The sequence below is a fragment of the Salvelinus sp. IW2-2015 genome, linkage group LG33 (assembly GCF_002910315.2).
Source record: "Salvelinus sp. IW2-2015 linkage group LG33, ASM291031v2, whole genome shotgun sequence".
Lineage (NCBI taxonomy): Eukaryota > Metazoa > Chordata > Actinopteri > Salmoniformes > Salmonidae > Salvelinus > Salvelinus sp. IW2-2015.
Genome location: NC_036872.1, coordinates 34,547,676 through 34,617,459, shown reverse-complemented (window position 1 = coordinate 34,617,459; position 69,784 = coordinate 34,547,676). Strand labels below are relative to the sequence as shown.

At 43.7% G+C, this 69,784-nt stretch overlaps 3 protein-coding genes and 1 long non-coding RNA gene across 6 annotated transcripts in view; 2 read left to right on the top strand and 2 right to left on the bottom strand.

Moving 5' to 3' along the window:
- LOC111957582 (potassium channel subfamily T member 1-like) overlaps positions 1 to 6,026 on the top strand; it is an 86,057-nt gene extending 80,031 nt beyond the window's left edge. The window contains exons 29-31 of the mRNA XM_070436908.1: positions 1,686 to 1,748; positions 5,450 to 5,534; positions 5,763 to 6,026. Coding sequence (XP_070293009.1) covers positions 1,686 to 1,748; positions 5,450 to 5,534; positions 5,763 to 5,892 — 278 coding nt within the window. The 3' untranslated portion in view covers positions 5,893 to 6,026. The remainder of the gene's footprint in view (positions 1 to 1,685; positions 1,749 to 5,449; positions 5,535 to 5,762) is intronic.
- Positions 6,027 to 6,380: 354 nt separating this feature from the next.
- Positions 6,381 to 6,655, bottom strand: LOC139023579 (uncharacterized). The gene is made up of 2 exons (XR_011474717.1): positions 6,576 to 6,655; positions 6,381 to 6,510 (listed from the first exon to the last, which is right to left on the bottom strand). It is a non-coding gene; the product is annotated as an uncharacterized lncRNA (long non-coding RNA).
- A 7,452-nt stretch (positions 6,656 to 14,107) lies between these two features.
- On the bottom strand, positions 14,108 to 44,921 carry LOC111958190 (calmodulin-regulated spectrin-associated protein 1-B-like). The gene is given in 19 exon segments (XM_023979387.2): positions 14,108 to 16,463; positions 16,652 to 16,770; positions 16,917 to 17,032; positions 17,125 to 17,227; positions 17,512 to 17,762; positions 18,112 to 18,248; positions 18,625 to 20,956; positions 21,112 to 21,190; positions 21,400 to 21,488; positions 22,318 to 22,489; positions 23,647 to 23,740; positions 24,402 to 24,541; positions 24,845 to 24,986; positions 29,404 to 29,484; positions 29,622 to 29,783; positions 36,654 to 36,811; positions 36,814 to 36,915; positions 43,837 to 43,997; positions 44,782 to 44,921. Coding segments are annotated over 18 exon segments (4,734 nt in total). The 5' UTR covers position 43,997; positions 44,782 to 44,921; the 3' UTR covers positions 14,108 to 16,166.
- A 5,908-nt stretch (positions 44,922 to 50,829) lies between these two features.
- LOC111957666 (ubiquitin-associated domain-containing protein 1) lies at positions 50,830 to 62,946 on the top strand. 3 transcript variants are annotated; one of them, XM_023978582.1, is made up of 11 exons: positions 50,830 to 51,265; positions 51,648 to 51,768; positions 52,036 to 52,109; positions 52,327 to 52,431; positions 52,664 to 52,708; positions 52,809 to 52,911; positions 56,093 to 56,201; positions 56,446 to 56,719; positions 57,018 to 57,104; positions 58,098 to 58,236; positions 58,369 to 62,946. In XM_023978582.1, the coding sequence occupies exons 1-11, from the start codon at positions 51,128 to 51,130 to the stop codon at positions 58,482 to 58,484; spliced, it is 1,311 nt and encodes a 436-aa protein (XP_023834350.1). In that variant the 5' UTR covers positions 50,830 to 51,127; the 3' UTR covers positions 58,485 to 62,946. The 3 variants fall into 3 exon arrangements, with proteins under 3 accessions (XP_023834350.1, XP_023834349.1, XP_023834351.1); XM_023978581.1 differs by having other exon boundaries at positions 52,324 to 52,431; XM_023978583.1 differs by lacking the exon at positions 52,664 to 52,708 and having other exon boundaries at positions 52,324 to 52,431.
- The last annotated feature ends 6,838 nt before the right edge of the window (positions 62,947 to 69,784 follow it).

Genomic DNA, 69,784 nt, shown 5'->3' with positions numbered 1-69,784 from the left:
GCCTAGTCTCATCACAGTTGATATGGTATTAACCCTTCACCCTCCCTTACTCTCATCACAGTTGATATGGTATTAACCCTTCACCTCCCTGTACTCTCATCACAGTTTATATGGTATTAACCTTTCACCCTCCCCTAGTCTCATCACAGTTTTATATGGTATTAACCCTTCACCCTCCCTGTACTCTCATCACAGTTTATATGGTATTAACCCTTCACCCTCCCGTAGTCTCATCACAGTTATATGGTATTAACCCTTCACCCCTCCCCTAGTCTCATCACAGTTGATATGGTATTAACCTTTCACCCTCCCCGTAGTCTCATCACAGTTGATATGGTATTAACCCTTCACCCTCCCTGTACTCTCATCAACAGTTTATATGGTATTAACCCTTCACCCTCCCTGTACTGCTCATCACAGTTGATATGGTTAACCTTACCTCCCCCTAGTCTCATCACAGTTGATATGGTATTAACCCTTCACCCTCCCCGTATCTCATCACAGTTGTATGGTATTAACCCTTCACCCTCCCTGTACTCTCATCACAGTTTATATGGTATTAACCCTTCACCCTCCCTGTACCTCATACCGTCATATTTAGTAACTGAGGGGCAGTACAGGGTGCTGTGTCATATTTAGTAACTGAGGGGCAGTACAGGGTGCTGGGTCATATTTATTAACTGAGGGGCAGTACAGGGTGCTGTGTCATATTTAGTTACAGAGGGGGCAGTACAGTATATGTGTCATCTTTCATAGTTTGGCTATTGATGCTGTATGGAATGAGAATGATGAGGGATTAGTTGGAGAATTTAGGATGGACATTATTGTTAGAGATGTTTGCGGTATATTTTGCTGCAAATTAGATATTATTGTTTGTCAATGACTAATTACTATTCTCAGCAGATGGAAATACTATCGTAGTAATATTATTAAGTTGTGTAGGTTTTTTAAAGACTGTTGTCTTCACCATACAACCTTGCCATCCATTCACCTCACTTCATTGAACACCATTTCAAGGGGTGTACAGAAGTGTCATAATGCCTCATAACATCAATAACCATATAAACATCCCACAATGCCTTACATTAACATTGAGGAGTATCCCATGCTCATTCCKCATTATTCAAAGTACTCTACATGACAGTATGTCAATGCACCTGCATAACCTGTTATGGATGTGCTTAACCTCTCTATGAATGTGCATAACCCTTCACTTGGATGGAAGGACGACTGAAGCATATGAAGRATTTTGCCTGCATCTCCTCCCTTTCTTTTCCTCTCTCCTCAGCTTCCTTCGCCCTCTTTTTGCAAAAGAAAAAATTATTTCTCTATATAATTCTCCATATAATTCTCCATATAGTGCTTATTACATAATACAGCCAGAAAGGCATAAAGAAAAACTGAAAAATGTAATACTTAATAAAGGATTACCGTTATTTTGAAATTGGATGCTTGAGCCAAATAGATATTTACATAATAAATAATAAAATAATTCTACAATTATTAAAAATAGATATTTAATAGCCTACCGTTTAACATGGGAACATGATTTTTTCTTTCTTTGAGTATTAGTTCGTTTTTACTTCCCCATTTTAAAACTGCAATTTGCATTTTTTCTGCTTGCCTGACCTTTTCTTTCTTCTCTCCTTTCTTTTTCCTTTCTGCCTTTCCCGTCTGGCTTGTAGAGGATGTTGCTAATCTTACCGCGAGCGATGTCATGAACCGAGTAAATCTAGGATATTTACAAGGTAATCCCACGTACAGTAGTGGTCACATACAGTATGCAACACATTTAATGTAGTCATCACTCTCTTAAACGTGTCAAGTGTTCTGAAAGCATTTGAATGACATCCTATATGTTGGAGAGTAGTGCTATTCTGCGAACTATGGTCAGGTAAGAATGTTGTTAGGGGAATGTTTTCATCTAATATCTCTAATAATTATATTTTGTAAGAAAGTGGTGAATATAGGCCTACCACCATCCCTCTAAAAGGGGAGGCAGGTTGAGGATRGAACCAGTAGTAGTTTAGTATCTGGTTTGCACATCTATATGAGTAACAGAGTAAGAATACTGTGCTATTGAAGGACAGTACTACAGTCACTGGCGTAACACAGTTTCTCTGGACCCCCGCAAGGTCGGAGTTCGCCCCCCCCCCAAGTAAAATCGAAGTATAGACTACTGATCACTGTCCACGGTGCTGATACTGTGACACGTCTACACGGCTGCATGCCTATCGGATCAATGGAGGTCTTTCTGTGGTGCCAGGGCTTAGCTTTGCTTTAGGTTATAGATAKATGTTTATTGGTAGGCCTATTTGGTCGTCATTTTCTCATTTTCTCAAGCTATACACAGTGTCGCAAAGCTGCCATTTAGACTGCTGACTGACGMCAAAAATGTAATTAAAGTTTGAAATTCAAATAAATGTTTGATGCAAATGTATACTAATCAGCTACCAATTGATAATTTTTTTAAATATACAGCTGTCCTGTATAGCCTACCTGAACCTGACTGCATGACATGAGCCGTCCTCGCACTCTCTCCCAGCTTGGATAGAAAGTTGCTGTGAATAAAACCAGTTTATTAATGCTAAATAATACAGTCAGTCCACCCTCAAAACACTAACTCACTAGAGATCGCTTCATTATGCAGTYTAGGCTAATATCTATAGCTATGTACAGTATTTGTCTGCTATTTACTATAAAGTTGTAATAAAAATGACACATCATCTAGCCTAACAATGAGGGAAAAATGTATCGGCTGGAGGATACGTTTAGCCACTGTTAATGTTTGAACTCAGCATTTTTCGTACGTCTAAAAGCCTAAACAAATGGGCTGCAATATTCAAGGTAAATTTAATTAATTCCAGACTCCCCTGGTCTCCTGAAGTCCTTTTCTGGGTMCAAATGTTTTCACCARGGCCTGTAMGTCCAGGTTGCGGGCCAGATTGTTTACTATACTGAGTATTGCCAACCCAGACAGTCTTTCCTGACACATTGTGCATTATATGTCCATTGCGCTGCACACAATTTMAARTTAGTCTTGAGTGATGTATGCCAAGATATGCCAGAGATAGGGGACTGTTGATATTGCAAGCACACAACTTAAATGCTGGTTCACCGGTATGAACAATATCACAAACATATATTTTTTTGTACCAACCCTCACGAACTGTTGTCCTCCGCTAAAGATGATAATCTGTTTGCATCTGCCAATTTATTGTCTGTCCAGTATCCAGACGACCTGWTCCCAGAGCTTCCTATTCAGTTAATCTCTTTCTGTAATGTGTTGAGTCTGTCAGTAAAGGAGAAAGAGAGGCTCAAWTAYAGATGTTGCAGAACTGCTTATTTGAAGCACCACTCCCTTCTGACCAGTTTCSCTGATGTTGCTACGGCAATCAAGCTGTTTTTAACCATCCCTGTAACTGTCGCTTCTGCAGAAAGGTTGTTTTCTAAACTAAAACTGATAAAGAACTACCTAAGAAGCATTAGGCTCTCGGTCTGTTATGAGCTTTTGAACGCCTGAGMAAGCTCCACTCATTACACTGTCACCGTCGTAGATTTGACAARGACATTTGTTCACCGATATCCCCTTACTTTCAATCAGTTGAATGATTTATTTCTCAAGGCCTGAGGCAKTTTGATCAGTCACATTCTTGAAGCCCAGGAAACAAACACTTAGCTTCCTAGTACATATGGAAATTAAAAAGGTTTATGAATGACTTTTTGAAGGGTTAATGTCAAAATAATTTCTAAATATATATATAAACTTCAATGACAGGCGCATGACCCTCCAGAGCTTGTGGCCCCCTGTCTTGCGGGGGCTGTGGGGGTGTCTGGTTCGCCAGTGACTACAGTAGCCTGTGACTGACAGAGTAAGAATGCTGTGTTATTGAACAAGACTACAGTAGCCTGTGAGTTAACAGTGTTGGCCATCTTAGAGTTACAGGGCATTTCAGAGCAGCTGTTAGGAGAGGAGACCAGAACAGGTTAGATGGAGACTCATGATCAAACATCACTACTGCATGTCTGTGTGATGATGGCAGTGGTGGGTGGCAGACACACAGTCTTTCTTTCTCTTTGTCCTCTGCATTGTGTGGACTGAAGTGGGAGACATAGGCCTAGTTCACACTTAGGTTGAACAACTGATGTACGGTAGTCAAATATGTTGTAGGCTACATCAGTTTTACCTGTGTTAACTAAGCCTTGTTGACTGGCGATGGATGAGGAGAGATGGCCAGACGGAGTACCAAGTTACTGTAGGACAGGAGAGTGTGGTTAGATACATTACAGGGTGGTGGGATGGGACAGAGTGGAGCAGAAAGCATTATGCCTGTGTTGTTCAGAAGGTCAACAGTTCATAGAAATCCACACACCAAAGCTACACTGGGAATTGTGTAGAAATATAACTGTGGTTGTTAACAGAGAATCCCATTTAGCATTTGATTAGCCTAAATACCAAATAATTTGTAATATTCATCACATCTTAGTCCATCTGAATGACATTACAAGACAATCCTAGATTGATGCTATATTTTGACCCCTTCCAATCCCACACTCCCAATGTATTTTGCTTCACACTTTGATTGGTTGAGCCTCACTTCGTTTGGTTGAGCCTCACTTCGATTGGTTGAGCCTCACCTCGTTTGGTWGAGCCTCACTTCGATTGGTTGAGCCTGTCCTGCCGGATGCCAGAGCATGTCCTATTTGTGTTTGTGGGTCTGTCAACATTTCTATATGGGGGGCTGAGTGTCGTTGGCATGGCAACCATGGTGYCGTGTTGACGTGAGTGACCAGGCAGACATCTAGAATGTGCAGAAGGTGAATCGATACAGTCGGACAGTGTCTGCATGTCTTTCTTATACCGCGCATGGAGAGATACGCTTGCCTTGTGGCAGCATGGGCCTACCCTGTACCAGCCATGCCCTGTCAGTAACGGTTAGACCTTCTCTCTCTCCTGCCCACTCCGCCTGGCATTATAAGGGGCAAACACAGGTGGGTTTGGAGAAGCAGATGCAATTTACCCCCCAACCCCCAAGCTTGAGCCCCATTCTGTCCCAGGTACACAGCTTCTCACTCTTACACACAAACAGGTAAAACACACACAGCCCTGACCTTAGATCAGTGACTAGGGGCAACTTGATCCTACTTCAAGACAAACACAGGACGTCAGGGGATGCTATATCAAGGGGTACACAGTTACACACCATTGATTATATTTGAATAGACATTAATAAAATGAACACAGGACTCGTAAACAAGACTCGCAAACAAGATATGTACTGTAGACTTGCTTTATATGCATATMAATTTTTATACCAGTCTACACCCTTACTGAAGATCAAGGAGTCAGGGAATCCTATAGTTTCAGTTGCTAAACAGAGCATTAGTGGGCTGATGTTGACTAGTAAAAGCAGACCATCTGTGAAGACCTGTCCCTGTTCTGTTCCAGATGAGATGAACGACCATCAGAACACTCTTTCCTACGTTCTCATCAACCCRCCTCCAGACACCATGCTGGAGCTCAATGACATTGTGTAAGTACCGACAAGAGAGGTGGGATCAGCGGCCTCGTCTTCTCTTTTCAGTATGCACTATACTGTACCTAGCTGTGTCGACTGTACACCAACCTTGGGTATGGTATACAATATTGTTCCCGATTGGGCACAGCAGTCTATTTTGGACAGTACAGTTCTCTAGTAGTGTGTTCTATAAAAATGTGGATGTGACCCAATAGAGTTGGTTTTGCCCTCGTCTCTCTCCAGGTACATTATCCGTTCTGACCCTCTGGCGGGCCCTAACGTGCCGGAGGATCCAGCCCAAGGGCAGAGCAGCGGTGGCGGCCGGATGAGGCAAGAATTTGGCACTGAGACCAGGGACGAGACCCACCTCTGAAACTCCCTCACCTCACCCTGATTGCCAACCCCCGGCACAATATATATATATATACTGTATATATATATATACACACACACACACACACACACACACACACACACACACACACACACACACACACACACACACACACACACACACACACACCACACCACACACACCACACACACCACACACACGCACACGCACGCACACACACGCACACCACGCACACACACACAGCTGCTATGGAAGGATGCATGAAGAGTGCCTCATCATTAACTAACTACTTCACCTCTTGGAGAGCATCAGACAGACGCGCCCTCTTGGAGAGCATCAGACAGACGCGACCCTCTTGGAGAGCATCAGACAGACGCGCCCTCTTGGAGAGCATCAGACAGACGCGCCCTCTTGGAGAGCATCAGACAGACGCGACCCTCTTGGAGAGCATCAGACAGACGCGACCCTCTTGGAGAGCATCAGACAGACGCGACCCTCTTGGAGAGCATCAGACAGACGCGGCCCTCTTGGAGAGCATCAGACAGACGCGGCCCTCTTGGAGAGCATCAGACAGACGCGCCTCTTGGAGAGCATCAGACAGACGCGGCCTCTTGGAGAGCATCAGACAGACGCGACCTCTTGGAGAGCATCAAGACAGACGGCGAACCCTCTTGTGAAGAGCATTTTGAGACAGACGCGACCCTCTTGGAGAGCATCAGACAGACGCGACCCTCTTGGAGAGCATTAGACAGACGCGACCCTCTTGGAGAGCATCAGACAGACACGACCCTCTTGGAGAGCATCAGACAGACGCGGCTCTCTTTGCAACAGATAAAACAGAAACAATGCACCAGTCACTGGAGGGAGAGAGAGACGGACTGGAAGCACGCCCCCTTACGGACAAGTAAGCAACCAGAAGAGACGATGATGTCAGAGGTCCTGTGACGCTCTTAATATTTAGAGGTTAGTTTGATTTAGCTCGTTCACACGCTTGGTGGGTGGAGCTCGAACTTTAGGAAGGGTGGAAGGGTGTCACAAGAGCAAACTCTGCCTGTATGGTATGCTGGTGAGCTAGACCAAGCACACCTGGTGTGTGTGTGGGGACTGTGTAGTTATCAGTTACGATAGCAAGTCATGTACGGAGTTTGGTACAGAAATGGTTATTCCTTATCACAATATTATGGCAGTATTCTTACAAATCAATCATGAAAGTACATAAGCACTTTTTAAATGACATTGATTTTCGTTTTTGATTTTCCTATTTTCAATGTAGAAAACATTGTATCTTATATAGGGACCCTTTTACTGCTCATTCTGGATGTTTTCCCCATTTTGTTTTATAACATAACATTTCTTATTAACAGTCTAGAATAGTAAAGGAATTGAAGAACCTATATAAATTRTTCCATGCCCCTACAGTATGTCGCTCTATTTATATGGTATCTGGATATTTATTTTATATCTGTCAGTGTTCTTAAGCTAATGTACAATCATTCCCTATTTCTGACAGGATTTTATGAATTATTGTACATTACAGTACAATGATCCTGATTTTCAAAGCGGTTTACCGTGGAAAACCTATGTTGTTTTGCACAATAAGAGACAGGCACAGTAAAAGTGAAAGTTCACTACAAAATTAAAGTTTGTTATATGTTTTCAGATGTCAAAAGTAATCTAATGTAAAGATGAGTTGGAGTTAACTATCACTTGAAGTCTGTTAGTATGGCCAGTACATGGGCTTGGAGTACAGTGTTGCAAGCTGGATTCCAATATGTCCTTTCACTTATACAGGAATCACTTGTACAGTAAATGTAGTATTGTGTGTGCTTTAGATATAGAATCATTATTTAAGGGTTAGGAGATGTATTTATGTTTTATTTAAATTTTTTCGATACTGTTGGACTAATATGTGTGGTTTTATCATTGTAAATAGTCTAACACTTTTAATCCTCATTGTTTTGTTACAAAAAAAATCTGGGTCATTATTACAGAAATGATAACAAGAAGGACTTGAAATACTTTTGCACTAAGCTCTGTGGTCGTTAAGAGCATTATAGCATGACCCTTTAACCCGAAACTTAAACTATACAATAAAACAGACTACAGTATTCACAGCACAGTATGAGTCAGTCTCCATACATTCAGAGAGAGGTGTTATAAACACAATATGAACTTAGTTAAGTTTGCAAAGTTTAAGGTTCATTGTCATTGTAAATGATACAATATACTTTGTCCATTTAGATGGAATTTTTGGGGGTGAAGCCAGCATACAAATACACACAAAAAGAGTACACCATAATACATGCGTTTCCTGACTGTATGAATACGATTAGGTTGTTGAGAAAGTTTGTTATGATGGAGGAAAGGCAATTGATACTTTGATATCAGGACTGAAGTTTTTTAAGATATATTTCTTGCTGTGTTTGAGATGTATAGTATTCCAAAGTTTTCCGTTGATTTACTGAAAGTGTAGATAGAATATGTTTGATTCTAGCCAGGCCCCCACAGAAAGGGACTTTACAGACCTGGAGGACTAAAGAAGACTACAGTTGATCACCATGGAAACAATGAGCGTGTACAATCCCATCAGTCACCATATAATTAGAATCCATAGAAAATCTGTTTGTGGTTTTTGAAGTTTATACTGTAGTATAGAAAGGGGCATGCAAACACAAAAAGCATTGTTTTTAAATAAAGCTTGCCAAACCAGATATGTTTTCCTACACRTAGATTTCCGACCTGTGTGAAGTATCACACCTAGAAAATTAATCTGATGATAATATTCCCCGCTTCTTTTTTGTAAGCATATCATTTGATATCTTTATATGGAACCATGCATGTTCTCCAGACCTATCAAAAACCTCTGTTTACTTTATCATGTTTTTAATTCATTGTGAAAAGGTKAATTTTCTACTATTTCTTATTATGAAGTCTGTGTACTTCTCTACCATGATGTAAAATATGAAACAATAAATGCTACATGCAGCAGGGAACATTGAAATGGATAAACACTCCTGTTGTTTGTTTGAATCACAGAGAAGAAGGATCCCTCAGTAACAGCATTGCTGTTAATCATTATTAACAGGATGGTGGCGTTGGTTGTGGTAACACATGTTCAGTATTGATTCACTCTAATGTTGACAATGTACACAGTTATGAAACATAAACCAATAGAAGTAAAAAGATAAGATCACACCAGTATCATATAAAAAAGACTACATAGTGCTATAAAATTCTTAAAGCCACGGCCGGTCCTGTCCCTTCCTCTGTTTGCTGAGSTGTGTCTTTTACCGCCTGTCTCTGGTCCATATGCCCTGGTTCTGAACCACCTCCTGCAGCAAGTCAATAAAGGTGTATTCATTATCCAGCAGCAGGTTGTCATCACTGGGAGAGCCTCCACTAGGGGGATCACCACTACGTTCTCTTCTCTCGCTGCTGCGACTCTTTGGCACCCCCTTTGGGTTGAATTTGCCTCMACTCTGGGAGCTCTGTCTGAAGAAAACTGTGGGGTTTCTTGAGGTTTGTTCTCRAATTCTTCAGGCTTTTCTGGAGCAGGAAGGATCCGGGTCTGGGTAAGGACCTCACAGGACATGAGTAGCATTGACCAAGCTTGACAAGGACACACTTGACTCAATTGAGGGTTCAGCATTGTCCAGTTGGACTACATCATGATCTGGAGAGATTGTTTCAGAGCCCGGTCTACTCTTGAACTCCTCACCAGTCTCACCCCTGTCCTCTTCTGGGGGTGAAGATTCCAGAACAATGGGTGATGGTGAAGATTCTAGGACACTGACAGTAGTGTTGCCATTTCACCTTCGACCTCTTGGTCAGGATCAGGTGATTGGTTGTCTGCTTTGACTTCGATCTCTTGATCAGGATCGGGGTCGTCTGATTGGTTTTCTGTTTCACCTTCGACCTCTTGGTCAGGATCAGGTGATTGGTTGTCTGCTTTGACTTCGATCTCTTGGTCAGGGTCGGGGTCGTCTGATTGGTTTTCTGTTTCACCTCTTGAACAGGGTCACGATCAGCTGAGAGATTCCCTGTTTCATCTTCATCCATCGATTGGTTCTCTCTTTCATCTTTGACCTCTTGGACAGGGTCAGGTTTAGGGTCAGTGAAGAGACTCAGCCCCCTCTGTGTGGCGTTGTGGACCTGCCACTGAACCAAGATGGGGGAGACCTTCACTATGGCCTTCTTTGACCTTTGTGGTGGTCAGGGTTAGGTTTGGCAGAGTCAGGGGCAATAGTCAGATAAGGTATGATCTCTGTATCCTCAGAAGCCTGGGTTGTATTTCTGCTGCCATTTTGTAGATTCTAAGTCCTTTCATCATCACTTTCATGTTCCTGACTCGCTTCATCAGTAAGATCATCTTTTCCTGTCAGGTTTCTATCTCCCACCTGGACTCATTACATCCTGGCTCTTTGCTGCTCTACCTCTGACGTCTTCATATATTCGTACAGGTTTTCTCCACCCTGTTTAGTTCTCCATCAGTCTCCATTCTGTGTAGTTTTCTATCAGTCTCCACCATGTGTAGTTCACCATCCTGTGTAGTTCACCATCCATCCTGTGTAGTTCTCCATCCTGTGTAGTTTTCTATCAGTCTCCARCCTGTGTAGTTCTCRARCAGRCTCCACCCTGTGTAGTTCTCCACCAGRCTCCACCCTGTGTAGTTCTCCACCAGCCTCCACCCTGTGTAGTTCTCCACCCTGTGTAGTTCTCTATCGGTCTCCACCCTGTGCAAATGTATATGTAAAAATAAATCAAACTTATTTATATATGTATTCAGACCCTTTGCTATGAGATTCAAAATTMAGCTGTTTCCATTGATCATCCTTGAGATGTTTCTACAACTTAATTGGAGTCCAATTCAATTGATTGGACATGACTTGGAAAGGCACACACCTGTTTACCTGAGGTCCCACAGTTGACAGTGCATGTCAGAGCAAAAACCAAGTTGTGAGGTCGAAGGAATTGTCCATAGGGCTCAGAGACAGGATTGTGTTGTGGAAAAGATCTGGTGAAGGGCACCAAAACATTTCTTCAGCATTGATGGTCCCCAAGAACACAGTGACCTCCATCATTCTTAAATGGAAGAAGTTTGGAACAACCAAGACTCTTCCTAGAGCTGGTCGCCTGGCCAAACTGAGCAATCGGGGGAGAAGGGCCTTGGTCAGGCAGGTGACCAAGAACCCGATGGCCACTGACAGAGCTCCAGAGTTCCTCTGTGGAGATGGAAGAACCTTCCAGAAGGACAACCATCTCTGCAGCACTCCACCAATCAGGCCATTATGGTAGAGTGGCCAGACAGAAGCCACTCCTCAGTAAAAGGTACATGACAGCCCGCTTGAAGTWTGCCAAAAAGGCGCCTAAAGGACTCAGACCCTGAGAAACAAGATTCTCTGGTCTGATGAAATCAAGATTGAACTATTTGGCCTGAATGCCAAGTGTCACTTCTGGAGGAAACTTTGCATCATCCCTTCGGTGAAGCATGGTGGTGGCAGAATCAAGCTGTGGGGATGTTTTTSAGTGGCAGGGACTGGGAGACTAGTCAGAACTGTGAAAAGAACTGTGCAGCGACGCTCCCCATRCAACCGGACAGAGCTTYAGAMGATCTGCAGAGACGAATGGGAGGATTGTGTGTAGATTGATGATCAGAAATAATAATTTGATCAATTTTACAATAAGGCTGTAACCTAGTAAAATTASTAAAAAGTCAAATGTGTGAATACAGGTTTTTAGAAATGTATTATGAATAAAAAACATATCACATTTACATAAGTATTCAGACCCTTTACTTTTTTGTTTTGGTACCCTTACCCAGATCTGTGCCTCGACACAATCTTGTCTCTGAGCTCTGCCGACAATTCCTTTGACCTCATGGCTTGGTTTTTGCTCTGACACGCACTGTCAACTCTAAGAACTTATATAGACAGGTGTGTGCCTTTCCAAATCATGTCCAATCAATTGTATTTACCACAGGTGAACTCCAATCAAGTTGGAGAAACATCTCAAGGATGATCAATGGAAACAGGATGCACCTGAGCTAAATTTCAAGTCTCATCGCAAAGGGTKTGAYTACTTCTGTAAATAGAAATAGGTAGAATACTCACTATTCACGATGATCTACCTCAGAATGTAGCCTTGCATGACAGACTCCTATGTCCTTCTAGAACATGTAGTATTTACACAGAACTGAGGAGTAATTCTACCACAGATGTGGACAGAAAGCTGAGCGTTTGACAATATGTGCTGTTCTGTGAATACATGACACTCAGAGAGCCACTTCAAGAGAATGAACTGCCCGTTGCCATGGTATGTGTATGCATGACTGCAACAGTTTACCATGGTTATGAGTGCTGCATGCCATTGAGGCATGGCTGGGAGATCACCATTGTTCCAGTTGAGTGGTGGAGGGAGAGACAGTTCACACTAGGGAGGCCTGGAGGATTGCAGCACATCCACCAACTCCCTTATAGTGACGRGATCTGGGTTGAAATTCATTATATTCAGTCTTTTTGGCCCAGCCCCGGTGGAACAAGTTTGGAACACCTAAATGATTTAAGTGAAACGTGCCTTCAATAATCCCTAGGTAACTGGTGTGGGYTGAAAACAAGGCATGCAAAACTATACTTTGAATATGCTAGTGTCTCTGAATAGACGAGAACATACACATGTACAGTACCAGTCAAAAGTTTGGACACATCTACTCATTCAAGGGGTTTTCTTTAGAATATTAGTGAAGACATCAAAACTATGAAATAACAAATATGGAAACATGTAGTAACCAAAGACATGTTAAACAAATCAAAATATATTTTATATTCTTCAAGTAGCCACCCTTTGCACACTCTTGGCATTCTCTCAACCAGCTTCATGCGGAATTATTTTCCAACAGTCTTGAAGAATTTCCCACATATGGTGAGCACTTGCTGGCTGCTTTTCCTTCACTCTGCAGTCCAACTCATCCCAAACCATCTCAATTGGGTTTAGGTCAGGTGATTGTGGAGGCCATGTCATCTAATGCAGCACTCAATCACTCTCCTTCTTGGTCAAATAGCCCTTACACAGCCTGGAGGTGTGTTTTGGGTTATTGTCCTGTTGAAAAACAAATGATAGTCCCACTAASCGTAAACCAGATGGGATGGTGTATCGCTGCAGAATGCTGTGGTAGCCATGCTGGTTAAGTGTGCCTTGAATTCTAAAGAAATCAATGAGTGTTACCAGCAAAGCACCTCCACGCTTCACTGTGGGAACCACAAATGCAGAGATCATCCACTTACCTACTCTGCGTCTCAGAAAGACATGGCGGTTGGAACCAAAAATCTCAAATTTGGACTCAGACCAAAGGACAGATTTTCACCGGTCTAATGTCCATTGCCTGTGTTTTTTGGCCAAAGCAAGTCTCTTCTTATTGGTGTCCTTRTTGGTTTCTTTGCAGCAAATCAAGCATGAAGGCCTGATTCACCCAGTCTCCTCTGAACAGTTGATGTTGAGAGGTGTCTTTTTTTTACCTTTATTTAACTAGGCAAGTGTTAAGAACAAATTCTTGTTACTTGAACTCTGTAAAMCATTTATTTGGGCTGCAATCTAAGGTGCAGTTAACTCTAATGAACTTGTCCTCTGCAGCAAAGGTAAAACTGGGTCTTCCTTTCCTGTGGCAGTCCTCATGAGACAGTTTCATCATAGCGCTTTWARWTTTWTTTAAATTGACTGCACTTGAAGAAACTTTCAAAGTTCTTGAAATMTTCCGCATTGACTGASCTTCATGCCTTGGTCTTTTACCAAATAGGGTCATCTTCTGTATACCACCCCTACCTTGTCACAACTCAACTGATTGTCTCAAACGCATTAAGGAAAGAAATTCCACAAATTAACAAGGCACACCTGTTAACTGAAATGCATTCCAGGTGACTACCTCATGAAGCTGCTTGAGAMAATGCAAAGTGTGTGCAAAGCTGTCAAGACAAAAGGGTGGCTACTTTGAACATTCTCAAATATATTTTGATTTGTTTAACACTTTTTGATTACATGCTTCCATGTGTTATTTCATAGTTTTGATAACTTCACTATTATTCTACAATGTAGAAAATAGTAAAAATAAAGAAAAACCCTGGAATGAGTAGGGGCATCCAAACTTTTCACTGGTGSGGAACTAACAAACTGTTGGTGATGTAGGCTGAAACGTGTACAGAAAGTAAAATGTGAAAAGACAAATGAGAACAAAAGATTGAAATGTGTTTTAATAACTTTAAAAATTTATTCKGTTTCAGTGCTTCCATTTAAAAATAAATAGATGGTATGATCTCAAAGAAATAGTKAAATGAACAGGGATGGGAAGTACACACACAAATAGTGATTAATGACAATATAATATATTAGTAGACAAAAACACTAACATACAAAAGATCTATAAAAAATAAATCAAATGCAGAAAATTTTAATCAAGTACTCTATATATTTTTGGAGACGGCAGTATTAGTGAAAGAAGGAGGTTATTTTWGTTGACTGTCACCCATTCTTAAATCTTAGTGTTTGGTTTCAGTTCAGGAAAGGTTTCTCAGTTTGGAGTGCACAGGAGTTCAGTTATGAAAAATATATCATCTTCCTTCTGCAATACATTTTGAATGCCCTTTTAAAGTTGAATTCCACTTTCTGTAATCAGTGAGTAAAGTGCACATGCAACACTTAGTTGTTCTTGAGGCCAACATACGGTATCTAATAATAAGCACTTGGACAGAGAGAAAAAAATAAAYTGGTGGCAGTGTTTGTTGACACCTTTCAGGAATGTTCTTTAATGTCGGTAGGTAAATAACTAGACCACAGTCCCACAGAGTGACCCATTATGAATATATTAAATACTGTCATTCAAACCGGTTACAGCAGAACACACACACACTCTTCAGAACAAGAGCATGCAGCTCTCTGGGGGAGGGGAGAAAAGCTGGCTTAGCAGGGTTGGGGTCAATTTCGTAAATTCAGGAAGTAAACAAAAATACAAATTTAAATTTTACTTCCTGAACTGATTGAATTGAAATGGAATGAATTTACCCCACCCATGGTGGGTAGCCGATCACTCATGTGGTAGAASGGAGGGGGTACATTGCATGATAAAAGCSTTTGAAACATGATGAGTGGAGTGCACCTTTATACAGGAAGTAGTGCCTAGTGGAGAGAAATGACTAGCTCTAGCTATACGCCATACCAATTCATGTAATGTTAAGATGAAAAACACATCAGCGCCGATTACTGTATAACCAACCAGTTTTCCATTAAAAAAATAACAAAAACGTACAAAATAAGCATCATGACATCTTCGAAGAGTACCAAAGCCTATTGTTCCCTGCACGTCTTTACCCCCTCGTTTTAAAGGCCTAAAGGAGACTAGATGAGTAGTTTAAAAACAATCGTCACCATTCTACATCCCAGATAGACAGTGCTACGACGGGCTGCACTGCACAAGTTTAGAAGAGTTTGAATAAATAGACAGTTGATAGTAGCAGTATGATGCTTGTAGAAGGCCAGCGGATGGTCTGGGAGCCCAGTAACAAACAGGAGACAGTTGATAGTAGCAGTATGATGCTTGTAGAAGGCCAGCGGATGGTCTGGGAGCCCAGTAACAAACAGMAGACAGTTCAGAGCAGCACATTGGACAGAGTGAACGGGAGAGGCAAAGTTGGCGATGCTTGTCTGGTAGCTAGTTATACTGGAGATTGATTTGTTGCAGAATACTGGTCCTAGAAGTCCTAAAAGAACGTAAACTGGTCATCTCAGGTCAGATTTTGAAGTGGAGAGATTGAGAACCACCTACCCCCTCCAACAAGAGAGGAGGATGGGGGGGTTGAATGGGTCATAGTGTGAGAGAACCCCCCCACCCACTCAAATGGACTCAAACAAGAGAGGGAAGCCGTAGCGTATTTTGCTGTAGCGGAGCTCAACCATTTCAGTGCCAAACCAATAAATACTTCAAGTAAAAAGACATCCACCACATGAAAAAATGACACATGCTTCTCTTAGTCTTTAGAAAAACAGAACCGAATGAATCCATCAACGAACAACCTGAACAGAACACATGGAGATCCCGACAGATGACAATGTCACTGGCAGGCCACCAGTACATGTACCCATTGATACATGCCCCCCCCAGTGTCAACTGAAGGATCCACGTGTCTGGCCATCCTTGATAGAGGGGGAGTTTAATTGACTGTGGACGTCAATGCAGTCTATCCAGCAGAGCATGGTGGAATGGACCCTAGGAGGGGTTCCCCAGGGTGAGTTCCAGGGGCCTCCCCAGATTATTTGCCGCACTTCTTTGGCACAGTGGTTCTTTTGGCCTGCCACAGGTGGTTGTGGATGGTGATGGCGTCTATGCTAACCGACACTGTCTTGGCGGGGATGACAGTGAACTGCTTGCGGTCCGAGCTGTACTTGTAAAGCTTGTCGATCATCTTCTTGCTAATGCTCTTGGGGCCCGTGCCGGTCAGCTTGAGGATCTCCTCCGTGTCTGGGAAGAAGGAGTAGACTCCCCGGAACTGGCAGCCCCCGTCCCTGAACAGGATCATCAGGTGGTGTGCATCTACTCTCTCCAGCTCCTGGGATCAGACAGAGGAAGGAGGAGGAGTCAGAGGAGGAGGAGGGGTGTTAGCACTGGTTCTGGAGTGCTTGGTAATAGCATTTAACAGCACAACTTGTGGAATAGACACCAGCTGGAATGAGATTTTAACCAATCAGCATTCAGGATTAGAACCYCCTGTTTTATAATAGTAAGATGATAATTCACCTCTAGAAGGGTGTTCTTCTGGGGTTCGTTGACTTTGCCAGCGAGGCAGCAATGGGAGATGGCATTGAAGATGATTGGCTTGTTGGACTTGGAACTGGGCTCCCTGAACAGCTTGGGACCTGAGGACAGTGGAAAGACAGGTCTTAACATTAGATGTTAACATACACGGAGACACGAGGAGAAYGTGAGCAGCACAATGGCTTAATGGGAACATTATAGGGGCGTGTAATAGCTTGATATGCTAAAGGTGGTGACTTGTACTGACCAGTGTATTCTGCCATGGAGGTGATGGAAGACGCAGTGGAGCCGTTGTCCCAGTCTCTCTCAGTGTTCCGACTGGCGTTCCGACTCAGGCCTGGGAACGACTCCACAGACTCACCCCTGGCAACGGACAGCAGAGAAAACAAGAGGTTTTAAAATGTCAAACAGAACACACAAAAACTCACAACCACCCACACATTTGGGTTACTTACCGTTGGGAGCCTGGCCCTCCAGAGTTGACGCTGTCTGCCTCGGTGGTGGCAGCGGAGGCCAGGGACAGACTAGAGCCTGACTGGACACTGCTCAGGTTGTCAGCTACAGAGAACCAAAACAGAGACGCTATCTTAGTGTAGCTAACTCTTCCCATTACGCTACTATCGACACACACAGAAATGCATGACCGCAATATCGGCAATATTGTCTCAATGATAATTGAGATGAATAAAATGTGGTCTAGATGAAGGAGAACCAGTGTCAGCAGGGTTTTTCCTCCAGCCCAGCTGGATCAGATATGTTAGTACAGCAGTGGTGTAAAAGTCCCTCTGGGACACCAGTTAGACACCAGTTAGAAACCCCTGGACTAGAAAGTTGTTTCTTACGTGTGGAAGAAGAGCCCTTGGAGGAGAAGGTGTCGCTAGAGATCTCCTCTCTGCTGAACGCAGACTTGGGTCTGTGAGTCTGGTGACTGGGTTTCTTGGGCTTGGTCTTGGCAGTCTTGGGCTTGGCGGGGCTGCCCAGGCCCTGTTCCTCCATCAGCTCCTGCTGCTTCCTCCTCAGATATTGCTCCTTGATGAGCTCCCTACGGGCCTTCTCCTCCTCCTTCCTCATCCTGTCCTCCTCCGCCTTCCGCCTAGGGGGAGACAAACCACAGGCTCAACAACTGCTGCATTTGAARAGACGGAGTCACAATGTATTTAAAATGCATCTCAAGTGTCAACACACTTTAGAAGGTCCTGTGTTAGAATTTTCTCTAACGCAGGGCAGAAGAGGAATGCCGTTGCTCTTGTCTGCGTTTTCAATGAGTCAATATTCAAGGTAAATAYAACAGATAGACTAATGTTCCAAACATGTGACTATTGTGGGAGGGTTGTGGTGGTGTTGCTGTTACGGTAGTGCTTGGACATGGTCTTATCCTACCTGAACAGTAGGTCTTGTCTAACAGACAGTTTTGATTTGGTTGTAGAGGCAATGTTTGTTACCTGGCCTCCTCCCGTTTTTGTTCCGTCTCAGCCTCCAGCTGCATTTTTCGTAGCCGGGCCTCCTCAGTCTTCTTCTGCTGCCTTATTAGAAAAGCTGCTCTCTTCTTAGCCAGTTCATCCTCTGCCTTCTGTTCATCCTGCAGCACAAAAAGTAACGCTTGATCAATACTGGTATCAATTTCCTCAATTCAATACAACTTAATTTATGCCAAACGATTGCCTGCTGTGTATCCTCCCCTCGTCTCCTGCCCTTTTTCTACATTAGTGGCTAGTAAGAGGTACTTTCGATTTTTTCAGTAATGGAGAATTTCATACTATTCCTTTCAAGACAATTTTGTACAACTATAAAAACAATGTAATTTCTTGCCCTGTCCTGTTTGCGGTCATTGAATTTGGTGCTTTTCATGTTATAATCAATAGACCTTCACCCAGACATAAAATGACTGTGAAGCAGAACACATCTTGTCTATATATACACACACAGAATGTAAAAAGACTACATTTCAAATGTACCTTGAAGAAGAATCCCAGGCCAGACTTCTGTTCCCCTTCCTCCCCATCCATGGTGCTGTCCTGCCCCCCGTCGCCCTCCATCMCTTCTGGGTCCTTCAGGTCTGACAGGTCCACCTCGATCAGGGGGGCTTTGCTCCTCGACACCTCCTCCGAGGGGATGTTCTCCTTCCCCGAGCCGTCGGAGGAGTTCAGCTCCCCCTCCCTCAGGGTACTGGACAGGCACGGCTCAAAGGACACTTCTGGGGTGACGACCACTGGGTCGATACGGGCCGCTGTGCGCAGGTTAGCCTCATCGTGGAGCCTGAAGGTGGCACTACGTCCAGGCTTGTCCTGCCCACTGATTGTCTCTCCACCTGCGGAGGGGGTTCTGGAGCTGATGTCGGGGTGGTCTGCCCTMGGAGACCTGCCCCCAGGAAACTGCCTCAGGTGAGGCAGGGTCTCCAGGCTGTGGGAGGGGGTGATAGCCCTGCTTGATGCCAGGCCCGGCCTGCCGTGCTCTTTGGCCAGCTTCAGCTCTGAGGGCTTGGTCCTGGGGCCACGGGCCGAACTCAGCTTGGGGGGTTTCCTGGATGGAGCGGTGCCGGTGGTTGGTGCGCCGCTGCCCAAATCCACAAAGTGGACGGCAGGTCGGGTCTTGGGTTCAGATCCGCTGGTCTTCTCGTTGACTGAGCAGGGAGACGGGACCCTGGGAGGGGACTGGACGTTCTGTTTCATCAGCAGCTCCTGCTGGAGGGAKAGCTGCATCATCTGCTGCTGGATGCTGCCGATGGCGTCATTCAGCATCTCAATGGAGTGGTTACACTCATCCAGGTCCAGCTCTTCATCCAGCAGCAGACCCGGACTACAGCTGCCCTTCTTGTCCACTGTCTCTAAGGCATCTGGGACCGGCGAGGTGGCAGACTCAGTCTCTTTGGCCCCTCTCAGAACGTCCACGCAAGAGTCGTCTTTTGAGCCTCCCCCTTTGTCCCCATTGAGTTCTTCTTTGCAGTAGTCTGTTTTGAGCGGGTGGGGCAGGGTGTCGCTCTTACCCTTCTTGACGATGTGCAGAAAGGCAGCCTTGCCCAGCTTCTGTCTATGTCTGGCTGACAGCACCTCCATCTTCTTCTTCTGGTGCTCGATGGCCTTCCTCTTCTCCTCCAGTTGCATGTGGAGCTGGACCAGCTCAGATGCCAGCAAGTTGGTGCCACCGTCCCCCCGCCCCCCCTGGGGCGAGGAGGGGCTCTGGTCCCTCTTCAGCCTCCAGGAGGTGGGCAGAGAGAGGGGCCCGCTGCACTCGGAGCCGTCTGGGGTGGTCCTTTGGGAGCTGGATGCGCTGGGTCGCAGGTCATGGTTGCTGCCAAAGCGCTGCTGGGCCTTGCGCTCAGCGAAGCTGGTCATGCGTACGCTGCCGCTGGCTAGGCTGCTGGCCTGGGAGTGGGTGCTGAGACAGGGGCTCGAGCGACCGCTACTACAATCATCCCCTTTGTCCTTGTCCCTCTTTTCTTTCACCTTCAGATCCTCCATAAGCTTGGCTGACTCCTCCTCCTCATCAAATGTCTTCCTGGGCCTGGTTGGGTCCTTGGTGGTGAGGGCTTCATCAAGGTCTTCATCATGAGCCTCATCCAGGTCTGGCTCCTGCCAAGGCTTCTGGTCTTCGCTGTCAGAGTGGAGGTAGAAGCCACCTGCTGGAACTCTGGAGTCGGGGTCCACACTGCTTGTGACCATGGGATTGAAGGCCCCCTGTCCCTGGAGTGGCCCAGCCAGTGAGGTCTCAGTAGACAAGTCAAACTCCCCACTAGATGCAGGAGTGTAGGTCCGGTTTAGGCTGGTGGGAGTTTTCCTCCTGGCCGACGCCACAAGTTCAGGTCCCCCTTCTACTCTCCGGATAGAACCCCCTCCCCGCGATCGACCCACCTCCCCGCTCTCCTCCTCCTTGTTCAGGTATACAGACTTCTCTTTCGCCGATTTCAACACAGCAGGCATCAGAGGTTCTAAATAAGAACAATCCTTGGGCTCGGCCCCAGCAGTTTGCTGCGTCTCCTCTCCCTGACTGGGAAGAGAMGCTGACGCGTCTGTCCTCATCACGGCCACAAGCGCCTCCTCCATATTGACGTTTCCCAGAAGGCCGTGACCGTTGACTCGGCGGGGGGTGGGGCTGACTGGGGCACGGCCTACCTGGGCTTGGCCCTGGGGGGTGAGAACCTGGTGTTTGGGGGTGAGGTTGGCTACGTTAGAGGCCAGACTGTCTTTACTGATGGAGCGGGCCAGACTCACACTGTCACCAGAGYCAATGTCAGCATCGCTGTCAGTGGCTGAGATGCCAAATGTGTACGGGTTGAGCGTAGACGTCGGCCTAGAGAAAGAGGGGAAGAAGTGAGATGCACAACATTGGACATCAAGAAGAAAAGGGTTTGTTTTAATTACAAAATGWCCAAATCTCTGAAACATGCATTGATTGTAAAACATTTCAGAGCAAGAAGGGAAGTCAGTGTTATTGTCATAGTACACCTCTGTCTCCTGTCAGACCAAGCCTGCACTGAGCCTCGTGGATGTTTGTTCTCCAAGGAGTTGGAGCGGTTTCTGAGGCCTAGATACACAGACAACATAGATCACACAGCTACCTACAKTGCAGAACAGAAAAGCCATCTCTTGAAATATGAGCTGTAATAATATTCCACTATAATAAAAACTACACAGCCATCAGAAAGGGCTAAATGTAACTTGTATAAAACTATGGATAGTTTTTAGTAGTCTTCTATAGTAACTGATAACTGTGGTGTTGTGTGGTGCCCTCACCTGATCCGTCCTCTGCCTGCTGCTGTCTCTGCCTTAGGGGGAGGAGTGGGTGGGAGAGGCTGAAGGCTTCCCCAGGACCTCCCTTGTTACTGAAAATAATTAAAACGGCACAAGCCACTTAGATTACCTACCAAGTCCACAATAATCTTTTAGCAGTACCGTAGCAGTCAACATTCACGATCCATCTTTGCAGGATATCTCTAAGCAGCAGATCAAATTCCAATTCCATCTTTGCAGGATATATTTTATCCAGGCTGTGTGAATGCATTCAATAGGTCTTAATATATTATTTCTTGGCAAATGTTAATTCATTCAGAAGMTCTTAAGTACCAACACAGTTTTAGGGATTAGCTCCTCTTACACCTTTAGTAAAGCAGATTGACCCCACATTCTCTACAACATTATCGGTCTCGTATTCTCACAGGGAATCACTGGAGATTTTATTGCTTGCATTTTTAAGAATCATAAGAAGTGCGAACTAAGCAACAAACATCTAGTCTTTTCTCCATAACCACAGACCTTACAGGCAAACAACCAGTCAGTTGACATTATGACCTTTGCCCATCTGACCTACTGTCCCTTTAATCCAATCAGCTACTCTTTGACCATCCCTCTGAACAACCAGCACATGATAAGCAATGGTCTCTGAAATGGTGGTGGTATTACAAAGCTATCAATGTATGTTTTCAACAAGGCTGGATGTACTGTGAAACATCAATTCATTAACATTGATAAACACAGTGTAGGACAAAGCAAAGGTAGAAAGTGGTGGGCTGGAAGCCAAGAGGTGAGAGAACTGAGTATCAACACTAGCATATAAAAAAAMATCTCTTCATCCCTGTCTAGCTAACTAGGAGAGAAATAAACAGGTTGATGAAATGAGAAGGGTGGGTGGACAGAGAGGAAGGAGAAACTTACAGAGGGTCAGAGCCTTCAGCAGCGTACAGGGAGTACCTGCCATCAGGGCTGCTCTGGGCAGAAACAGACAGCGAGGCCTCTGGGATGCCAGGGGTAACCTGAAAGCTGCGCTTGGTGGCGTTGGAGATGGGCACTGAGGGGCGGGCACTCTTCGGCTGAGCCATGGCTCGGGCTGTTGTGAGAMAAGTGGATAGGTGTCAATCAAAACAGAGGTGGGTAACAGGTGGAGAATTTGATAATGTAATGTACTTAATGTATAATGTACTTAAACTGATCATCCTACCGATCCTCGACTTCGGCGATGTCGTTTACAAAATAGCTTCCAACACTTTACTCAACAAATTGAATGCAGTCTATCACAGTGCCATCCGTTTTGTCACCAAAGCCCCATATACTACCCACCACTGCGACCTGTACACACTCGTTGGCTGGCCCTCGCTTCATACTCGTCGCCAAACCCACTGGCTCCAGGTCATCTACAAGTCTTTGATAGGTAAAGCCCCACCTTATCTGAGCTCACTGGTCACCATAGCAGCACCCACCCGTAGCACGCGCTCCAGCAGGTATATCTGGTCACCCCCAAAGCCAATTCCTCCTTTGGCCGCCTTTCCTTCCAGTTCTCTGCTGCCAATGACTGGAACGAACTGCAAAAATCACTGAAGCTGGAGACACATATCTCCCTCACTAGCTTTAAGCACCAGCTGTCAGAGCAGCTCACCGATCACTGCACCTGTACATAGCCCATCTGTAAATAGCCCATCCAACTACCTCATCCCCATACTGTATTAATTTCCCCTTTGCACCCCAGTATCTCTACTTGCACATTCATCTTCTGCACATCTATCACTCCAGAGTTTAATTGGTATATTGTAATTACTTTGCCACCATGGCCTATTTATTGCCTTACCGCCCTTATCTTACCTCATTTGCAGACACTGTATATATACTTTTTCTACTGCATGTTTGTTTATTTCATGTGTAACTCTGTGTTGTTGTATGTGTCGAACTGCCTTGCTTTATCTTGGCCAGGTCGCAGTTGTAAATGAGACCTGCGTATTTTAACTTCTGGTCAAGTTCATCCAAAATCAATTATATTATGATCAGCTAAATCTAAACACTATATATTAGACTATTGACATTGCATGGGGCTCATMTACACATTTGCATTGAAATGTCATTGGAAGAAATGAAAATAAAGACACTCCAGTTGAACCACATGTTCTATAAGGAAGAAGTCCTAAAGTACTCCTTTTCCCTGTCCTGCAGGTTCAACAGATGTGTTGATCCATCCCATTCAGACCACAACACACCCATAGAGATGATCCTCACCATCTCTCAACTCCTCCGTCCTGGGTTGGACAAACTCTGGCTTGACGGTCTCAAACCACCAGAAGAGCTCAGCGATGAACACCATCACATTGTGCTGAGTAGTGAAAACAAGAACCACGTTAGAGAAACTCAACTACAATGACATACAACATGTTACCAAAACCATCAATGAATCAAAGTCGCTCTGGATAAGAGCGTCTGCTAAATGACTTAAATGTATATGTAAGTGCTGCCTTAGAAACACAGAAAAACTAAATCCTCAAAGTTAGTGACAGGGGAAAAAAAACACAGCTACAGTGACAGGGGGAAAAAACACAGCTAGTGAACAACACAGCTACAGTGACAGGGAAAAACACAGCTACAGTGAAGGGAAACACAGCTACAGTGACAGGGAAAAACACAGCTACAGTGACAGGGAAAACAACAGCTACAGTGACAGGGAAAAACACAGCTACAGTGACAGGGAAAAACACAGCTACAGTGACAGGGAAAAACACAGCTACAGTGACAGGGAAAAACACAGCTACAGTGACAGGGAAAAAACACAGCTACAGTGACAGGGAAAAACACAGCTACAGTGACAGGGAAAAACACAGCTACAGTGACAGGGAAAAACACAGCTACAGTGACAGGGAAAACCAGCTACAGTGACAGGGAAAACACAGCTACAGTGACAGGGAAAAACACAGCTACAGTGACAGGGAAAAACAGTGCAAAACAGCTTTACAGTGACAAATACCAAAGGACTTATTTACCTTGAGAACCAGTGGAGAGTAAAGCATGTCTTCCATGGTTAGGTAGAAGCTCTTGTTGAGATATTCATTTGAGAACTGCTTGAGCAGCTGGATGTTGTATAGACTGTCAGCTATGGAGGTCACCTCCTTCAGACAGATATCTGATAGACAGAGGTCAAAAAGGTCAGGATGGAGCTCATTGACCTGATGTTTAGAAATGTCACATGCAACCCTCCTTGGCAGTCAGAGCACAACACAGATGTAATGTCTAATGTCCACAACATAGATCTGGAGTAGAGCTAAATAGGCCATTTCAATTACAAAACAGATTAAAGACATGATTTTACTGATTGTTTGAGGTCAGACAAATTTGGGATTCCTGACCAATCAGGGAGATAATAGGATAGATTTAACATCTAATGAAACCCCAGTTTGTTGAGGACAGATGTCGTCCCATGATGTACCGTGGAGCTTCATGTGGTCGGGGCAGTAATAGTGGACCACGGTGAGGAGGGCGGCGCCGTCACACACGTCCCTCATCAGATCCTCCAGCAGGGGGAAGAAGGGCAGCTGGCGGCCCAAGGCATGCTCCCTGCGGTACCTCACCTGACCACCAGGGGGAGGGAGAGAGTCAGAGGGGAATACAAAGAGATAAGGCTGGTTTATTAGGCTCCAATCCAGAGGAGAATGACTGCCCCCTCTCACTTAAGCWACTAAATTCAAYGCCGACCACAGTACTGCAGACATTGTTTMCAGAAAATGATCCCCTATTACAATGATGGAGAAAATGGCAATCTGTGGACAATCTTCATGTAAACAAATCCACATTTTCGAAGACAATCATGGTACCAATAARMGCTTCTATTACACCAGATGTCCTTGAACAGATTATAAAAATCGCACACACAAGAAGTTAAGGATAATTGAGATGCTAATGGCAGCCTGCAGTACCCCGGTCAGACTTCAACTTGAAATATTCAATGAGGGGGCAGCACTGAGCTAGCCAGCAACGTCACTTCCTGGAGTAGCTCAAACCGCGAACACATGTTATGTCTACAAAAATCTCCAATATGATACGCCATCTTAACAGACTTCCTTGGCTTCAAATGCGCTATCGAGTCTTCACAMATGTATYAATGGTGTCACGTGATCCATGGCTTTATTCAGTCATATACACAGTCATGGCCTACATCATATAGCCTAGTGCTTATTCAGTGGAAGGCCATGTTTAGAAGGATGAAAATGTCATGACTAGAGCAGACATGATTCCCTGGTGAAAAACACAGAATCATTTCTGTTCTAGATAATGAACTTCTATCTGAATTAATTCAGTGGCATTCCCTGAATAAGCCCKTGTCTGTGTTTAGGTGGGTGGAGATGAGTGGGGTGGTCCTTTATAGCAGGGATTCACAAACGTTTTGGGGCCAGAGACCCCTTTTGTGATGGCAAGTTCATTAGGGACCCCCTCATAATCAGAACACAACTCGAGTGAGATAAAAAATAGCATACAAGAGTTGTACTATGTCTCAGGCCCTGGGAAGGAACATTTTTAATCCCTTGGCATCAGAGAGAAAKCTTTGCAGTTTTCAAGCTACATTAATATCCTGTAATTCTACACATTTTGCCACGAGGAAGAGAGAACTTAGCCATTTTAAAACTTAAATGACAGTGCATTTATGAAAAAAAAGGTCTGGGGGGGGGGAAATACAAGTATTGAGTTGAAAAATGTACAATTGGTGAAGTTKTGTTGATACCAATATCCCTGTGAGCCTCCCAGGACCATGTTGTAAGGTTAAGAAAATTAATATTGTTCGTATACAATTTCATGTTTAACACCTGCTAAACTTATTCCACGGATTACTTGAACAAAAATGTGTTTCATCTGTTAGATTTTTTGGGGGATCTGGCCACGGACCCCCTGCAGACCCCACTTTGAGAACCCCTGCTTTATAGAGCGGTGATATGGAGCCATGGTTGGCCTGACACCCACCGACCCCTCTCTGGGAATGCTGTGTCACTGTCAGCATAGTCAAACCAGGCCACTGGCACAGAGGGAGGAACACATGGGAATCACTGGCCCACTTCTGCTGGCTAACAGTGTTGTGGAACCCTCCCTGAGTTAGCCTATTGAGTTCATCACTGCTGTACTCTACTAGCCAGGCCAGTACGGTACTTATGGCTCCAACTGAACCATACTAAACATTTACTGCAACAATTAACCATGTTACTACACGCACTGTCTGCAATCTGACTACACATTTTTAGGGCAACTACGATAATATAACACACCTCGAATACTATTCTGACAACATTATGCTAATTCTACATGGGTAACTAACTACCATAATACAAAACACTTACAGTTGAAGTCAGAAGTTTACATACACTTAGGTTATAGTCATTAAAACTAATTTGTCAACCACTCCACAAATTTCTTGTTAACAAACTATAGTTTTGGCAAGTCGGTTAGGACATCTACTTTGTGCATGACACAATACCTGTCTCTTATACACATCTAGATGTGTATAAGAGACAGACATGGAGGTGTACATGTGGATGTATTTCAAGGCCTACCTTCAAACTCAGTGCCTCTTTGCTTGACATCATGGGAAAATCAAAAGAAATCAGCCAAGGCCTTCAGAAAAAAACATTGTAGACCTCCACAAGTCTGGTTCATCCTTGGGAGCAATTTCCAAACACCTGAAGGTACCACGTTCATCTGTACATACAATAGTACGCATGTATAAACACCATGGGACCACGCAGCAATCATACCGCTCAGGAAGGAGACGCGTTCTGTCTCCTAGAGATGAACGTACTTTGGTGCGAAAAGTGCAAATCAATCCCAGAACAATAGCAAAGGACCTTGTGAAGATGCTGGAGGAAACGGGTACAAAAGTATCTATATCCACAGTAAAACGAGACCTATAAATCGACATTATCTGAAAGGCCGCTCAGCAAGGAAGATGCCACTGCTCCAAAACCGCCATAAAAAAGCCAGACTACAGTTTGCAACTGCATATGGGGACAAAGATCGTCATTTTTGGAGAAATGTCCTCTGGTCTGATGAAACAAAAATAGAACTGTGTGGCCATAATGACCATCGTTATGTTGGGAGGAAAAAGGGGGAGGCTTGCAAGCCGAAGAACACCATCCCAACCGTGAAGCACGGGGGTGGCAGCATCATGTTGTGGGGGTGCTTTGCTGCAGGAGGGACTGGTGCACGTCACAAAATAGATGGCATCACGAGGAAGGACAATTATGTGGATATATTGAAGCAACATCTCAAGACATCAGTCAGGAAGTTAAAACTTGGTCACAAATGGGTCTTCCAAATGGACAATGACCCCAAACATACTTCCAAAGTTGTGGCAAAATGGRTTAAGGACAACAAAGTCAAGGTATTGGAGTGGCCATCACAAAGCCCTGACCTCAGTCCCAGATTGGTAGGCAGAACTGAAAAAGCATGTGCAAGGATCCTACAAACCTGACTCAGTTACACCAGCTCTGTCAGGAGGAATAGGCCAAAATTCACCCAATTAATTGTGGGAAGGTTGTGGAAGGCTACCCAAAACGTTTGACCCAAGTTAAACAATTTAAAGGCAATGCTACCAAATACTAATTGAGTTTATATAAACTTCTAACCCACTGGGAATGTGATGAAAGAAATAAAAGCTGAAAGAAATAAAAAGTGGTGATCCTAACTGACCTAAGACAGGGACTTTTTACTAGGATTAAATGTCAGGAATTGTGAAAAACTGAGTTTAAATGTATTTGGCTCAGGTGTATGTAAACTTCCGACTTCAACTGTATCTCAAATACTATTCTGACACCATTATGCTAATTCTATAAGGGTAACTGGAGAACAACTAGACAACCAGGACTAAAGGTTTCCCATCCKCCCTACAGAAGGGAGAGAAGAAGTGAGAGGTCTACAGAGGATAAGGACTWCTGGAACTGTACCACTATGGAGGGCTCCAGCTCCTCTGGCTCCAGCATGCATTGGGCCAAGGCGTGCATGAAATCAGACTGAGACACACACAGACAGCAGAGAGTAAGAATGAGACCTTGGGCAAGTAGAAAGACACCATGAGAGGCCAGGGAGASACCACATGGGCATAGCAGACAGACAGCATAGGAGGGGTGGGCATGACAGAGTTTGCGGGCACAGGTGGCAATGGCGCCAACATCTCAGCACAAGGAAAGCAGGGGCTGAGAGATGTATTCACGGCTCTCTCGCTCTCACCCAGACATCTCTTCACACACTGTCACTCTCTCAGACAAACACACCATCTATCATGATTGCACATAGTCTGCAGGGGCTTGAAATGAAAGGTCCAAAATGTATTTCAGCAAATTACCAAAACCACTGGACAACAACATTGTGACATTCTTAACAAAGATACCAGCCTTCTCCCACTGGCTGGCTGACTCACTGGCTACAAGKAGCACAGAATGGGCTTGGATGAGCCACGATGGTGTGGTGTGCACATCGACACAGAACTATGCGTGCAAGAGGGAGGAGGGGGGATTACTAGCAGCCAACTTACAGGTACTAGTTTCCAATACCATTTGGAGGGAGACTATCCAAGTAGCAGGGAAGGGGGGTGGGGGGCAGACAGGAAGAATAGGAGCAAAAAGGTCAATAGGTCAGAGGTCACAGACAGGATTGGATCTGCTTCCGGGTTAAGGGTTAGGAGAAAAAGTTCAATCAGGATTCAAKCCCAACTGGCAGGAAATAAAGAGCTCTGTAGACTTGGACCACGTCTCTGTTGAAAAGGATGTCKTCTCCATGAGACTAATCTGAATAAATACAAATAAATAGGCTTTTAAACTTKAATTATTCTTGCAATGTGTCCTGGAGGCATGGACTGCAGTCCAGAGACTTGATGCATCGAGAGAAGCAATCACCCGTAAGGATGCATCAAAATATCTCCATGGGGGCCATTTTGGCTCTAGCGCTTCAGTTTCCTTGTTCTCTCTCTATGGGAGTGCCATGAGATCTGTGGGGCTCCAGCCTTACCTTCTGGTGACTGGGAGACTCCAGCGGGTGCTGCTTGACCTTCAGCTCTCTCTCTGTGATCTCCCTCATCTTCAGGTTCACCTGGAACAAAAGCAACATTCACTCAGTTCTTTAGAGCTCTATTTTCTGAATGTCTCAGGCTCATGATCGATGTAGGCTGCTGACAGACAASTGTATGTTACGGAGTCCGCAAGAAAGAGTTTGTGTTCCCACCATACCTTGTTGATCCAGAAGACCATGGCGTCCTCCAGGTCAAAGGGCAGCTCCTTGGAGGCGCTAAAGGTGGAGAAGCGTTTGACGCAGGCCACCACCTTCTCTATGCTGATCATCTCCACAGTGTAGGCCATCATTAGGGCATCGATCATGGGCATGTGGGCACTCTGGAGGAAGGATGAGAGGGCACAGATTAGGTCAGAAAAACAAACGCTGTAAAGGTAGGTCATCGTGGGGGCATACAGTAGGTCTAGTTCAGTATAAAATACACCAGGGTATTGCTCAAGCATGGCTATGTTGTTACTGTGTGGTGGCAGGCCGAGCCAGAACAACAATCACGTTATGCCAAAAATCAGGGCATCGACTATGGGCACAGGACACTGAGAGGAGAGATGGGAAAGAACAGGTCACAAGACAAACACGATTTACAGTTGAACATCAGGGCATCGATCATGGGCATGTGGGCATTGTGGATGGGTGGGTAGAGACAGAATTTAAAATAAAAAAATAAAATAGGGAACATGAGGACATGATGCCCACAGAACAGTATAKTTAAGGGATGACTGGACAATCCTCAGGGTATAAAACAAGGACACAGCTAGAAATAAACTGCCATGTCAGCTTTGTATCCTCGTCTCCTGACCGTCTGACCTCACTGATGTACTACAGATGATCCTTATCCAATACAAAGACTCAGGGAGGAACACCCCCTCACCATGACATTAGAGATCACTTCAGTCTCTGTCTGTCTAATCAATCAGCCTTAATACCTCACACAGGGGGACAGAGGTGACCTAACACYCATAATGATCTCAACCACGGTTTGGAAAAAAGACTGTTGCATCATTATCTGTGTAGTAGGTCACCTCTGTCCCCCTGTGTGAGGTATTAAGGCTGAATACAGGCGGTTGACATCAACAATCCTTATAGAACATTAAAAAAAGTAATGAAATAAAGAGATTCCGCAATCCAAAGAAAGGATAGGCGGGAGGCTCGACAGCCTGCCATGCCGCTTTGTGGACAATTACTCCCACTGTTAGGGCGGGGAGACAAGTATCTCGTCAGTATATCCATAGTCTTAGGCAGGAGTATAATTCCCTGAAATGTGACCTATGAATCTAGGTGTGCAGTTAACACACAGTACACCTTAGCCTAGCCAGTTAGAGCATGCCTGACCCGAAACACACTGCTGAGAACAACACACACACACACACACACACACACACACACACACACACAGCTTCCAGCACTAATCCTACTGAGGGAAATGGAGGACAGATCCTGATTAGCTCACAATAGGAAAGGAGAACAGCTATTCAGAGCCCTCAGTGATAGGCCCCAACGATGTTACACAAGCATTACTTAACACACTCAGCCTCAGATCCCTACTAATGAGGCATAAGCAACACACACACACACCACTGCCTGAGATTATAATTATTTTTATTTTTTTAAACACGCACCCTTCCACCTAGCAACTAGCTAGATGTAGACTATTTCAAAAACAGGACGCTGTGTCTCTTAAGTCAAAGAAGAGGGACWTAAAAAGATGAAGAAAACAGCCTGACTGATGTGCTTGAGTTACGACACAATGYATATGCCAGAAACACACACACCCTTTGTCTTCCCTTCACCAAACCTGTCAAGAGACAAACCCAGGAGAGTATGGGTGGACTGTTATATTACCCCAAGCTGTCTCAAGTGTCCCAAGTCAAGTGCTGAGCAATTAACATACGATTAACATTKTTTTTCAGTTATTAAACAACTAATTGACTAAATTGATTCAGATTTTTCTGAGCACAGCACACGCAGTTTCACTAGAGAGAAATCACATCATTCACGAAAGTGGGACGCTGGGCTGAAGGGAGTTGTAGTTTTCATTAAGAAAATATTCAGCATAGTTCAGRGCAGAAACATGGTAATTAACTATAAAGACCATAATGCTTAGCGCCTTTCCCCCATCTCGGACAGAGATGGATACACTTTTATGCCTGCCATTTTAGGTTAGATTCAAACAGACTGCATGAAAGAGAAATGTACAGTCGCGGCCAAAAGTTTTGAGAATGAAAACGTATATTTGTGTCAGTCTGCTGCCACAGTTTGTATGATGGCAATTTGCATATACTCCAGAATGTTATGAAGAGTGATCAGATGAATTGCAATTAATTGCAAAGTGCCTCTTTGCCATGCAAATGAACTGAATCACTCCCAAATAAACATTTCCACTGCATTTCAGCCCTGCCACAAAAGGACCAGCTGACATCATGTCAGTGATTCTCTCGTTAACARAGGTGTGAGTGTTGACGAGGACAAGGCTGGAGATCACTCTGTCATGCTGATTGAGTTCGAAAAACAGACTGGAAGCTTCAAAAGGAGGGTGGTGCTTGGAATCATTGTTCTTCCTCCGTCAACCATAGTTACCTGCAAGGAAACACGTGCCATCATCATTGCTTTGCACAAAAATGGGCTTCACAGGCAAGGATATTGCTGCCAGTAAGATTGCACCTAAATCAACCATTTATCGGATCATCAAGAACTTCAAGGTGAGCAGTTCAATTGTTGTGAAGAAGGCTTCAGGGTGCTCAAGAAAGTCCAGCAAGCGCCAGGACCGTCTCCTAAAGTTGATTCAGCTGTGGGATCGGGGCACCACCAGTACAGAGCTTGCTCAGGAATGGCAGCAGGCAGGTGTGAGTATCTGCACCCACAGTGAGGCGAAGACTTTGAGGATGGCTTGGTGTCAAGAAGGGCAGCAAAGAAGCCACTTCTCTCCAGGAAAAACATCAGGGACAGACTGATAATTCTGCAAAAGGTACAGGGATTGGACTGCTGAGGACTGGGGTAAAGTCATTTTCTCTGATGAATCCCTTTTCCGATTGTTTGGGGCTTCCGGGAAAAAAGCTTGTCCGAAGAAGACAAGGTGAGCGCTACCATCAGTCCTGTGTCATGCCAACAGTAAAGCATCCTGAGACCATTCATGTGTGGGGTTGCTTCTCAGCCAAGGGAATGGGCTCACTCACAATTTTGCCTAAGAACACAGCCATGAATAAAGAATGGTACCAACACATCCTCCGAGAGCAACTTCTCCCAACCATCCAGGAACAGTTTGGTGACGAACAATTTGCCCTTTCCAGCATGCTGGAGCACCTTGCCATAAGGCAAAAGTGATAACAAGTGGCTCGGGGAACAAAACATTGATATTTTGGGTCCATGGCCAGGAAACTCCCCAGACCTTAATCCATTGAGAACTTGTGGTCAATCCTCAAGAAGCAGGTGGACAAACAAAACCCCACAAATTCTGACCAACTCCAAGCATTGATTATGAAAGAATGCGCTGCCATTAGTCAGGATGTGGCCAGAAGTTAATTGACAGCATACCAGGGCGGATTGCAGAGGTCTTTAAAAAGAGGTCAACACTGCAATATTGACTCTTTGCATCAAACTTCATGTAATTGTCAATAAAAGCCTTTGACACTTATGACATGCTTGTAATTATACTTCAGTATTCCATAGTAACATCTGACAAAAATATCTAGACACTGAATATAGCAACATGTGGAAATGAATGTCATTCTCAAAACTTTTGGCCACGACTGTACACAAAAACAACGAGAGGGACAGACAGAGTTTGTGGAAGTATACCTTACTACTTCGAAGAACTAATAAAATGATAGTCTGACAGCTCTGCTGCATGCTTAGGCAGGTCAGCCTAGCGAAATAGGATGATTATTTTTATTTAAAAGCTACAATATGTAACTCTATGAGCTAACCTGACCAAATTCAAAGAAATGTGAGTTCTAGATATTTCATCCCCTTTGAAAAACAGTCTAAGAGCTAGATCTGTTCTGTGTGCTATTTCTATGCTTCCCGTTCTGATATTTCATTTTGCGTCTTTACTGTTCAAATTTTGTACACCAGCTTCAAAAACAGCTAAATATACAATATTTTTGGTTATGGAATAAAAATAATAATGAAAAGTCTCTCCAATAACTGCATAGTTTTTTCACAAACAATCTGCAAACATTAAAAAAATTGCAACAGTAAATGGCGGAGCAATTTCTGCATAGTGCATCTTTAACTAAGTAAGATTAAGAACAAATTCGTTATTTACAATGGACGGCCTACCAAGAGGCAAACAAAGCCTCCTGCGGGGCGGAGGGATATTCCGACAGAAGAGAAAGACCACTACATAAAAAAGAGACCTAAGCATGCGGCGCAAAGCCATATAGGAATGGGAAGAAGAGAGAACTTTGGTCTGGCTGTTGGTTGCTACTTAGCCTGAGCAGAGATGAGATGGTGACTTAAGGAATTAAAATAAAGAAAGTAATCAAATAAGTACTAAGTAATATAAGCAAACTGAAATACTGTATTATTCATAGTGATTTCCTATTTTTTCTTCTATTGATGTCTACCAAATGTGGACCTGACAGATGCAATGGAATATTTTCTGTGTTTTGGCCCATTTGAATTTTTCACTATTTTTGGGCATTGTATTCCATTAAAAAGCTCTAAAATCATTTTAATGTCATTTTTTAATAATGGATTTAATGTAAAAAAAGAAACCAAAATGAGAGAAACAAACCATTTTTTTAAATAATCCAATTGGAAACCAACCCGGACAATTTTACTAATCACTCAGCACTAATCCGGTCTCTATAGTTCTGTCCATCCCTCTAGTGTTCCTAGTCTAGAAATGCATTTCTTCCAACCTGTGTGAGTCGACTCAGGAGATGGTAGACTGCTGTTTCTTACTCCCAGCTGATCCTCCCCATCTGTGCCTCTAAGCAGCTACAGAGTCAAACAGGAGGCAGAGAAGGTATCTCTTACACCACACAGATCGTACGGAGGAGGCCCAGGGGCTCGCACACTGGGCGGGGGGGGGGCGGCGGGGCGGCGGGGGGGGGGGGTGGGCGGGGAGAGCACACAGGCATTGCCATGGAAATACACCGTCCTTGCGACTCAAGCAAACACGGGGGGGGGGGGGGGGGTCTGCAAACCCTCCCATCACGACCTTAGGTCAGTCCTGTCAAAGACAACCACTTCTCTCTACTCAGGATTTTAGACTAAGTATGTGTTTGTCTGGCTTCTTCCATAGAGCCTTGCCCGGATTATAAACAAGCCCGTCTGTCTGTCACTGGGCTAGATGTAGGCTAGTCACTGACTCGCTCTTGGCTGGTGACTCGACYGAAGCACGCCACCTTGGCGACAACGTGAGTCTCCATGGCATTGGCAGCGTATAATGTATTCWAGCCAACAAGCACCATGCAGTTATGCTACTGTAAGTGCTCACAGTGAAATTGTGAGAGGTTATTGGATCTCTTATGAAAGGAAACGCTTGTGCAATATATACAACTGAATGTGACATAGGGAGGGAGTGGTGTTCATTCCCTGAGTGGAGATGTTGCTGTACTATTTTATTTCTTGATTACATTTTTTTATTTAACCTTTATTTAACTAGGCAAGTCAGTTGGGAACAAATTCTTATTTACAATGARGGCCTACCSTGGCCAAACCCTCCCCTAACCCGGACGACGCAGGGCCAATTGTGCACCGCTCTGTGGTACTCCCGATCACGGCCGGTTGTGATACAGCCTGGGATCAAACCAGGGTCTGTAGTGACGCCTCTAGCACTGAGATGCAGTGCCTTCGATCGCTGTGCCACTAGCATGTGACCAAGCAGTGCAAACTACCCTGAGAGTCTGGCTCAGTAGTCCAGCTATATCACCAGGGTGACACGGGTCAAAACGGCTCAGGAATTCATATAGYCTGTGAGACCAATCACAAATGCCAGACACATTTAAAGTCAATAGTCCTAAAAACTAGGCTGGTTGGTTGGATGAGAACTGGGTTACATGAGAGATGGTGAATCAATCATTACGCAACTGCTGCACTAGACTTTGCATATTGACCAGACAACATGGAAAATGTCACTGTTAGGGACAAGGGTACACTACAGGAGAGTGGAAAAAAGTAGTGGAGGAACCCCACTGGGTCATTCAGCACATTTTAGGTCTAARTTCAGACTGTTCTCTCTCTCTGTGCACCCTTCCCTATCCCGCTGGTAGAAAATGATGGTCAAAGAAGTAACTGAATCAGTTTTCACATGATCCACAGAAACCAGACTGTGCCAAAAGCCGTGTTGTAAAGCCTACAGACGACACGCTCTCTGGACCAGTTCTATGCCTTTATATGGACATGAATCAGAGTCAAATTTGAATCTCCAAGGTAGCCAACGATAAGGAAATAGCTCAACGGTCTGGAYCCAAATTTAATAGGTCGGGAAAAACCACCCAAATGTAAATTGATTTGGAACACTGATGAGTAGCCATGGTTTCAACAAAGACTAGAACGTTTAAGTTACCTAGGGTTTAAAGGCTGTTTGACAAGGTCCAATAGACGACAGGTAGGTATTCTAGTGTTCAGTGTAGTGTGATAGAGAGAACAGAACAATGACATCTATCACACTGACTACTTTCACTAGTTAAAGTAATAAGACTAGAGCAGGAACAGAGCTGCTGCTGCAGGCAGAGACAGCTCTCGCTCTCTATGTAGGCCTACACACAGAATAGCCAACCAGAAGGCTGAGCTTCTTGACTCTCTCTCATCAATGGCCAGCTAAAGGGCAACACAGCWTTTCAGACTTGATTTATGTCTGTTTTGCACTGGGACTAACTCATTTTCAAGACAGCTCTCGTCCACAAATCATGAGCAGCCTCTGCAATGACTCCCATAAAACACCACGTGCTTATCAAACTAGTTCCACCAGCACAAATAATGTCCCTCCCTACTTCCTAGTCCATGAAGAGGACATTGGGTGCATCTCACGTTTCCTTTCCGTCATCTGTCCTCATGCGAGAGACCTAGCCGCCTGGCTCGTAGGCATCAGCCCTATTTGCTTTGGTCTCTCCAGTGTTTTCACTGTAGATTAAGGAGACAAGGAGAGCCACTTGAGACAATTGAGATGCAGCTGAATTCCTTCACTCTGCATAGCTTTTCATCCCCCCATACACACACAGTCACACACAGTCTTTCCCACTCACCATTTTGATGGCACACAGGAGAAGGTCAGCATCTCTGACAGGGGCGTCATCACTCTCCATGACGTAGATCCCTTTACGGCTGAGGGCCTGGATGACTGACATGTGTGACTGCAACGAGGCGGCCTGGTCTGTCTTCAGGATGAGGGCACACACCGGCAGTACAGCTCACAGGACAGCAGCAGCTGGAGGACGGGAGGCTTGATGTGCTCCTGGTCATACTGGTCTGTGTAGAACGGATCCCTCAGGTCCTCTGGGATGTGGTCTGGAAGGAAGGGGGGGGGGGTTAAGTGATTGATATGATGCATGGTGTTGGTCCTAACTTATATTTAGACAGGACGGGTTCCACTCCCTACATCTAGCTGTGTTGCTACCCGCATGAAAATATTTGGTTGCTATTGGTTTCAATGGAATATTTTGGTGCTTGCAGCCCTGTGCCTACTTCAGGAAGAATCTAGGGGAAACGCTGCTGTGATGACTAATATTCATACACAGGGCTACAATAAGAGTTTGTCGTTTCGTGGATAGCCAAATGTGAAATACGTGCTTTACTTTAAAAAGGGAAGATCTAGCCTAATCTTTCAACAATGAAAGGGAATGTGGCAACAGCATCTGCTCGCAGGGTAAAAATATGTGTACTGCAAGGTTTCAGTTTACTCTGTAAATACAGGCTAGTCATGGCTTGGAACTGACAGTAACACTGGTGAGAGAAGAGCTAGGTTCTCAGGTTACTAGTCTGAAACAATGCCTTTCCAGTTTCCACCACAAAGGAYGAAAACAAACAATGACCTATGAAGGGTCTGTTTTGCATTTTTCACTGACTCATATCAAACCAGAAGTCACCATATTAGGCTAAATGGTGCTGGGAATCCGATCATGATAATTGATGTCTGTTGCTGTCATACTCCTAACAGGAAACACACCATCTGGAAACATTAAAGCAGAGGAATAGAATGGAGGATCCCCTAGCAGCCCATTGCATGTGAGAAGCCCAGCCCACACACAGGTGCACGCTARCAGAAAGGTGTGATGATCTTCGGGACAGAAAAAGCCCAGCTAACCTCCATTATTCAGACACTGTTATTTCAGCTGTGGCTGTGAAGCTGAGCTAACAGAAATAGGGCTGTCCCAGACAAAAAACAAAACAAAAAAACGGTCGACCAAGAGTCGGCTGTTCTTTCYACCAAACTATTGGCCGGCATTTTTTTTTTTTACGTGTATTTTTCCACAGACACATCGTATGTGTTTTAATCAAATCAACTATATGCACTGAGCTTGTCTGATGCTTTAAGCACACAGTTTGATTAAATATTTAAGACTCAAATGACTCGAGGGAGTTCAGAAATTGATTTGAATGTGCCGGGCCGGGCTCAGCCGTACTGTGACTAGCACCCGTTGTCCCRCTCTCCTCCCTGCTGCAGCGACCACCAAAGAACATTAAAGTGTTTATCGCGCGGTCCGTGTTGCTGAAYCTGCAACAGTCATTTCTGACTGAAAAGTTCTGCTACCAAAATACCCTCATTTGTTTGTTTTGGAAAAWCATTCCCTATTCGTTAAACCCTTGCTCTCTTTACGTGACACATTGATGCATTGCAAGCACGTGACCAAAGACCTAGTCACTTGGGACTAGTACTAGAGAACGTTGGTTATGTAATTATTACTCCAGATGTCAGTTATACCAGAGGATGATTCAGACGGGATTCATTTTTTCCAAACTACCCACTGTAAAAAAAAAAAAATCCAATAAATTGACAGTTATGACAGAAGCCTGGAGGTTTTTATTCTAGGCGTGAAGATACAGAATTTAAACAGGTCCAGGTGATGGGGCCACTGATAATTCCAGCTTGGTTCTCAAGTTTCYAAACCATATTTCCTATAGTGTTCCCATTATTTTTGAATTGAGGAAGTGTGATCATAATCATTATATTTTAGCGATCCGCAGCACATCCTAAATGCACTTCCTAAAATAAGTAATTCATAGACCAAAACATTTTAACATKAAACAATGATTGGTTCAGATTTGGTCCGGACTAGACCAAAAACCAACGTCTGTGGATGTGGAAATCAAGGCCGGTCCGGAATTGCACCAAAAAGAAAAGACGTTATTACTGAGGTGTAGCCTACAGTGTTGCCTGAAATTTTATTTTATAAATGCCCATCTATGTGGTAAGCTGACCGTTTGTAAAAACACCAAAAAACTACATCCGGACCAAAAAAAGATATCCAAAAGCTTACAAGGGTTTAGCCTACCATGTCGGCCCGTAATGGAATTTTATGAAGGCCCATCCATGGCTTGTCGCTCACGGAATCAGTAGGCTATTAAAACAAACACTCAAACTGGAAACAAAAGCAGGATCTGTCTTATTTCTGTAGATGTATTGATGATTTATAAAGTCATTTAACAGTTAGACTATTGATTATAGACCTAATTAAGTTGGGGTTTCCTCTCTCCTGACTTTTCTTAGACAATAGGACAAGGGCTGTTTTCTCARCTCATTCTGCTGCTGCCTTCACAGCATTGTTTTCAATACCATATTATGGTTAACTTTGCTATTATGCACATATCAACATGGTCTAGGAAACGGCGCCAATTCAACAGAGCACTGATAAGTTCAGAACCGTGGACAGCGACCGCTATCCAACGCGSGAGGAAGCACATTTGTTATACATTTTTTATTAGTGTTGCACCATTGTTCTTATGTAATATAACCATATACAATTGAGCACGTCTTAGACTGATGGACTATGCCATCCCCACAACGGATCAGTCCACTCAGTGTGAATCAGACCGGTGTCTTGTACACAATATATTTTTTGGTTCGTTTTTTTCCCTTCTACTGCTCGACTAAAGAAGTCTCAGTCGACTAACAGCCTATCGACCAAACAGTCGACTAAATGGGGTCAGTCCTAAACAGAACAGACATCTCCATACCTCCACATCTGTGTGTTATGGAGCCCTCCTTCCCTGCCTCGCAGTCCTGACTATGGCATAAAGGGAACGGCTAGTCAGTCTTCTCCAATCCGACCACACTAACAGGAAYACACACAGGCTGACAGAGGCAGATCTCTCCATCAACCAATCAGCAACACAGCAGTTACACCAGGCAGATTTGGATTCTACGGTCATCCTTAGCACAGTCTGAATGTGACTCAATGTTCATAATAACAGTGTTATTAGCTGTAGGCCTAGGGAGGGATAATAAGGCTAGGYTCGTATAACAATGGGTTATACCTGTGGCAGAACCTCTGTCTGTGCATTACAACAGAATAGACTGATTAGAGATAAAAAGCATCCACATATGCAATAAGCCTGATTACATTAACAGTATAAGAGTCAGTCCTTCTGAGCGAGAGAGACAGAGAACACAGAGGTGTGCGTGTGGTACTGTGTATAATGCATTAAAACAGATGAGGTGGTTGTGTGAAAACAAAAGGCATGTGGCTGGCTGGGACCAGGGTGGCTGGACCAGGGTGGCTGGGACAGGGTGGCTGGGACCAGGGTGGCTGGGACCAGGGTGGCTGGGACCAGGGTGGCTGGGACCAGGGTGGCTGGGACCAGGGTGGCTGGGACCAGGGTGGCTGGGACCAGGGTGGTGTCTTCACGTATGATTCCCCTGAGAGACACGCTGGCGATAACTGTGTGGCAGCAGCTGCCCCCCTCCTGCCACAGTGGGTTGAAGTATCTAACTACTGGGACAGGGAGTGAGCCCAGCATGGTAAACACACTCTTTCTCTCCATTGCGAGGACCGGCTATAATGCATCCCCCAATTACCATCAGACTAGACAGGAGAGCACCAGCTTGCCCCAGCGGGTACCATGGTAGGCACTGTGATGTGAGGAGCGGGGCCAGCCAGATGTGTGTCTGCACTGGGGGGCAAATACTAACACACGGCGCAAGCATGCAGCGTGCACTCACACAGAAGACACAAAAACACGCTCAGAAACAGACACACAGGCATGCTCACACGTGACGCAGCCACCTGCATGCAGGTTCCCACTCGCATACACACACCTGCCCCACAATCTCTGAGGGGCGAGGATGTATRGTCTCAGCCTGCCCGCCCATCCCTAGTTCCTGCCATGTTATAGAGCCAGACCAGCATCTGTGAAGCCGCATTAGCAATACACTCCACTACTGCCGTAGGTAAAAAACACCACAATTCCCAAATGGYGGATGCCAATTAGTGTTGCACCTGAGCACAGGCAGTCCCCAAAATCCCCAAGGCTACTGTACAATCCACTCCCTCTATTATCAAACTGTGTTTCACCCCCAGTTAATCTTTGGGCAATGAGTTCTGTTCCCATGTCTTAAGCTAATATAGATTAGATGTTGCTGAGTGCTAGTGTACTCTGTCTGCCTGCATGGCTGTTAGCTACAACCCTTKGAGCTGCAGATGACAGACAGTGGGGAGATTCCTCCGGAGGGAGAGAGAGGAGYGGCAGTGTTCGTTCGTCATCAGGACAAAAGCCTATTACTGTTTCTGAGCTCTCTGGGACCACAGCTCTCTGTTAGAGGAACACAGGGACTAGGCATGAGGAAAAAACAAGGAGAACAGAATGAAAACAGGAGCATGGCATTCCATCCATATGAATACCATTCAAATCTGGGATCATTTGTTTGCTGTGTGCAGGCGTGTGTCTGAGTGACATTATGAAATCACTGTAATGACAGCAGAAATCAAAATGCTAGGATGACTAAATGAAACCTAGGCTTAGAAAACACTGTAGATCAGCATTTCCCATACTCGGTCCTCGGGACCCCAAGGGGTGCTCAGCTGATTCAAACGATCAAATTAGTTTATTATTTGAAATCAGCGGTGTATTGCTAGGGCAAAAAATAAAARGTGCACCCATTGGGGTCACGAGGYCCAAGTTTGGGAAACCCTGATGTAGACAGACTGAAATGGTGCAGGTYCTTGTGTAACCAGTGTGAAATGCCTAAGCATTMGTTTCKCTTGCTCTGCAAGGCCCGAGGCTTTTGTGGGGCAAAAAGGTAACGATCCTTCGAGGGTGACTGTTGATGTGTGCAAAGGTTCCATGGTTCAAGCCCAGGTTGGGAAGAGAGGGACGGAAGCAACACGGTTACACTTTCAGTATAATGAATATCATACGGGGAGGTGATAGGCCAGTACAAAACTAAAAATGCCCTTCTTGAATCCAGAAATAACAATAGGAAAGGAATTCCAAAGAAGTCATGTTAGGAAAACAATGGATGGCACGTATGGTTAAAAATTGCAAGATGATGTTATAATAGTTGTATTGCATCAAATGAATGTTTTATGCAACAGAATTGTGTGTTTTCTACTGAGGATGGGGCTCTGGGAGATAACACTGACAGGAGATTTACCATGTCTTTTGGGTGATAAAACTTAGAGCATTCCAGAGCATGAGTTAATGTTTCTGTTCTATATGGTACCAGGGAGACATGGCTCTAGTATGGAGTTGGGGGGCCAGACACTGGTCTCTACACAATGAAAACTGTTGACACAGCAGATACTGTCTGCTGTGAATTATAGGTATCTTTCATACAAATCTTAACCTTGTGACCCATTCTATACATTGGTCGTTCAGCATGTAGGTTGAAAGGAGTGTATCTTGGCTATAAAATACCTTTGTACTTTTGTCTCGGGGCTRTCAACGAATCATCTGAGCGTGATTTGTCGACCAGCCATCATTATCGTAGAGCACTCAATCGATTCACTTTATAGGTGTTGTATTGACCTGCTCCCTTATTAATAAGTGATTCAAGATTTAGTTTAAGTATAACTGATTTGTGTGATAAGTTTGTCTCTCCTCATTTGAGAGTGAAGAAATTAACCACCGCACGCGGCACCATTATGTTCTTCCAGTGATAACAGACGACACTCCATTGACATGACTGTTTAGAAATTAAAATTCCATAGCAAGTGCTCTGAGTGGAATTAGGTCACGCATCGCTCACATGACAGGTTTCCTCCACTAGTGACAGGCAACCCTAGCTGTAGGATATGTGGAATGAATTACACATCACACCACAGTGCCACAAGTATAGTCAGCTGGCTCCTCCACAACATCTTAACATGTCTTCTGCATGGAACCAAAGCCACAGGCCTTCAATAGCAAAGCTAGGCCCAATTGCTATTTTAAGGGTCGCTACCTGGCCTAACTTTGCTATTGAAGGCCTGTGGCTTTGGTTCCATGCAGAAGACATGCTAAGATGCTGTGGAGGAGCCAGCTGGCTATACTTGTGGCACTGTGGTGTGAGGTGTAATTCATTCCACATATCCTCCAGTTAATTATGCAGGTGGAGATAAGTGATTCGTTACAGTGTGACAGACATGGGAATCTTGCAATACAAAAATCAATAAACATCAAAATACCTTGACTGTTTTGCTCTGAAGAACCTAGAACATTTTAGAAAATAGAGTAACTTTTTACAAAGGTCCAGGTAATTGTTTGGTCAAATGATGTTGTTGACATCATTACATCATTACAGATAAATAAAGGTGAAATAAAATAAAAAATAAAACAGCAAGTCAGCAACATTGTCACTCTTGATAAGAGTGACAAGGACTGATATCTTGCTCTGCATTTGCCATGACATGATGAGTCTGACAGAGTCAGTGGATTTATTCAGCAGTTTTCCTGTGAGTCCAGTCTCACTGTACTGCGAAAGGCCACTSCACAAAAACAATCAGATAATTTGCCAAGTCATACAGGGACACAGTCAGCTCTGCARACAAAGAATTTTGATGCATAATAACTGAAAAAATATAGACAATACATTCCATTCGGCTTGGTTCAGCCATCAAGGCCTGTTCCAAGAAGGGCTCATTAGGCCAAGCCCAACTGCAGACTGTTAGTCTGAGGTGTGGACGAACACAAAGACACATTTCCCGTCTAACAACATTTGGGCCCAACCCTGCCACTAGATGGGGCAACTGTGTCTTCCTTGAGAAGTGTTGTGTTTCTTTGTCATTAAAAACCTACATACATCTCCATAATGCTTTGGATCACAGCAGAGGGTAAAATCCTGAAGTGTCTGTGTGAGAACAGTATAGGGTTAATACTTGCACCAAGGCATTGGAGTTGTGTAGCTATGTGACAGGCGATTATTTTGGACCTTTTTAATACCTATGTCATTATCCCTGTGTGTGTGTGTGTGTGTGTGTGTGTGTGTATGTGTGAGAGTGAGAGTGAACTTACCAATGCTGTATGCCTTGGCGAACAGCCATCGCAGGTTGGCGTCTATTTTTGCTCTGGCTGAGTCGTACATTTCCAAAGGAACAATCTCTATTGTCCCTTCACCAGCTGAATCCATGTTTCTTCGGGTGCCATCCCCACCACCACACAGATCCACATCCATCCTTACAAAGGGTACAGAGTCAATGTGCGGGGGCACCGGTTAGTCGAGAAAATAGGTACATGTAACTAGTTAAAGTGACTATACTAAATGACTATAGTCATTTCATTCGAGTATTACGTTAGTTACTAGCGAGCCACTGAGGAATTGTTAACTAACCAGCTAACTAACCCACAAGTGAAAATGGAAACACAACTTAGCTAGCTAGCTAGTCCGGTAGATGCTGGCATGTTAYCTAACTTAGCATTGGGCGCCCATTCATTAGACAGGTGGCTAACTTTAGCTAYCTAACTGACAATAAACTGMATTGTTTCGTTGAATCTGGGTTGTACAACATCTACAAAATAGCCTTACTGGCCAAGTTAGAAAGCACCTTGGCCAACAGACTTAAGTTAGCTGTTTTTATCCAGTTAGCTGGCTAGTCAGATAGCTAGTCAAGTGCAGCTTTATGCTAGGTTACAATAACTGGATGAATCGAACTGACATTCACTAACTTAATCAAACAGTATTTTTTTTAAACACATGAAAAAAACACTATGTAACGTCAATCAACCCTTTAGATCGGTCAGTATAAAATATGTAACAAAAGGACTTTCTTATGCAATTGCCCGAGCAAAGCCCAAGCACCACATCGTAGCAGCAGCGAGATGAACGAACGGTCTCCTCCCCAGCAACAAAACCCAATTTGCGGCCTGTGTCTGACAACCGCGCCACGGGAAACCCAGGATAAACGTTTACTACCAATGCCAGACAGAAATGRACAGAGTTTACGAAAGACAGTAACGTACCTGATTATTCCCGGTTTATCTTTCAATATGATGACTCATTTTAGGTCGAAGATTTAACGTCTTAGTGAGAAGCACCTTTATGTACCTCCGTATCCGCGCTTTCCCATAAATCGAATTATCTGTCTGACCGTTAGCATAAGTAGCTAACCACTGCGCCTGCGCGGATGCTAATACTATCATGCAACCACATCATTGACCCCAACATACACACAACCCAGAGCAAGATTCAAAGTAACAATTCATTATAAAAGAASGGCGTAAGAAGGTATATGAAACAATGTTAGATGTTTGTTTGCAAAAATTCATCAGAAATGAACCAGCCCATGTGCCCATACCATAACAACTTGCTCTCTTTTGAGAGGAGTCTCTAGAAATTAAATGAAACAGTTTAATTAAAAACTATGCATTTGTTAATAAGTACTTCATATGAGTCAATCAATCGTAGTGTATACTGAATTAGGTGGCCTGTTGAAAAAAAAAAGAAGCTAAAGTATAAGGGGATTGCCTCAGTGTGGAAAAATCTCCCTCTTGTGGTGGTGCTTTTAGTTTTGGGATTTCACAGCTGATTGAGTTTGAAACTACAAGGTGAAAGCTAGAATCCTTAATTGAAGCAATAACTAAGCGGTCTCCCAGCCTCTGTTTTGGTATAAAGCTACCGGATGGGCCTGGTTAAATGTAKCCGCTCTCAAATTCATAGATKGAGCTATGGATGCAGGTATGGGGCTGGGCTGGAGRGGGTCGAGAGCTTCATGTTCCTAGGTGTCCACATCACAAAGGAATTAACATGGTCCACAGACACCCACACAGTTGTGAAAAGGGCACGACATCACCTCTCCCTCTCACGAGTCTGAAAATATTTGGCATGTGCACTCAGATCCTGAAAGTTCTACAGCTCCACAATTGAGAGCATCTTGACTGGCTGCATCACCACTTGGTACGGCAACTGCAATGCAACTGCAATGCATCCGACCGCAAGGTGTTACAGAGMGTAGTGAGTACAACCCAGTACATCACTGGGGCCAAGCTGCTTGCCATCCAGGACCTCTATACCAGGCGATGTCAGAGGAAGGGCCCAAAAATTGTCAAAGCCATAGACTGTTCTCTCTGCAACCGCACGGCAAGCAATACCGATGCACCAAGTCTGGAACCAACAGGACCTTGAACAGCTTCTACCCCCAAGCCATAAGACTGCTAAACAAGGCTGCTAAAGAGCTAACCAAGTGGCTACCCGGACTACCAGCATTGACCCTTTTTTTTAACTAACTCTCTTGCACTGACACAATGCACACATACAGGACTCTACCCACACACTCACACTTACAGTGCTTAAACTGACATCTCCACACACACATCTCCACACACACACACACACACACACACATACAACACACACACACACACCACACACACACACAAACAGAGTGTGGAAAACGACCTAATTGTCAACTTGAGTAAATGTAAAGATACCTTAATAGAAAATACCTTAAAAGTCACCCAGTAAAATCCTACTTGAGTAAAAGTCTAAAAGTATTTGGTTTTTAAATATACTTAAGTATTAAAAGTAAATGTAATTGCTTAAATATACTTAAGTACATAACAATTAAAATTCCTTATATTAAGCAAACCAGACTGCACCATTTCTTGTTTTTTTAAATTCACGAATAACCAGTGGCACGCTCCACACCTCAGACATAATTTACAAACGAAGCATGTGTTTAGTGAGTCCGCCAGGTCAAAGGCAGTAGGGATGACCAGGAGTATTCTCTTGATAAATGTGTGAATTAGACCATTTTCCTGTCCTGCTAAGCATTCAAAATGTATTTGTACTTTTGGGTTTCAGAGGAAAAAGTATGGAGTAAAAAGTACATAATTTCTTTTGGAATGTAGTGAAGTAAAAGTAAAAATTGTCAAAAATATAAATAGTAAAGTAAAGTACAGATACCTCAAAAAATGACTTAAGCAGTACTTTCAAGTATTGTTACTAAGTACTTTACACCACTGAACACACACACACACACACACACACACACACACACACACACACACACACACACACACCACACACACACACACACACACACACACACACACACCACACCACACACACACACACACACACACACACACTTTCACAACATAAGATGCTGCTTGTGCTACAGCTCAGTCTAATATCTATCCTGTTGCCTAGTCACTTTACCCTACTATATGTACATAGCTACCTCATTGCCTTGTACCCCTCCACATTGACTCGGTCCTGGTACTTCCTGTATGAAGACGTTATTTTTTACTTGTTATGTTATTCATTTGTATTTATTCATTGAATCACTACTTTTCTATTTTATCTTTAACTCTGCATTGTTGGAAAAGGACCCGTCAGTAAGCATTTCACTGTTAGTCTACACCTGTTGTTTACAAAGCATTGACAAATAACATTTGATTTGATTTGAAGGACTGACCATCCATGATATCCAAATGATAGTTTTAACCATGTTTTGAGGCAATAAAGTGTTTGTTTACATTTACATTGTTTAGAAAAACAAGAAAAACAAGCGTATATTTTAAAACTTCAAACCCTCAAAGCAAATTGTATTTGTCAAATGCGCCGAATACAACAGGTGAGACTTCACCGTGAAATGCTTACTTAAGAGCCCTTAAGAACATTGCAGAGTTAAAAAGTAATTGAGGTAATAAACTCAGCAAAAAAGAAACGTCCCTTTTTCAGGACCCTATCTTTCAAAGATAATTCGTAAAAATCCAAATAACTTCACAGATCATCATTGTAAAGGGTTAATAAAAACATTGTTTCCCATGCTTGAACCATAAACAATTAATGAACATGCACCTGTGGAACGGTCGTTAAGACACTAACAGCTTACAGACGGTAGGCATTAAGGTCACAGTTATGAAAACTTAGGACACTAAAGAGGCCTATCTACTGACTCTGAAAAAAACTAAAAGAAAGATGCCCATGGTCCCTGCTCATCTGCGTGAACGTGCCTTAGGCATGCTACAAGGAGGCATGAGGACTGCAGATGTGGCCAATAAATTGTAATGTCCGTACGTGAGACGCCTAAGACAGCGCTCAGGGAGACAGAACGGACAGATGATCATCCTCGCAGTGGCAGACCACGTGTAACAACACCTGCACAGATCGGTACATCCGAACATCACACACTGCGGGACAGGGACAGGATGGCAACAACAACTGCCCGAGTTACACCAGGAATGCACAATCACTCCATCAGTTCTCAGACTGTCCGCAATAGGCTGGAGAGAGGCTGGACTGAGGGCTTGTAGGCCTGTTGTAAGGCAGGTCCTCACCAGACATAACGGCAACAACGTCACATATGGGCACAAAACCACAGTCGCTGGACCAGACAGGACTGGCAAAAAAGTGCTCTTCACTGACGAGTCGCGGTTTTGTCCTCACCAGGGGGGATGGTCGGATTTGCATTTATCGTCGAAGGAATGAGCTTATACCGAGGCCTGTACTCTGGAGCGGGATCGATTTGGAGGTGGAGGGTCCGTCATGGTCTGGGGTGATGTGTCACAGCATCATCGACTGAGCTTGTTGTCATTGCAGGCAATCTGAACGTGTGCATTACAGGGAAGACATCCTCCTCCCTCATGTGGTACCCTTCCTGCAGGCTCATCCTGACATGACCCTCCAGCATGACAATGCCACCAGCCATACTGCTCGTTCTGTGTGTGATTTCCTGCAAGACAGGAATGTCAGTGTTCTGCCATGGCAGCGAAGAGCCCGGATCTCAACCCATAAGGCACGTTTGGGAACTGTTCGATTGGAGGGTTGGGGCTAGGGCCATTCCCCCCAGAAATGTCAGGGAACATGCAGGTGCTTGGTGGAAGAGTGGGGTAACATCTCACCGCAAGAACTGGCAAATCTGGTGCAGTCCATGAAGAGGAGATGCACTGCAGTACTTAATGCAGCTGGTGGCCACACCAGATAATGACTGTTACTTTTGATTTTGACCCCCCGCCCCTTTGTTCAGGGACACATTACTCCATGTCTCTTAGTCACATGTCTGTGGAACAGTTTATGTCTCAGTTGTTGAATCTTGTTATGTTCATACAAATATTTACACATGTTAAGTTTGCTGAAAATAAATGCAGTTGACAGTGAGAGGACTTTCCTTTTTTTGCTGAGTTTATGTACATATGCCCAAGGAAGCGAAGGTAACCTCACGTCGGTAGCKATGAAGTGCTTTTAAAGTCTGGTCGTGGCTCACATCAACACCATCATCCCGGAAACCCTAGACCCACTCCAATTTGCATACTGCCCSAACAGATCCACAGATGACGCAATCTCAATCTCACTCCACACTGCCCTTTCCCACCTGGACAAAAGGAARACCTATGTGAGAATACTGTTCATTGACTACAGCTCAGCGTTCAACACCATAGTGCCCACAAAGCTCATCACTAAGCTAAGGACCATGGGACTKAACACCTACCTTTGCAACTGGATCCTGGACTTCCTGACAGGCCGACCCCAGGTGGTAAGAGTAGGCAACAACACATCTGCACGCTGAACCTCAAGACTGGGGKCCCTCAGGGGTGCATGCTTAGTCCCCCACTGTACTCCATCTTCACCCACGACTGCATGGCCAAACACGACTCSGACACCATCATTAAGTTTGCTGACGACACAAKACTGGTAGGCCTGATCACCGACAACGATGAGACAGCCTATAGGGAGGAGGTCAGAGACCTGACAGTGTGGTGTCAGGACAACAACCTCTCCCTCAATGTGAGCATGACAAAGGAGCTGATCGTGGACTACAGGAAAAGGCAGGGCGAACAGGCCCCCATTAAAATRGATGTGGCTGTAGTGGAGCGGGTTGAGAGTTTCAAGTTCCTTGGTGTCCACATCACCAACGAACTATCATGGTCCAAACATACCAAGACAGTCGTGAAGAGGGCACGACAACACAMTTTCCCCTTAGGAGATTGAAAACATTTGGCATGSGTCCCCAGATCCTCAAAATGTTCTAAAGCTGCACCATCGAGAGCATCCWGACCGGTTGCATCACCGCCTGGTATGGCAACTGCTCGGCATCTGACCGTAAGGCGCTACAGAGGGTAGTGCGTATGGCCCAGTACATCACTGGGGCCAAGCTTCCTACCATCCAGGACCTATTTACTAGGTGGTGTCAGAGGAAGGCCCAAAAAATTGTCAAAGGCCCCAGTCACCCAAGTCATAGACTGTTCTCTCTGCTAACACACGGCAAGKGGTACCGGAGTGCCAAGTCTAGGACCAAAAGGCTCCTTAACAGCTTCTACCCCCAAGACTGCTGAACAATTAATAAAATGGCTACCCGGACTATTTAAATTGACCCCCACCCCCCTTTGTTTTTACACTGTTGCTACTCACTGTTTATTATCTATGCATTGTCATTTTACCCCTACCTTCATGTACAAAATAACTTGACTAACCTGTACCCTACCTACCTTCATGTACAAAATAACTTGACTAACCTGTACCCCCGCACATTGACTTATACCGGAACCCCCTGTATATAGCCTCGTTATTGTATTTACTAGTTTATTTAGTAAATGTTTTCTTAACTCTTTCTTGAACTGTATTGTTGGTTAAGGGCTTGTAAGTAAGCATTTCACGGTAAGGTCTACACATTTTCAGAGCAMGTGACAAATAAAATTTMATTTGATGCAGGTAGAGGTAAAAGTGACTAGGCAATCAGGATAGATAATAAACAGATGAGCAGAAGCCTATGTGAAGACTGTGAAASTGTGTATTTGTGTGAGTGTGTATGTGTATGTGCATAGAGCCAGTGCAAGAGAGTCAGTGCAAATAAAAGGGGGTCAATGRAAATTGTCAGGGTAGCCATTGGATTTTTGGGATTRTCATTGCCGGGTTCAACAGTTGAACTAAGCTCATAAGGCATTTATAAGTTATATTCTTAAATAATCAATGGTTAGAAATGTATAAGTCCAAAAAAAGGATATTGCAAAGAAGGATTTAAGATGTAACGTAACTACAACTCCCACTATGCACAGGGCCAACACTACGTTGCCTGGGTTCAGAGGTCAATCATTACCAACAAAATATGGTCTTCGGCGGAGMGCTCGACTCTTCAAGGAAAGTAAACAAATATTTTTAGCGAAATAACGTCAGTAGACTGCTATTTCGTTAAATTACGACCAGACTGTCTGAAAATGGTCTGAAAATCAAAAGTGCAGGCGTTTGCACTGTTGTCGCTGGTTTTCGAAGACGCCAGTTAGCGCGCTAACGTTAGCAAGCTAGCCGTAACAGCAAGCCAACATCACTGGACTGGTAGCTATCTAGCTACACACCAAGGCTACAGCTATGTTTGTGCAAGAAGAGAAGATATTCGCTGGAAAAATATTAAAAATCCATATTTGTACAATGGAGGGTACGGAGTGGTTGGAAGAAGTTACAGAGGATACCACTATTGAAAAACTCAAAGAGAAGTGCTTGAAACATGTATGTTTGTGTGTTTATTTTCCTGCTTGCTCATTGGTGTTTGCCCGTGGTGAAATTGTAGCTGTTTGCAGGCCCAGTTGAAATTGTCAGTGGTTCCGTATTTATAGTAACTGGGTAGACACTGCTATTTATAATTTAGCAAGTTGGCTCGCAAGCTGTCTAGCCTCTAAACCTGCAAACTAGGCACAATGCTCCTAGTGTAACGCAGAAATAATTGGTACCTTTCGAAACGAGTCTGGCTATTGATGTAGGTCTAGCTAGCCTATCTATACATGACCAATTACAAACTGCTTATGACACTGTAGCTAGTATTTTACCAGGGTAAAAGTACTGCTAATTGTTTCTGCCTGTGGGATAATGTTGGGGTTTGATTGTTTTTCAGTATGTACATGGAAGTCTTGAAGACCCCAAAACACTCACACACCACAAACTTGTCCATGCTGCCACAGAGAGGATCCTCATGGAAACAAAAACCGTTTCAGATGAAAATTTAAAAGATAAAGGTAATCGTATGGATGTCACAAAGTTGTCTCAATGTTTACATTTTCACCACAAACATTTAGTGATTGTTATTTGTTTATTTGGCTCCCTATTAGCTTTTGCAGAAGCAGCAGCTACTGTTCCAGGGGTCCACACAAAACATGACAAGCAACAAAACACTGATACACTGTTAGACAAGGACAGTCACACAAAGTTCAAATACAACGGTATACAATCAATACAACAATAGCCATTATGCTCGGAAGTTACAGTGATTCCTTCGGTTTTAGATGTTCTTCTACTGATAAAGAAGAGACCACCGCCACCCCCTCCGAAAATGGCGGATATATCTGCAGAGGAGAAGGTAAAACTGATTTATTTACTCTTGTTTAATTGTATTGTTTTGTGGGTTATCTAARTCAGCGCTGAAACTAAATAGGCACTGATCATCAGACAAATGTTTAATGGATTGCTAATACGGATAGAACCATGGACAAGTAATTCAACAAACTTCTTACATCTAACTATTTGTACTGTCTGCGATTATTGTCTGTGTGGGATTCCTCCCTGTCTGTCAGAAGAAGCAAGATAACAAGGCTCCAGATAAGGAAGCTATCCTGAAGGCCACCGCTGGCCTGTCCACCCGCCACACTGACCGCACTGTCACCCAGCACAACATCAGAGACGTATGTACAGTAGGATTGTACACTATTGTAAATAACCTGGCCGAATGCATGGTTCAAAAGCACTGGAGGAGTGTTCCACTGACTATTGTACTGAAATTCAACTAGTCCTGAATTTCATGGGTCTGCACAATAATCAGAGGCAGGTTAAAATGAGTGAAGTTTATCATATCATAGCCTGTTCTACATTTCTGATGCTAAGATTTTATGTTTATGTAACCCTTTATTTAATTAGGAAATCCCATTGAGGTCAGAAGACCTCATTCCCACGGGAGACCTGGCAAGTTGATAATGCTCTAAATGTTATGCCATGAACCTCAGTCCAAAAAATAGAGTATTAATTATTGTTTATATGTGCATGTGTGTACATTTTCCTTCAGTTTCAGACGGAGCTTAGGAAAATCCTTGTCTCTCTCATTGAAGTGGCCCAGAAGCTTCTCGCCTTGAATCCTGATGCTGTGGAGCTCTTCAAAAAGGCCAATGGTACAACATGCAGACGCTGTTACACTCCAAAAACATTTGCCTTTACAACTGCCTTGGCTGACTGGTTAGGGAATATATATATATGTCAGAAGTTTACAAATACTTAGGTTTGAGTCATTAAAACTCGTTTTTCAACCAATCCAGAAATTTCTTGTTAACAAACTATAGTTTTGGCAAGTTGGTTAGGACATCTACTTTGTGCATGACTCAATACATTTTTCCAACAATTGTTTACAGACACCTTATTTCACTTATAATTTACTGTATCACAATTCCAGTGGGTCAGAAGTTTATATACACTAAGTTGACTGTGCCTTTAAACAGCTTGGAAAATTCCAGCAAAAAATAATGTCATGCTTTAGAAGCTTCTGATAGGCTAATTGAACATAATTTGAGTCAATTGGAGGTGTACATGTGGATGTATTTCAAGGCCTACCTTCAAACTCAGTGCCTCTTTGCTTTACACATGGGAAAATCAAAAGAAATCAGCCAAGCCTTAGAAAAAAACATTGTAGACCTCCACAAGTCTGTTCATCCTTGGGAGCAATTTCCAAACGCCTGAAGGTACCCGCTTCATCGTACAAACAAAGTACCCAGTATAAACACCATGGGACCACGCAGCCATCTGTACCGTCAGGAAGTTCTGTCTCCTAGAGATGAACGTACTTTGGTGCGAAAAATGCAAATCAATCCCAGAACAACAGCATAGGACCTTGTGAAGATGCTGGAGGAAACGGGTACAAAAGTATCTATATCCACAGTAAAACGAGTCCTATATCGACATTACCTGAAAGGCCGCTCAGCAAGGAAGATGCCACTGCTCCAAAACCGCCATAAAAAAGCCAGACTATGGTTTGCAACAGCACATGGYGAAAGAGATCATGCTTTTTGGAGAAATGTCCTCTGGTCTGATGAAACAAAAATAGAACAGTTTGACCATAATGACAATTGTTATGTTTGGAGGAAAAAGGGGGAGGCTTGCAAGCCGAAGAACACCATCCCAACCGTGAAGCACGGGGTTGGCAGCATCATGTTGTGGGGTGCTTTGCTGCAGGAGGGACTGATGTACTTCACAAAATAGATGGCATCATGAGGAAGGACAATTATGTGGATATATTGAAGCAACATCTCAAGACATCAGTCAGGAAGTTAAAGTTTGGTTGCAAATGGGTCTTCCAAATGGACAATGACCCCAAGCATACTTCCAAAGTTGTGGCAAAATGGCTTAAGGACAACAAAGTCAAGGTATTGGAGTGGCCATCACAAAGCCCTGACCTCAATCCTATAGAAAATTGGTGGGCAGAACTGACAGTGTGTGCGAGCAAGGATGCCTACAAACCTGACTCAGTTACACCAGCTCTGTCAGGAGGAATGAGACAAAATTTACCCAATTAATTGTGGGAAGCTTGTGGAAGCCTACCTAAAACGTTTGACCCAGTTAAACAATTTAAAGGCAATGCTACCAAATACTAATTGAGTGTTTGTAAACTTCTGACCCACTGGGAATGTGATGAAAGAAATAAAAGCTGAAATAAATAATTCTCTCTACTATTATTCTGACATTTCACATTCTTAAAATAAAGTGGTGATCCTAACTGACCTAAGACAGGGCATTTTTACTCTGATTAAATGTCAGGAATTGTGAAGAACTGAGTTTAAATGCATTTGGCTAAGGTGTATGTAAACTTCTGACTTCAACTGTGTGTGTGTATATATATACACACACACACACACACATACGCATGTATTACATAACCACAAGTATGTGGACACCTGCTCGTCGAACATCTCATTCCAAAATCATGGGCATTAATATGGAGTTGGTCCGCCCTTTGCTGCTATAACAATCTCCATGCTTCTGGCAAGGTTTTCCACTAGATGTTGCAACATTGCTGCTGGGACTTGCTTCCATTCAGCCACGAGCGTTCGTGAGGTTAGGCACTGATGTTGGGCGACTAGGCCTGGCTCGCATTCAGCGTTCCAATTCATCCCAAAGGTGTTCGATGGAGTTAAGGTCAGGGCTCTGTGCAGGACAGTGAAGTTCTTCCACACTGATCTCAACAAACCATTTCTGTATGGACCTCGCTTTGTGCACGGGGGCATTGTTATGCTGAAACAGGAAAGGGCCTTCCCCAAACTGTTGCCACAAAGTTGGAAGCACAGGATAGTCTAGGATGTCATTGTATGCTGTCGCGTTAAGATTTCCCTTCACTGTAACTAAGGGGCCTAGCCCAAACCACGAAAAACAGCTCCAGACCATTATTCCTCCTCCGCCAAACTTTACAGTTGGCACAATGCATCGGGGCAAGTAGCATTCTCCTGGCATTCGCCAAACCCAGATTTGTCCGTCGAACTGCCAGATGGTGAAACGTGATTCATCACTCCAGAGAACGTGTTTCCGCTGCTCCAGAGTACAATGGCGTACACCACTCCAGCCGGCGGTTGGCATTGTGCATTGTGATCTTAGGCTTGTGTGRGGCTGCTCGGCCATGGAAACACATTTCATGAAGCTTCCTATGAACAGTTATTGTGCTGACGTTGCTTCCAGAGGCAATTTGGAACTCTGTAGTGAGTGTTGCAACCGAGAACATGATTTTTACTCACTATGCGCTTCAGCACTCTGCSGTCCTGTTCTGTGAGCTAGTGTGGCCTACCGCTTCGCGGCTGAGCCGTTGCTGCTCATAGATGTTTCCACTTCACAATAACAGCGCTTACAGTTGACCGGGGCAGCTTTAGCAGGGCAGATATTTGAGGAACTGACTTGTTGGAAAGGTGGCATCCTATGACGGTGCCACGTTGAAAGTCACTGAGCTCTTCATTAAAGCCATTCTACTGCCAATGTTTGTCAATGGAGATTGCATGGCTGTGTGCCCGATGTTATACACCTGTCAGCAATGGGTATGGCTGAAATAGCCGAATCCACACATTTTGAAGGGGTGTTCACATACTTTTGTATATAAAGAGTATATATTGTTACTTTTGAATGACACTAACTAAGGCTGAAACATTTGTCTATCTACCTAKCCCTAAATTAAATAATTACTAAAAAGAAACCTTGAATCTCCTTTTTGAGTGCMGACCAGCTACACAATTTTGGAATACTGACCGAGGCTATTCGTGACAACTGTATTATACTATTATTCAAGTTCACTAACAATGTGTGTCTGTGTGTGATTGTCAGCCATGCTGGATGAGGATGATGAGGACCGGGTGGATGAGACGGCCCTTCAGCAGCTGACTGAGATGGGTTTCCCTGAGAGCAGAGCCATCAAAGCTCTCAGACTCAATCAGTGAGTTACAATCAATTATACTTAGCAGCAGCAGGAGTCAGACTCTACATCGGAATCACTGACACAACGAGTGTAGTCTTACATCCATGCTACTGGTCAGTGGTCACATCAGTGAAGTGTATACAGAATCGCCAGTTGTTTGAATCACAACAAGAGAGCCATATCTGAACTGAAGAGTGTGAAATGACAGAAACAGAAAGGACAGTTTTAACCATGCCCCTCTTTCACTGCCTCCATCCTGCAGCATGTCGGTGACCCAGGCCATGGAGTGGCTGATTGAGCATGTAGATGACCCCACGGTGGACACCCCCCTGCCTGGCCAGGACACCCCAGGAGCAGTAGGGGCCACAGCACCCCCCCTGGTCCATTCTATCTCGGCCTCCGCTTTCCGTCCCAGCCTCCTCCGCACCCTCTCACAGACCAGCACAGACGACGCTGCCACCGGAGCCAGGCAGGACGAGCTCACTGAGATCTTCAAGAGAATCCGAAGGAAAAGAGAGTTCAGGCCCGACTCACGGGTGAGTGTTACTGTGGGTACCAATGGCCTGGCCTGGGATGTACCAAGCTAACACTGATACATGTAGCTAGCTTACACAAAGTGTTTGTAATGTGATGCCGTTCAGTTATGGACTCGGTTGCTGAATGCCACCTGTGTTGTGATTATTGGACTCGTGGTGTGATAAAACTCTATTGATCATATTGTTACAAAAGCTTGATAGAATAATGACAAATGTCTTGTGGAATGAAAGTATTGACTATATAAACTGTTAACTCACACAGATGAATGAGTAGACTCTTTGCTGTCTAACTCTGCAGGCAGTCATTGCTTTAATGGAGATGGGTTTCGATGAGAAGGAGGTGGTCGATGCTCTGAGAGTCAACAACAACCAACAGGACGCTGCGGTAAGTTTAAAGGGATACTTTCCCATAGTCAGATGAACTCGTGGATACCATTTTTATGTCTGTCCAGTATTTTATTTATTTATTTCACCTTTATTTAACCAGGTAGGCAAGTTGAGAACAAGTTCTCATTTACAATTGCGACCTGGCCAAGATAAAGCAAAGCAGTTCGACGCATACAACAACACAGAGTGACACATGGAGTAAAAAAAACATAGTCAATAATACAGTAGAAAAATAAGTCTATATACAATGTGAGCAAATGAGGTGAGATAAGGGAGGTAAAGGCAAAAAAAGGCCATGGTGGCGAAGTAAATCCAATATAGCAAGTAAAACACTGGAATGGTAGATTTGCAGTGGAAGAATGTGCAAAGTCGAGATAGAAATAATGGGGTGCAAAGGAGCTAAATATATAAATAAATACAGTAGGGGGAGAGGTAGTTATTTGGGCTAAATTATAGATGGGCTATGTACAGGTGCAGTAATCTGTGAGCTGCTCTGACAGCTGGTGCTTAAAGCTAGTGAGGGAGATAAGTGTTTCCAGTTTCAGAGATTTTTGTAGTTTGTTCCAGTCATTGGCAGCAGAGAACTGGAATGAAGGGAGTTTTGAGAGCCAATGCTAACTACCGTTAGCGCAGTGACTGGAAGTCTATAGGTATCTGCTAGCATGAAGTATATGACACTTAGGTCTTTCAGGAGCACTCTATCTTCTATCTATATGATGCGCTCGTCTTGTATTCAATGAGACATTCTAGATGCAGAATAAATGAATTTATACAAGAGAGGAAGGAATGATTTAACTGTTTTTCACGCCCTTTGGCCATGTTGTCATTGGGATCGAGACCTGATTCTCTATTGACCATCCTAGTTTCAGAGAAGTTGACTAACTGATCTAAACATCTTGTTGTCCTTCTGTGTGAGTAAATGGTTGCTGATTGGTTAACGTGTTWGCAGAGTGAGTGGCTGCTGATTGCTTATCGTGTTGTCATCCTGCAGTGTGAGTGGCTGCTGGGGGACAGGAAGCCGTCTCCAGAGGACCTGGATAAGGGCATCGACACCAACAGTCCTCTGTTCCAGGCCATCCTGGAGAACCCCGTGGTCCAGCTGGGCCTCACCAACCCCAAAACACTGCTGGGTAGGAGCGACAGCMGTTACACACAAACACAAGGAGCTTTTTAATGTGTGTTAGCATTTGATTAGGTTTTCTGTTGTGTGTACTGTAGGGTCACACAGCAGGTTAGCCTCTAAAACCCTTGTCTTTATGCAGCGTTTGAGGACATGTTGGAGAACCCTCTGAACAGCACCCAGTGGATGAACGACCCTGAGACTGGGCCTGTCATGCTGCAGATCTCCAGAATCTTCCAGACACTCAACCGCACGTAGACACTGCACAAACGGTGTGTGTGTAGGCGTGTGCATTTGTATGTAGGCGCGCGTGTGTGTGTGTGTGTGTGTGCGCACGGCTGTGACAAGTATTGTTTTCGCCTTGAAAAGTCAAAGCCGGAGAAGATGTGTAAATGTAAGAGTTCAGAAGACGGAGATGTGACAGATATATCTATTTATACCACAGAAAAAAGAACAATGTTAACATGAACATGATTATAAAAATTATTATAAAAATTGTTGTTTTTTACATTTTAATAAGAACAATTTATAGTTAAGACCTACATGATTTATTTAAAATAATTTATCCATGTACCTAAAAAAATGACCATCAGGCATCAAAACAATGTTTACACTTTAAAATCAGTTTTTGTATGTTTTGCGATATTTAAATATCAATTACAGTTTCATTTGTTTCCTTAAATTGCTACATTTCATCAAAGGCGAATGACTTCAGGGCAAGCAGTCAAGTCCGTATCATTTGGTTGAAGACGGGTCTGCATGTGAACATGCACCCTAACTGTTGTGTGTCGAGGGAACCAGGATTCAGTACTAGCCAGGGGTGTGTTCAAAAGGTTGAAACGTTCAGAATGTTGCAGATGGTCCCGTGTGGCACCATCTGCAACATTCCCACAGGGTAACAGTATGAAAATGTATGCCCTCACTACTGTAAGTCCCTCTGGATAAGAGCYTCTAATAAATTACTTAAATGTAGATAGAAATGTAACATATAGAACTGACATGATGGATTCTCTCTCTGACAAAGAAGAATGTATGTTCTAAATGATGTATTTCTATCTGAACGTTTTGTTACTGTTCATCTTTCTGAATGATTAAGCCCCAGGTGATGTTAGAGGGCAACGGTTGTGCTTATCACCGTCAGTAGAGTGTAGAGGTACAGGGGTGTGTTCAGTAGGAAGCAAACAGAAGCAAATGGATTGAAACGGGAAAGGGCCTATCTGAATTTGTCCAATAGAAATTCTCGTTTTCATTGTAAAATGTTTTACTACACTGGCACTAATGAATGCACCCCAGGTGGATGTGGGTGGTCAGACACTTTACCTCTCACTCTGTTCAACCTTGGGAACCTACTGCCTGCTGTGAGTCACTACTCAAAAGATGTGGAAAAGTAAAGGAGGACATTTTCTTTGTGCTTCTCCCAAATATTTATTTAACTGCTACATTTTTTGTTGTTGCCTATTTTTAGAAAAGTGTAGTATTATAAGCTGTCTTTTTAGTGTCTGTGAAGTCAAGTCTGTGTAATAATGGTCTTTGGTCCTGCTTTATCTCGAGACCTATGTATAAATTCTCAATGTGCTCTGATTCTGCGCCTGTTCTCAATACTCTTACCACAGCTCACTGCAGCAGGCAAAATATTARTCCCGGAACTCCTGAGAAATACATTTTCTGCCAATGGGTGGTATGGTTGGCCTGAGTGCCAGTCTGTTTGTGCTATCATGCCAACTCATTGTCACTGYTTGTGTCAACCCATATTTGGCTTGACAATGAGCAATGGAGCTGACAAGAGCAACAACAGATCTGGGACCAGAATACAGTATGATAGGTTTCAGGGGAAATTGAGGCTTGATCCACGAACATCACAAATTATTCAAAGGTAGTTGTTTTAAGTGATGTGAAGGTGTATCATTCCTTCCTGCAATGAAGCAAACTWGGTATCAACATGTAACCCAATGCATTGAAGAATTTTACATGCAGTGGTATACTGAGCTAAGTAAAACCCCTAGTCTAGTGGTGGGCCGTTGTACTTTCGAGAGCAAAGTAGATGTGAGCTGTTTAACCAAAACATGAACTTATTATTATTGACTGTGAGATGACTTGCCTTGTCATCAGACAGACCAGTTCAAACTACAATAATACAGTAACTTGTTGTGCAATAGCTAGAATCTATAGATGGACTTGAGTTTTGTAGACTTGTTAGAATACATATTTGATTGGAGTGTTAGGAATGTGTGAAATGCAATGGGTTAGTGAGGCTGTATGTTTATTCTATATCCTTTGACAGTAATTTATAATAACAATAAGTGACTTCCCAGAAACACTAGTACTGCTTTTGTTACATATGATTCAATATGACTGATTTATGGGGCTCTTAGTGTGCTTCCCAAATGCACCATGTTCCCTAAATAGTGCACTAGTATTGACCAGAGCCCTATGGGTCCTGGTCAAAAGTAGTGCACTARTAGGGATTAAGGTGCCATTTGGGACAAAGACTTTGTTTTCATTGTGAATTTKATCTAAAAGAAGAACATGAAGGATGCATGGTGTGTTTTGCCAAGCTTTGAGTGTTTTATTCAATATTTGAATTGTAGTGTTGATGTGACTTTGCTCAGGGAGGCTGTTTTTTTCTAGCTATGCCACCATGAGGCAAATCTCTACTCCTGTTGTGCAAACATTTGCCTGAAGACTTTCACTGATCCATGATAACCTGGCTTATTGAACAGAGRGTCACTAAGTATGGTTTGGTAAAATGCAATATTTCACAATTATTTAAATGTTTTTTAATGGAGAAGTATTTGCTTGAATTGTGTGTTTATTTATATTTTAGCCAAAATAGTTACTTGCTCTTATTAATATTACATTTTAGAGAATCTGAAATTTGCACTTCAAGTTATTGAATTACAATTTCTTTACAAAATAGATCTATACACATTTTCAGAAAATACGTTTTTCACTAGCAGGTCACGGATCTGTCGAGCAAAGTAGCATTTTTGAATGTTCAAAGCATTTGTATAGATGGAAGAGGAGACTACATTGGCAGCCTTTCTGTATACAGGTCTAGGATGCTGTGGCAGAGTTTTKTATCATGGCTAGTGTTATTTGTTATAACAACATGGACCGTTTTTTGTTTTTCATAGTAATCCAATATCAAATCATGTATTTCCCAACTGCAGAGACTGAAAGGTAGAAGACTCTAGGTACAAACTTCAGCCGTCAGGAGCTGATAGGCTAGATTGGTATTTGATCAGTGCTTAAGGGGTATTTTTAGTGTGTGAGAGTCATCTTGGCAGTTGGATTGTTTTTACTGGGTTCCATACTATACTGTCCGGTATTAACAACCTATGCAATATACTCTCTCATTCTGTTAAACCGACTAGCCTCGCCCTCGGGGCTACTGTCATTCAAATCACAGTTACATTAAAAGCATTTCTGTTGCTGTTTTCTTTTGGATCCTGTGCTTTGTTTACCTGAAATGGGGGGAATGTTTKATCTCCCTTAGATAGTGTGGACCTGTTAACGAGAGAGAGAGAGAGAATCATAGTTGCTCAATGCATTTCATACCGATGAGACTGTGTTTTTTTTATAGATGTGAATTAATCTATAGCCTGGATGCCATTCTGTTCTAGCATTAGCCAGCKTAGACTATGCTGCAGGTTATCTAATGTTGAAACATATTGACATTTTTACTATGGCACCACTAATAGCATTTATTAAGCAAAGTATCTGACATCACTGGCCTGTGCTGCTTCATGTGTCTTCACTAAAGCAGTGTTCTCAGGTTGCATGTTGTGTGCGGTACTGACACCTGACAGTTCTGTTGATTAGGGAACAACACTGACACCTGACAGTTCTGTTGATTAAGTCAAAGCACTCAAACACCACTGTTCTGTTGTCTATTGATTAGGTAACAGCACTGGCATCTGACCGTTCTGTTGTCTGTTGATTGGATAACAGCACTGACACCTGACAAGTAGCACAGATACTTGGTATATGGTATTTGTCTGGTCATTAACTTACTCCTCTCAGTTTGCCCAACTCTTGTCTTGCAGTTGGTCCCAATATACTCCCTACGCCCTTGGTCCTAACCAGTACGTGGATCTGACCTTAGCATGTTTGCAGATACGTAAGGAGTAGAGGAATATGGTGTAAGCTCCACCACTACTACACTGGTTATGCCTATCCAGACCGTTTCAGATCTGCAAGCATCAAAGTTTAGGGCAATCAGCAGTTGCTGCATCCCATTTTTGGACATAGAAGTTGATATGTACCCATTGATTCTTGAATGATATAATTCATAAATGCTTCATGAGCGTAGATTAACTGTTATACCCCATCAGAACCAAAATATAAGCTTGTTTTACACCAGTSTTTGTAAACAATGAACATCTAAACAAACACTATATTGCCTCAAAATGTTGTTAAAACTATAATTTTGATATCATGTATGATCAGTCCTTACATTCTCCAGCCCTATCCCTCAGCTTTTTACCTGAACCAGCGGTGGGGAGGCCACTTTGTTATTGTGTCTACTGCTGATTGCAGCTTTAAGGCTAAGTTCAATGAACGTGGCCTTAAGATGCTTTTGGGAAACCGCGACCTGATCTAGTTTCTCACTCCGGGTCATATTCATGTGAATTTGTTCACTTCTCACCTGTGGAAAATGTGAAAAGCTTTGTAACATCACTACTCAAATGTAGTACCAATTAAAGGCTTTTGAATTTAACTGATGCGAGAGAGGTCAAATTTTGTGTTTCATTGTCTTCTGAAATACAACAGCATCTTTACAGTTCCTTTCCATCCTGTCAAGGAAGTAGGCTACTTGATCAATTTCGGATAGATGCTACTGTTCCATAAGGTGTTGTGACCTTGCTTTGTTGGACTGGGTGGCTTGAGGCCTGAACAGCCTAGCAGTTAGTGTCTGAGTGAATCGGAGACTACTTACTTTACAATCCTGCCCACCAGTTCACGTGTGACTCACTCTCAGAAAGGACCACTAGAGGACACTATTGGTCAATGGTTCAGCATTATACAACACAGGGCTCATGTTGACAGAGAAAAAGTTAGAACAACATATTTTCCCCACCACTTTTCATGCGTTTTGGTTTGAAGGCACCAGCAAGACCAATGCAGTGTGTTTATTGTCTCTGTCTGTGTTGCTGGAGAAACGGTGCTGCTGAGGGTTGAGCTACAACGCAAAGGAGGGTGTGCTGTGCTGCTGGAGAGACGGTGTTGATGAAGGTTCAGCTACATCACTAAGGAGGGGGTGCTGTGCTGCTGGAGAGATGGTGTTGATGAGGGTTCAGCTACATCACTAAGGAGGGGGTGCTGTGCTGCTGGAGAGATGGTGTGATGAGGGTTCAGCTACATCACTAAGGAGGGGGTGCTGTGCTGCTGGAGAGATGGTGTTGATGAGGGTTCAGCTACATCACTAAGGAGGGGTGCTGTGCTGCTGGAGAGATGGTGTTGATGAGGGTTCAGCTACATCACTAAGGAGGGGGTGCTGTGCTGCTGGAGAGTGGTGTTGATGAGGGTTCAGCTACATCACTAAGGAGGGGGTGCTGTGCTGCTGGAGAGATGGTGTTGATGAGGTTCAGCTACATCACTAAGGAGGGGTGCTGTGCTGCTGGAGAGATGGTGTTGATGAGGGTTGAGCTACACCGCGAAGGAGGGGGTGCTGTGCTGCTGTGGACCCAATCAGCTGGGCGGTGGAGATTGAGAGATGTTGCCTGTGATTCTTGGACAAGGATAAAACTCACCTGCAACATACAGGTACGCCTGGCCTGATACAGATAGAAATGCATTCATGACATAACCTGTGTGTGAGAGAGAAGCAGTCATTTGGTGTCATCGTCCGGCCCCTGAAAGCCTTCTTGTTATTCCACAGCGTCCCTCCCAATACCACGGTCCCTACCATCCCTCCGGTCCCTGCCACCGTCCCTCCCATACTTCCTGTCCCTTCCACTGTCCTTCCTGTCACTCCTGTCCCGGCCACCACCCCTCCCGTCCCTACCACTGTCCCTTCTGTCCCTCCCATCCCTCCTGTCCCTGCCACTGTCCTTCCTGCACCTGGTGTTCCCTCCAGGCAGGGACATGTTTTCAAACTGTTTGCCAAACACTTTACTATCATCAGCCAATCAGCATTGCTGCAGTGATGATAATGTAACTACTGTAGCTGCATTTCTCCAGTGCCATGACCAGCTAATCTGTTTTTATCAGTCTGGTTTCAATTTTTTCAAAAAAATTCTCTAATCTGATTATTGTTGCTGGTGTCATGGTGATTGAACATGTGGTATCCAGCCCCACCWTTCTGAACCAGCCTCTGCAGATGGTTATCCTCCATAAACTGATCTACAGAGTTCGAAGAACATTTCAGACAGATTTGCATTTTCATGTTTGAACCACGAAAAGATTTAAGAGCTTGTTTATTGGGCTTATCCTGTTTGCGTGAACAGAAGGCTCTGGGTCTAACTACATTTAAACCAGTTGCAACTAGTTTTGAGATATGGATATTGTGAAAATAAGGAAATATGTGTRTTTAATACTTTTATTTGTGGCAAACATTTCAAAATGTTTGGCCACAGAACAGCATCAGTAACTAAATTTGTATACATTTTAAGTAGATKAAATAAAAATGTTTTCACTAATGACCGTAAATGTCCTAGACTGTGGCTATAACTTCGATTAGCTAACACAACGTGCAATTGGAACATAGGAGTGATGGTTTGAGGCTGTATGTTTATTCTATATCCTTTGACAGTAATTTATAAATAACAATAAGTGGACTTCCCAGAAACACTAGTACTGCTTTTGTTACTATGATTCAATATGACTGATTTATGGGGCTCTTAGTGCTTCCAAATGCACCACTGTTCCCTAAATAGTGCACTAGTATTGACCAGAGCCCTATGGGTCCTGGTCAAAGTAGTGCACTATTAGGTGATTAAGGTGCATTTGGGACAAGACTTTGTTTTCATTGTGAATTTCTCTAAAAGAAGAACATGAAGGGATGCATGGTGTGTTTTGCCAAGCTTTGAGTGTTTTATTCAATATTTGAATTGTAGTGTTGATGTGACTTTGCTCAGGGAGGCTGTTTTTTTCTAGCTATGCCACATGAGGCAAATCTCTACTCCTGTTGTGCAAACATTTGCCTGAAGACTTTCACTGATCCATGATAACCTGGCTTATTGAACAGAGTCGTCACTAAGTATGGTTTGGTAAAATGCAATATTTCACAATTATTTAATGTTTTTTAATGGAGAAGTATTTCTTGAATTGTGTGTTTATTTATATTTTAGCCAAAATAGTTACTTGCTCTTATTAATATTACATTTTAGAGAATCTGAAATTTGCACTTCAAGTTATTGAATTACAATTTTTTACAAAATAGATTCTACACATTTTCAGAAAATACGTTTTTCACTAGCAGGTCACGGATGTGTCGAGCAAAGTAGCATTTTTGAATGTTCAAAGCATTGTATAGATGGAAGAGGAGACTACATTGGCAGCCTTTCTGTATACAGGTCTAGGATGCTGTGGCAGAGTTTTATCATGGTAGTGTTATTTGTTATAACAACATGGACCGTTTTTTGTTTTTCATAGTAATCCAATATCAAATCATGTATTTCAACTGCAGAGACTGAAAGGTAGAAGACTCTAGGTACAAACTTCAGCCGTCAGGAGCTGATAGGCTAGATTGGTATTTGATCAGTGCTTAAGGGGTATTTTTAGTGTGTGAGAGTCATCTTGGCAGTTGGATTGTTTTTATCGGGTTCCATACTTACTGTCCGGTATTAACAACCTATGCAATATACTCTCTCATTCTGTTAACCGACTAGCCTCCGCCTCGGGCTACTGTCATTCAAATCAGTTACATTAAAAGCATTTCTGTTGCTGTTTTCTTTTGGATCCTGCTTTGTTTACCTGAAATGGGGGGAATGTTTAATCTCCCTTAGATAGTGTGGACCTGTTAACGAGAGAGAGAGAGAATCATAGTTCTCAATGCATTTCATACCGAGAGACTGTGTTTTTTTATAGATGTGAATTAATCTATAGCCTGGATGCCATTCTGTTTCTAGCATTAGCCAGCCTAGACTATGCTGCAGGTTATCTAATGTTGAAACATATTGACATTTTTACTATGGCACCACTAATAGCATTTATTAACAAAGTATCTGACATCACTGGCCTGTGCTGCTTCATGTGTCTTCACTAAAGCAGTGTTCTCAGGTTGCATGTTGTGTGCGGTACTGACACCTGACAGTTCTGTTGATTAGGGAACAACACTGACACCTGCAGTTCTGTTGATTAAGTCAAAGCACTCAAACACCACTGTTCTGTTGTCTATTGAATTAGGTAACAGCCTGGCATCTGACCGTTCTGTTGTCTGTTGATTGGATAACAGCACTGACACCTGACAAGTAGCACAGGATACTTGGTATATGGTATTTGTCTGGTCATTAACTTACTCCTCTCAGTTTGCCCAACTCTTGTCTTGCAGTTGGTCCATATACTCCCTACGCCCTTGGTCCTAACCAGTACGTGGATCTGACCTTAGCATGTTTGCAGATACGTAAGGAGTAGAGGAATATGGTGTAGCTCCACCACTACTACACTGGTTATGCCTATCCAGACCGTTTCAGATCTGCAAGCATCAAAGTTTAGGGCATCAGCAGTTGCTGCTCCCATTTTTGGACATAGAAGTTGATATGTACCCATTGATTCTTGAATGATATAATTCATAAATGCTTCATAGGTAGATTAACTGTTATACCCCATCAGAACCAAATATAAGCTTGTTTTACACCAGTTTTGTAAACAATGAACATCTAAACAAACCCTATATTGCCTCAAAATGTTGTTAAAACTATAATTTTGATATCATGTATGATCAGTCCTTACATTCTCCAGCCCTATCCCTCAGCTTTTTACCTGAACAGCGGTGGGGAGGCCACTTTGTTATTGTGTCTACTGCTGATTGCAGCTTTAAGGCTAAGTTCAATGAACGTGGCTTAAGATGCTTTTGGGAACCCGCGACCTGATCTAGTTTCTCACTCCGGTCATATTCATGTGAATTTGTTCACTTCTCACCTGTGGAAATGTGAAAAGCTTTGTAAATCACTACTCAAATGTAGTCCAATTAAAGGCTTTTGAATTTAACTGATGCGAGAGAGGTCAAATTTTTGTTTCATTGTCTTCTGAAATACAACAGCATCTTTACAGTTCCTTTCCATCCTGTCAAGGAAGTAGGCTACTTGATCAATTTCGGATAGATGCTACTGTTCCATAAGGTGTTGTGACCTTGCTTTGTTGGACTGGGTGCTTGAGGCCTGAAACAGCCTAGCAGTTAGTGTCTGAGTGAATCGGAGACTACTTACTTTACAATCCTGCCCACCAGTTCACGTGTGACTCACTCTCAGAAAGCACCACTAGAGGACACTATTGTCAATGGTTCAGCATTATACAACACAGGGCTCATGTTGACAAAGAAAAGTTAGAACAACATATTTTCCCACCCTTTCATGCGTTTTGGTTTGAAGGCACCAGCAAGACAATGCGTGGTGTTTATTGTCTCTGTCTGTGTTGCTGGAGAAACGGTGCTGTGAGGGTTGCTACATCCACTAAGGAGGGGTGCTGTGCTGCTGGAGAGAGGTGTTGATGAGGGTTCAGCTACATCACTAAGGAGGGGGCGCTGTGCTGCTGGAGAGATGGTGTTGATGAGGGTTGAGCTACATCACTAAGGAGGGGGTGCTGTGCTGCTGGAGAGACTGGTGTTGATGAGGGTTCAGCTACATCACTAAGGAGGGGTTGCTGTGCTGCTGGAGAGATGGTGTTGATGAGGGTTCAGCTACATCACTAAGGAGGGGTGCTGTGCTGCTGGAGAGATGGTGTGATGAGGGTTCAGCTACATCACTACGGGAGGGGGTGCGCTGCTGTGGCTCCAGCCGCGACCAATCAGCTGGGCGGTGGAGATTGAGAGATGTGCCTGTGATCTTGGAAAAGATAAACTCACTGCAACATACAGGTACGCCTGGCCTGATACAGATAGAAATGCATTCATGACATAACCTGTGTGTGAGAGAAGCAAGTCATTTGGTGTCATCGTCCGGCCCCTGAAAGCCTTCTTGTTATTCCCAGCGTCCCTCCCAATACCACGGTCCCCTACCATCCCTCCGGTCCCTGCCACCGTCCCTCCCATTTCCTGTCCCTTCCACTGTCCTTCCTGTCACTCCTGTCCCGGCCACCACCCCTCCCGTCCCTACCACTGTCCCTTCTGTCCCTCCCATCCCTCCTGTCCCTGCCACTGCCTTCCTGCACCTGGTGTTCCTCCAGGCAGGGCATGTTTTCAAACTGTTTGCCAAACACTTTACTATCATCAGCCAATCAGCATTGCTGCAGTGATGTATGTAACTACTGTAGCTGCATTTTCCAGTGCCTGACCAGCTAATCTGTTTTATCAGTCTGGTTTAATTTTTTTCAAAAAAAGTTCTCTAATCTGATTATTGTTGCTGGTGTCATGGTGATTGAACATGTGGTATCCAGCCCCACCTTCTTTGAACCAGCCTCTGCAGATGGTTATCCTCCATAAACGATCTACAGAGTTCGAAGAACATTTCAGACAGATTTTCATTTCATGTTTGAACCACGAAAAGATTTAAGAGCTTGTTTATTGGGCTTATCCTGTTTGCGTGAACAGAAGGCTCTGGGCTAACTACATTTAAACCAGTTGCAACTAGTTTTGAGATATGGATATTGTGAAAATAAGGAAATATGTGTTTTAATACTTTTATTTGTGGCAAACATTTCAAAATGTTTGGCCACAGAACAGCATCAGTAATCAAATTTGTATACATTTAAGTAGATAAAATAAAAATGTTTTCACTAATGACCGTAAATGTCTAGACTGTGGCTATAACTTCGATTAGCTAACACAACGTGCAATTGGAACATAGGAGTGATGGTTCTGATAATAGGCCTCTGTACGCCTATGTAGATATTCCATAAAAAATCTGCCGTTTCCGCTACAATAGTCATTAACAACATTAACAAATGTCTACACTTTAATTTCTGATAATTTGATGTTTATTTACAATTGGACAAAACAATGGCTTTTCTTTAAAAAACAAGGAACATCTCTAAAGTGACACTCCAAACTGTTGAACAGTAGTGCAATATATATAGTATATGAATGTCCAAACAGCAAGTTACAAGGTGTACCAAATTGTATTGTCTGTGGTTCAGACAGCAGTTCATTTGGTGACATGGCCTACGCTAGTTGTCCAAAGTAAGACGGGTTTGTTGGCGGGGTGGCGTAGGCTGATTGGTATGGTGCTCCATTGTTCCTATCACTCAGAAGTTTATGTAGCAATCTAAGTGACTAAACAATAGTTTCCATGGAGTTTCCAGTTGCTTGAATGACTCAAAAATCAATAGTGTTAAGAACACTTTTTTACAAGCCTGAAAGGATAAGAAGTTCCAACTTTTCAAAACAAGTCATTTTTGGCAAGCCAGCCAGCCAGTCCAACTATCTAGTTAGTCACAGCACGCGTAGAATTCAACTAGCT

Coding starts and splice junctions, on each gene's coding strand:
- LOC111957666 (XM_023978581.1), top strand. CDS start 51,128: ATGTTTGTGCAAGAAGAGAAGATATTCGCTGGAAAAATATTAAAAATC. Junction 56,202..56,445: donor AAAGCTCTCAGACTCAATCA/GTGAGTTACAAT, acceptor TCCATCCTGCAG/CATGTCGGTGACCCAGGCCA. Junction 57,105..58,097: donor ACAACCAACAGGACGCTGCG/GTAAGTTTAAAG, acceptor GTCATCCTGCAG/TGTGAGTGGCTGCTGGGGGA.